The 60948-nt window shown below is 54.0% G+C and overlaps 1 protein-coding gene and 1 long non-coding RNA gene across 3 annotated transcripts; one reads left to right on the top strand and one right to left on the bottom strand.

The window, feature by feature from the left end:
• Positions 1–381: 381 nt before the first annotated feature.
• On the bottom strand, positions 382–29789 carry B3GAT1 (beta-1,3-glucuronyltransferase 1). Of its 2 annotated transcripts, none has more exons than XM_069468662.1 (7): positions 29337–29789; positions 9627–9721; positions 9329–9475; positions 5508–6016; positions 4518–4814; positions 3894–3994; positions 382–2655 (listed from the first exon to the last, which is right to left on the bottom strand). In XM_069468662.1, the coding sequence occupies exons 2-6, from the start codon at positions 9628–9630 to the stop codon at positions 3908–3910; spliced, it is 1044 nt and encodes a 347-aa protein (XP_069324763.1). In that variant the 5' UTR covers positions 9631–9721; positions 29337–29789; the 3' UTR covers positions 382–2655; positions 3894–3907. The 2 variants fall into 2 exon arrangements, with proteins under 2 accessions (XP_069324763.1, XP_069324764.1); XM_069468663.1 differs by having other exon boundaries at positions 9610–9721; positions 29337–29448.
• On the top strand, positions 19625–22434 carry LOC138383662 (uncharacterized). The gene is made up of 3 exons (XR_011233661.1): positions 19625–19885; positions 20059–20112; positions 21813–22434. It is a non-coding gene; the product is annotated as an uncharacterized lncRNA (long non-coding RNA).
• Positions 29790–60948: the final 31159 nt, after the last annotated feature.

Below are 60948 nucleotides of genomic sequence, written 5' to 3'. Positions count from 1 at the left end.
CTGCCAGTCACAGCCACATGGGCCCCTGTGCCCATCTGTGAGCCTGCTCGGCCCTCTCCCGCCTGGGGCAGCCCTGGGAGCTGCGTGTCGGGTGTTGCTCCGCTGTCGCCTCCTGGGGCAGGCCTTTCTGACCTCCCTCTCCACTGCTGCGCTCTCCAGCCAGCGGCTCCGTCCTCCTCACAGCAGGCCACATCTGAAATGCTGGACACCCGGGACTGTCTGTCTCCTCTCATTAGGAGGTGGGCTCCGCGAGGATGAGGGCTTTGTTTTCTCACCGCTGCGCGCCAGCTCCTAGAGTAAAGTCTATTCATAATGGGCACCTGACAAATATTTGTTGGATGGTTAAATTAATAAATGAGAATAAGGCAGGGCTGAAGAGGATTAGGACTGTTAAAAACCATATTTGACTTTTAATTTCGAAAGCAAATTAAATACAGTTAAATTAAAACAGACCAGATGCAGCTGCCTGGGCGCCACCCTCACCCCAGTCTCTGTCCTCAGGACTCCTGTCTGTCCCCCGCCTCTCGCTCCTGCGTGTGGGGCTCGCCGTTGAGGGGGCAGGGAACAGACTGGGCTTGGAAAACCACTGTTTTGTGGACCCAGTTCTGATTTATAACAAACTCATTCCCAACACAGATGAAGGCTGCAGTCCACCAGGGTTATACTTATAAATAAATATACATGCAGCTAAAAGAGGATATTAGGTGAAAATAACTGACCTAGCATCTGCCAAAAAAAGGTCCCCATTTTGTTGTTCATTATCAATTTCCTGAAAACAAGCCCTGGGTTTTTGGCTGAGAAGGTGGCCTCAGACCAGCCAAGCTGGCCTTGGCATTCAGGGCTGGGTTCGGTGAGTGAGGCAGAGTGCCCAGACGTGACTCCACTCATCTGATGGACGCCCTGTGCCCACCTCCTCCCTTCTCTCCCGTGCCACCCACTTGATTCCAAGGGGCCGATTCCAAAGCGACATCCGAAGTGTAAGAGGTTGGGGAAAACGTCCTGCAAGGTGGCTCAGGGATCTGATTCCATCAGATGGTTTCACGAATACTGTGGGAGGTTAAATCCACTTGAAAATAGGCAACCAGTGCTATATTCTGAATGTTAGGTCTCTGGACGGAGTCCCACCCTCCCACCCTGGAGTGGGTTCTGAATGGTCCTCAGACCTGTCCTGTGAGTTTAATGGAGAGGGGGTGCTGTTAGCAGTTAAAAAATAAACACCTTTGCAGTAGGCTCAGGCCCTTTCCTTTTCCTCCATTGGGAGAAAAATTGTGCTTCCAACTTGCAGGAGCGTGAGCGAGATCACCACCAGAGGGCCCGTCCTGGTCAGAGAGCCAGGGACCTCCCCAGTGGCCAGGGAGACCCCGGGGAAGGGGGGGGACACTTTTCCCTGGGGGGAGGGCAGCAGCTCTGGCACACTGTTCTTTCTCTGGGCTGGGGAGGGGGCAGGTGGACATGAAGCCGCTTGCTCTGCATGCTCCCAACTTAGGGAGAAGTGAGATTTTCTTTCTCTTTTTTTTTTGTGTGTGTTTAAAATAGAACGATTTCCAAAGCAGCCTGTGCTCAGGTCTCCTTTCCCCTCAGTGTCGAGCTGATTCCTGCCGCTCTCCCTCAGTCCCTCTGCTAATCCAAGGCCCGCTCCTCCTTAGCCTAGGGACAGAAAGGAGGTGGGGAATTGCCCTGGCCTCCCTCCCCTTTCCAGGCGGAAGGAGAACTCCGCTTCCCCTGCCGCTAGCCCCGTCCCGCCCTGAGGTCTGCGGTTCGCAAAAGCTGCAGGAGGAGGGCGTCTCTCCTTGCCGGTCCAGTCCAGGCGAGGGGCCCTGCAGCCCAGCTGGGCGGTGGGGAGGCAGTGTGTGGACAGTGGGGTCACGTGGTCCTTAGTCCAGGTCAGGCAGTGACCTGTGCTGGCTCTAGGGCCCACCTCCTTGCCAGTGCTGGAGGAGAAGGCGTGGGGGAAGTGGGGCCAGAGGAAGGGACTCCGCTCCCGCCACAGCCTGAGGTATAGGGGAAGCCTGTTGGCAGGCGCAGGCCCCCCCATGCAGGGCTGGGTGCCTGCTGGGATCAAAGACAGCCTTATGCTCTGTAAACATGAACCAGAGGAGAGCCAGAGAGGTATGTCTGATTTGGGAGCAGCTCTTGGGAAGAGCAGGTGCTGAGGGGGGGAGTGGGGCATTCGTGATGCCCGGGGGCTTCTCTCTGGTCTTCAGCATTCCCTGGGTGGGTGTCCTTTGTGGTCGAGCTGGCCCCGGGAGCAGAGAGCTGGGGAGAGCCACGCTCCACTTGACTGCGGGTCTTCTCGCCCCCCTCCCTCCAGCCCCATGTCACTCCAGGCAGGCAAGGGTGCCGCAGCGACTGCTCCTGCAGCCCTGTCGGAGCAGGAAGCTTCCGGGGAGGCGCACAGGGGCACCGGCTTTGCTGGCAGCTGCACCCCCACCAGCCCTCGAGTCTCTCGGGCCCTGGTCATGTTGGATGGAGAGAACAGGTCTGGGATTTCTGTGCTTAAATTCTCTGTGTTTTGTCCTGGCAATAGGCTGGGCTCTCTTGCAAGCCCCCAGAACAGAAAGGAGGGTGATGGTGATTCCTTAGTGTCTGCCTTGGAGGGACCATCGCCGTGGGGAGAGGATGGAAGGCCGAGAACAGGGTCGGAGGAGGAGGCTCCTGTGAGGGAGAGGAGGATGAGTGAGGGTGGGGCCGGGGAGGGAGCCGCCAGCCTGGCCAAGCCACTCTATCCTGAGTCCCTAAGAGGCCACCAGGTGCTGTGCAGAGCCTGAGCCCCGGAGTCCTCTGTTTAGACCTTTCTGAGGCAGGTGGGGGAAGGTTCTTCCAGTGGTTCGGTGGGAGCAGGAGGCGGGGAACGGAACAAGGCTCCGTCTTGATGCATTCTAAGTGGCATGGCCAAGGCGATCTTTAAGTTCGGGGAAACAAATAGGGAGAGTGACACCTTGTGGTCTCCTCGGGTTGCCAGCATGATACAGAAGCGTTGCTGAGCTCCAGGGCCAGAGGACAGAGGTCTGTCCCACTGTCTGAGCTCCCAGCTGTGTCTGGCATAACCTAGAGCAGGGAGTCAGGAGTAAGAGGTGCTTTTCAGAGGCAGGATAAGATCACAGAAAATCCCCTCAAAAATCCTGGCTTTGCCAATCACCCGGCACAATTCACTTGTGCCAGTGTGTCACCTTGGAAAAGTCCTTTAGCTTTTCTGAACATCATTTCTTTGTCTCTGAAGCATAGATAGATCCTGGGGCCTACTTCACAGAGAGCTTTAAGGAAGCAAATAAAAGTAGCAACACTTGTATGGGACTTTTTATGTGCCACAGACTGTTCCTGGTGCCCTCAATGACCCACTTTACAGCTGAAGAAACTGAGGCACAGAGAAGTAAAGCACGTACAGTGAGAGGTGGCAGGCCTGGGAGCTGAAGTGGCTCCCGGCCCGTGTTCTTGCCGTGAGCTGTGTGCACTGTGGAGGGCCATGCTCGCTGGCGTGGAGCTGTGAGCTGGGTGTCCTCGTCCTGGCCAGCAACAAAGAGGGCCAGAGGGGAAGTGGCAACTCAGGAGGCTCGACCTGGGCGCATGGGCCTAAATAGCAGCCCCCTGCTGTGGTATGGGTGTCACGGCCAGCACGACAGTAATACTGATATGGTGTAAGGAGGTGTTGGGACAGTAATGCCTTCTGAAGTGGCTGGTGGCAGAGGACCCAGCTGTGTGGGTGCAAGTGGCACCTGCGGACTTTCAGCTGGCACACAGGAAGGGGACTTTGGCTACGCCTCTTCTCCTTTTGTCCACATTTGCCCTGTCCTCCCACCATGGAAGACCAGGAGGAAACGCCTCCAGGGCCTTATGCTGCGGCCACAGGCGGTATCGCCCTGCCCAGTTCACAGTCCCCCCGCGGGCCCCTGTACCTGCATCCCGAGGCTCAGATCTCCACCGAGGGGTCAGTGAAGCCCTTCTTCCCCTCATTCACCAGCACCGGCTTCTCTGTCCGTGTGTGCCACACCAGGATCTGCGTGTCCAGCGACACAAAACAAAGTGGGGCAAGTCCCTGACCTCGCCCTGCCACCTCCCTGCTCCCTCCCACACCCTGCGAGTTTTTCTCCTGTCCCTCCCTCTCTGCCCGCGTTCTGCCAAGAGTTTGCAATTGTTCTTTATTGCTACCCACTCCTTGGTTCCTGCTGTTTGTACACGTGATGCATTCAAAATACCTGTTGGGAACAGGAAGTCTAGAGTGACAGAAAATAGACAAGCCTCAGGATTTCCCAAGTGTGCGTGCGTATGTACGTGTGCGCCCACGTGTGGGGTGTGCATGTGTGTGCGTGTATGTCCAGCAGGGGGCCCGGAGCACTGCTCGTATGAAGGCTATGACTCCCTGACGGCTATCTCTGCTGCTCTCTGTGCCTTCCAGGAGGGGGTTTCAGAAAGGCAAGGCTACTGAGAGGTCTCTGTTTCTTTCCCTTGATCTGTCAGGAGGGTCTGGCTTGACACAGAAACACTTGCATCACTGTCATCAGTGCTGTAGAGGGTCTTACCTTGGTGCAGTTGGCTGCCTTGGGCTCCAGGTCATTGAGGGTGACAAGTTCTCGAAGGAGGCTGCTTTCCTGGTAGCCTCCCTTCACGCCCCGCAGCTTGAAGTAGGCCTGGCTTCGCTGCAGAATGAGCCGCAGGTTGACCGCGAATCCAGCCATGTCTATTGCAAATGGCCGGTGGGGGTCGAACACTGTCTTCCAGCCGACCACCTTCCCTGCCGCATTCACCCGTGGGGCTTCGTACCGCAGGCCACCGACAAAGGCCACCGGCCACACAGACACCCTTCTGGTGCTGCGCATCTGCAAGTGGGGGATCTAGAGTCAGGACGCCCGGCCTGCTGCGAGGGAACGACGCCCATGCCCAGGGGAGGCGAAAGCAGTCCATGAACTGCATGGGGACGGGCCTTCTGAAGCCACCCAGGGCGATGCCGTCCAGCCCTGCCCCCAGGCATCGACCCCGTGATGGGTGGGCACCTGCAGAAGAGCCTGCTCTAGGCAAGACCAGACTTCTTAGACCCGCAGATCTTCACCTTCTCGACAGACCCTGCTGCTGTTTTCTACCTTGCAAAAACCTCTGTCTTCCCAGTGAGAGTCTGAAACGACTCCTTCCTCTGCCTCAGACTAACGGCCCACAGCCCCCAAGGAAGCTCCAGCTGTTTCACCAGAGAGGTTTCCGGTAGCCGCATTGAATGCTGCCCCCTCTTCCCCTGCAGAGCCCTCATTCAGACAGTGCCTCTAAGGCCAGGACCGTAGCTTAGGAGTGCCAACCACCACGGGTCCTGCCCTTGCTGGTGGGGGACGCTGTAACCTGCGGTGACGTCTCTGCTCCCTTTCTCTGGTGCTCTGCAACCCCGCTCCCAGCCTGGCAAGTCCCTTCCCGGGTTTCTTCCCGTGTGTCCCTGCAGAGAGGCCCTCCCAGGGAAGCCCCGCCCGCGCCTCTACTCCAGGCCACAGAGGCCCCACAGACGCCCCGCATCCACTCCCCTCCCGCACCTCCTCGAAGAGCTCCAGGCTGTAGGTGTTGTCGTCGTCGGCGAAGTACACCACGCCGGGCTGGCTAGAGTTGCGCGGGAAGGTCTCGCGCAGCCAGCGCAGGGCCAGGTTGCGCTGCATGGTGCCCCGCGGGATGCGCGGGTCGCGGGCGTCGCCGCGCAGCTTGTAGTTGCGGGGCGTCTCCACGTGCAGGTGCGTGTAGTTGAGGCCGGTGTCGCGCAGCAGGCGCGCGGTCAGCGGCGTGCGGCGCGGCGCGTCCTCCACTACCAGCCAGTGCAAGTTGGGCACGTGCAGCAGCGTGTTGGCCATGCGCGTCAGCTCGGCCTTCTGCACCGGGCGGCTGTAGGTGGGCGTCACCACGTGGATGGTGGGCAGAGTGTCCGACCACGGCGGGGGCCGCGTGTAGACGTACTCGGTGCGCACCACCTCCACGATGTCGCGGTCGGACATGCAGTACTCCCTAGGGTCCGTGCCCAGCGGTGCGTCGCGCCGGGGGTCACTGCCTTCATCTGCAGAGTTGGGAGATGGGCGTGTGGGGACCGGAGCGCCCACTTATGCAGGGCTCAGGCCACCCACCCTGTCAAGATCATCTCCTGGCCCCTTTGCTGGAAGAGTTTCAGGCCCCTGCCCTGTTAGAGCTAAGGTTGAAATCTGCATCCCTGGAATTCTCATAGGGATTTGCCTTGTTCTGACGAAGAAATACCTCTAACTTTTCATACAGGAAAATAACACTTGCAGCCCTGTAGTTATTTGAGTGCGGCTGGCCATATTCCGAGACTGCACCCTCAGTTCCTGAATGTAGGCTGTTGCATATGGCAAAGTATCCGCACAATCCCAGCACCCTAGGGCCCTCCTCATCTGGCCAGAGCTGACCACACCACGCCCACAGGGCTGGGCCCGCACAGCACAGCAGCACTGCCGCGCTGCGGGGTAGATGTCACAATGCCCGAGGGCAGTGTTAGTGCTGTGGTGGCCGCAGCACACTGTGGACTTCGAAGGAGCCTCGGACGCTGGCTTGCCCTAGATTTTCACAGCCCTTAGTCAAGTGGGGCCTCTCCCTCCTGGCCTTATGTAATCAAGTCTTCGAATCTCGGTGCAGAACTGCATATTTATTCCAGTGGGTTTTGCCCATAGTTGTTAAGAAACGTGCAGATCTAGCAGTTCCATCAAGAGGAGAAGTCAAGGCCATTGGCATTCTTGCTTTCAGCGAGTTCCTCCTCTCCTGTCTGTCTGAAGGACTCGTGCACCAATGATGGTCTGGCTCCCACTGCCCTACCTCAGTGGAGGGTGGCAATGGTCAGAGGACAGACCTAGACATTTACATGCTTAGGCTCAGACCGTGCCCAGTTCTGCTGTTGCTAACTATATGCCTTAAGCAAGTTACGAGCTTCTGGTGCTTTGATTTCAGCGACTGTAGCCAATAATAGCATCTACCTTAGCGAGTTATTATGTGGATTAATGAGTCGGTACCCATCAAGGGTCAGCACTGCTAGGCACAGTTATGCTCATTTCATCATGTGTGGAAGGGCAGTGACCAGCCCCATGGCTTCTGGCAGTTACAAAAGGATGAAATGAGCAAGTCACATGAAAGAGCAGGAGCATGGTCCTGGGGAGGATGCACCAGCCACTCTGTTACCTCCCTCTGTCCCGGCACTGGCATTTGCAGCATGCGGGTATGTGGGGTGCTTGTGTGAGGCACCTGCAGGTGAACCCAGAAGGAGACAAAGCTAATGGCCCAGCATGACACATGGCAATAGCTGGGAGCCAGTGACCCAGGCCCCAGACAGGATGCTGGGACAGGGAGGGGACAGCACAATCAGCACAAATGCAGCTGATTAAAGGGGACTATTTGAAGGAGTTTTGACTCCAAGTGTGTGAAGAGAGCCGGGCTGAGGAAAGAGGGGTGGGTATCCAGGATTCTGACTTGGATGTAAGTTTTAATTTATCCTGTAGTCAGTAAGGCTTTGGAAACCCAGGCCTGGGGAGCAGATTTAGAGTCATTTTGCCCAAGCTCTCTTCCACCCAAATCATCCCAAGCACGTGGAAGACCTGTGCCCTGGGAAAGTTCCCCACGTAATAGGACTCAGCCCCGGCCTGTGCTCTGCCCTTCCCACAGGCCTCAGGGCTTCTGCAGCTTTGAGTAATAAGGGCCTCCTGGCGACCCCGACTTCACTTAATGACAGGTTTCATTTGGTCCCTCTTGGCATGCTCTGGGGAGACAGAATGCCAAGTCCCTATCCTTAGGCACTACCATCAATGCTTAGCAAAACAGCCTGATGTCTTCAAACCTAGAACCCTGCCAAGAATGCAATCGACACGCTATTATGCCACTTCATATATGGTAGTTGTAACCCTCTCTAGAATGACGTAGGATCACAATGATTCTAAACTGATAGGCATCAAAGAGAGCCATTGGAGTTGGAAGGATGATGTCGGGAGGAGAGGCCCCAAGTGCCCAGCATTGGGCAGTGGGAATGCAGCCATCTTGAGCTTGGCCCTTCCTCATGGAAGCTTCTGGAACTGCTGGGGGTTTGCAGGACCTGACAATTGACTGTGTGGAGCAGCACAGCTGCAGGGTGTGATCTTCGGACACTGCCTGCATCTTGGGGTTACAGGCCACTGTGCATTCCCATGTGCCACCCCACCTCTCTCGCTGGGATGGGTCTGGGAGCCTTCCTGTGCTGTCACTCTCCCTGTGGTATGTGTGATATCCGGCACATCACAGTGGGAGAACGCCTGCTCGGAAGTGTTGAATCTGCGCATGTGTGGGGTGGGGGCAGGGGCAGAAGACAGCGTGAGACCAAGGCCAAAGACTGAGCGGCAGCCAGCTGTGGGGCGCATGGAAGGCTTGGGGTATAGGGAGCTTGGGGTGAGAGCAACCTCAGGACTCAGAGCCAGGGGGAGGTGGCTCTATCCCCAATTTTACTAGTTCTTCTTGGGACTCTCTTTCCAGCCCTATTTCCACCGGGTAGGACTAGATCAAAGTTTCCTAAGCAGGAAAAGAGGAGCAAACAATATGCTGTCCTGGAAAGGCTTTAAAATGCAGTACAGGTCAGAAATCCTACCCTACTCCCAACCAACGCTGAGTGGTCGCGTGTCTTGCACATCATGAGATTGGATGCAAAGTTGTGCATGTGTGTCTCTATATGTGTGTACACATATATGTTTGTTTTTAAAATTTTTTCTGTATTTTATGATGCTATAACATCTTGGGGCCTTGCAGACCCGGGGAGGGACTGCCCCTCCTAGGGCTGGCTAATTCCTAGAGATAGTGAACAACTTGCCTGCAAACATACCTTTCACATGCAAACTAACCAACCGGAGCCTACTCCCCACCACCTCCTTTGTGGACCTCTCACACCCAAGCCAATAAATCACCCTGCCCTAAATCACCCCGTGCCAGGTACCACACAGTTAGAAAACACCCATGTACCCTAGATCACACCAAAATTATTCAAACTAACTAGTTTTGAGCCTGCTCAGCTGCTTACTGTGCCTTACTGTTTCCTTCCTGCGAACACCACCCCCATGGCTTTGCCCATGCCTGCCTCCCACTCCTTCCACCTCCTGACTGACCCAGTCTTCACTATGTGGCCCCACGTGGCATGGCGTGCCCCCTCCTCCTGGCATCTCTTTAATGGTGCACGTGGCAGCTTCGGTAGACTCCCAAAGGGGCCCGAGACCCCTCAAAGGGTAGGATCATGGCCTTGGTGACCCTATTGTTCCTCCCCGCTGCTTAGTGAGCAAGAACAAGAACCCCCGCACGTTAGCTGTGGCCACTGTCTTACTGAAGCCCGGCCAGGGGTGGGCGGGCGGCTCACCCTTGTGTACAGCGAGCAGGGGTGCGAGAGTGCTCTGGTGCCACACGGTGATGAGCAGCGTCCAGGGCAGCACGATGAGGACGATCGCAAGGATGTCCCGTCTCTTCGGCATCTCCAAGGCTGGCTGCGCCCACGGCTCCTCATTACCTGAGTGGCGGTAAGGTCAGGAGAGGGGCAGCCACAGGGGCGGTGGCAGCACAGGGGAGAAAAGAACAGGCATGGGCCGGGCTGGCCAGGCATGGAGACAACAGAGAAGCCGAACGTTGGCTAGCAGGTCTTACCAGCGCTCACAACCCACCCATTGCGGAAGCAGGTTTGGAGAGTCCAGCCCTAGTGGAGTCTGAGAAGGGGTGGCTGTCCGGGATGGGGTCAGGAACCCTGGGAGGTGGACACCTGCAAGGGAGAACAGAATAGGATAGCCAGAGACCTGGGCATGGGGACGGACGCCCAGCAGGCTGGCCCTGCTCTGAAACATGCAACGTTGGGGGTTCACAATGGAGCCTCAACTGTCCGTCCCCAAGGCCCTCTTCTGTTTGCCTCCTGGGTGGAATGGATGTGTCCTTCTCATGGGCACAGGGACATGGTACAGCTCCATATAAAAGGTCAGTAGGGTGCAGGGGTCAAAGGCGAAGACCTTGGAGACAACTGGCTTCAACTCTGCCACCCACAGGCTTTGTGACTTTTGCTCAGTTACATTAACTCTCTGTGCCTCAGTTTTCTCATCTATAAGATGGGGTTCTGTGCCTACCTAGCTCACAGGCTGCTCTCTAAATTAAATGAGGTAATGCCCACAAAGCCCTCAAACGTTAGCTACTATGCTGTCCAAATATTTGGACCCAAAGAAAACCCACAGGTTTTCTTCAAAGCCTGGATAAAGGGGTCAGAATTCAGGGCAGTTTTCTGAGGACAGAGGGAAGATGTGTGAAGGGTGGGCCTGGGGAAGAAACGCCGTGAACACCTTCCTTCCCCAGTGTCAACAGGAAATTCTCCTGCGGCACTGCTCTGTGCAGGACCGAAAGCCAGGGGCTGGGCCAGGCACCCGCAAGCAGGAGACACGGTCCCCGTGGGGGCTGCCACATCCTGGGAAGATGGTCCTCAAAAATGAAAGCAGGGTCCCTAGCTGAGAAGGAGCCCAGCGTGAGTTTCCTCTCAGTCCTGCAGAGGATCCACTGGCAGTGTCCCCTTGGGGACCTGTTCTTTAATGTGACAAGGACAAACAGTGCAGAGACCTCAAGAACACCTTGGAAACTGTCACATCTTCTCCTTACTTTTTGCCTCTGTGCTGAGTGCTGTGCAAGATGCAGCTGGGGGTGGAGGGGAGGGAGGACAGCTCTGGCTAGCCCTTGGTGAGCCCACGGTCCCCAGGGCCCAGCACTGTTCAGGGACACGTCCTCAAAGGCCCCACTCGCTGCCTGCTCCAGCCCCAGCTAGCCTGTGCTTGCCATCTCTGGCGGAGTCCAGAGCCATGGCTGGGGAGGACTTTTGGCACCCCAGTTTTGGAAATAGCATGCTTTCCTCTCCTTGTCGGGTCCTCTCTCCAGGTGGTTCTGATGCCCTGGGGAGGCCCATTGAGGAGAACTGTGGTCTCCTGGGACGGCCAGCATCCCCCAGCCCAGCCCTTCCCACCAAAGGCCTCTGTCCACAGAATCTCCTGCCCTCATTCCCTAGGGAACTGAAGCACCACTGGGGTTTAATGTCACAGGCAAGGACCAACAGTGGGGACATGCAGGAGGGAGCCCTCACTTTGGCTATGTGTGCTGTGTCCCCTACAAACTCCTCCTTACTGGTCCAGCAAGTGACAGAGCCAAGCATCCCATGCCAGGATGCCAGCTGGGTCTCGTGTGAGAAGTGGAGTGACCCCATGCCACATGCCCCAGATCTAGCCCCTGTCCCCCCATGCCCAGGCCACCCACGGAGCTTCACAGGGCCGAGTTTTGGCTGGCGTGATCTTAGGCCACATCTGGTGAAGGATGGGGAGGCTAGGCCTGGCCAGGGCTGCAGAAATGCCTGGGAAGAGTTCTGCGTTCTCAGAGACCCCTGAAGGAGCTTTCTCAGATCCTTGGCTTTGGTGAAGCTTCTAATTCCAGGAAGGAGAAAGCCCTGGAGAGAAGGCGAGCGCCACGCCAGCTCAGTCCACCGAGGCAAGCCCACATGCTGAGCACGTTCCTGCACTCGCTCCTTTTCCTCTGGGCAGCCTCTTTGTCCTGGCCCACCCTGGGCACCTGCCCCATCTCCCATGTGTCAGCGTGGGCTGTAGCTAACAGTGAACTGTCCTGCAATGCTCGCAATGCAAAGACGGTGCTGGACATGTCACATGCCCTCCCCGGGCAGTGCTCACAACACCCGTGTGGCAGGTGCTACATGATCCCTGTTTTACAGCTGGACTCACTGAGGCCAGAGAGGGTGAGGAACTTGCCTAAGGAGCCAGAATGAAATGGAAGCCATACACACTGTCAGCAGTGTGGGAAGAGAGGTCCCGGGCCCCCCAAGTCCCCAGAACCTGGGCCAGGTACAGGTGGCCAGGGGACACATGTAGGCCAAATGCTTTCTCTGTCCTGGACTAGCGCCACTTCAGAGCCACTCTCCTCTGTGACAGCTGCCTCTACTGCGGGGTCCCAGCACCTGCCCAGGGGCTGCAGCAGGAAGGAGGGGCGGGGAGCAAAATGGGAAGGACGGAGGCGCAGGAGCAAGGGCACCATAAGGAGTGTTCGGATCCCATCCAGTCTTTCTGGTCAAAACATCCATGAGAGGAAAGGGAGGGGGAAAGAGGGAGAAAAGCTCTAAAAATAAACTTAGCAATAAACCCAGTTGTGCATTAATTACTCTGGAAGCCATTATGGCTTGAAAACCCCATAACTTTAATGGAGGCTATTATAAGCATAGTAGCAAAATCGAGGAGCTAATTACCAGGCGGTTATTAAACAGAACTCAGAGCACCCCCAGCCCTGGGGGGAGCCAGCTGGCCAGCAGGGGGCGGGGCATGGGAAACGGTGCCTGGCCTGGGGGGCCTGGGGGGGCAGGGCTGCACACACACCAATCTGCAGCCGAGTCTGAGATGGGCTGCAAGGGTGATCAGTGTGGTGTCTCTCCACAGCCTGCGTCTGCCTCGGGGAGAGGCGTGGCCACACCCTGGAGGGCCCAGGAGACAAGAACCCAGGGGGCAAGGGTGGGTGCTGGAGGAGGACTGGGTGCGTGGGAAGGGCGCTTCTCAGTGAGACAGGAAGCAGTGTGTGCAGCTACGAATGAGCCGGGCCCGGGACTGCTGTGGTCACGACTGCCACCCTGACACTTGGCACTTGGGTCTGTGACTGACCCCGTCACTGGCATCTGTCCCTCAGCAATGTGGACATAAGGAGGACCCCCACCCCCTGTGCTCTCAGAGCCTCTGGTGGGCACAGACAGGCTGCACTGTGGGCGGGACGTGCACGGTCCCACGGAGGGTGTTCACTGCACGGCCGCAGAAGCTGGGTCAGCGTGTGGAGGTCAGAGGGTGGCAGCCCGGCCTTGTCCTGGGCCTCATCTTTGAAGTGTGGAGGTCAGGTTGGAAGAGTGCTAATGAATTTTCAGTTCTGCTACTTCAGCAGCTTGAGGTTAAGACAGTCAGGGCTTCATGAGGATGAAGAAATGTCCGACTGAAATTGGTGGGGCTCAGGTGACATCGAAGGCCACAGGGAACGGAAGAGGGCTGGGGCCACACTGACCGTGGGATGGAGCTGTGACTAGGGGTCAAGAAGCCCGTGGAGATTGGCCTTGTCTGGGAAGACATCTCTGTAGGAATTTGTCTGAGGGTTTTCGGGTGTCACGGGCTGTGAATGAGACCAGGTGCCTGGGATGGGGCGGAAGGCGCTGACCGGCCCAGGCTGGGGCGGAGCGCGGCTGGAGTGGCCGGGCCTGGGGAAGCCAGGCATGTGCGAGGTTGGCTGGCCAATTCCAAACGCACGGAAAGGCTTTCTGCGGAGCCTGCAGGTGTTCAAACGGAAGCCTCGTCAGTGCCGGAGTCCCTGAAGAGGGGGGCTCATTTAATTTCAGTCCACAAATATTAACTGAGCATTTGTGGCGGACAAGGCACTGCGTCAGGTTCCCAGCAATGCGGGAGAGGAGGCTCTCCCAGCCCGGAGGGAGGAGAGGCGTCCGCAGCCCCTCTAGGCAGGTGATGTGTGCTGAGCACAAAACGAGCCCGAGATCATGTGTGTGCGCACGTGTGTGACGGAGATTGGTTGCAAACAAGCTCAGGAACCATCCAACCACTCCTCTCTGGAGGACAATAAAAGCCTTTTTACCCAGTAAGACTGGGAACGGTAGTTAATTGATTAGTCAAAAAAGTCCATTAAGGTGAACAATTTTTCAAAATGATACATACATGCAACACACATTTCAACTTAAGTAACTTCTGAAGAGCCAGTTGTTCAATAGATGATGTGTCCCCACGATTGCACAGTACGCGGCAATTTTTCCAAAATCCAACTCCCCACTGCTGTCTGGCTCCCTGCACCTCCGCGTCATCGACGCAGGGCCAGGGAGGTCTGCGCTGACCTTCTGACATCAGCCTCACTGTAGCACACCGCCTGCGAGCTCCAGTTTGATTTCTTTAGAGTGATTCGAGAACCGAAGGGCATCTGGTGAGCAATCTGGTGAATGCAGTACCCTTTAGAAGTCTTACTTTTCCCCACCAATCTGCACCTAATCCAGAGAACTTTTTTCCAGACTCATGAAATTTCCAAAGAAACAACACCTATTTCAACACACGGTTTCAGCAGTTTGCATACGAGTCCATGACAACATTAGTAAGCAGGACCGTCCCAAGTAGGCGGCGCAGACTCCACTGACTCTGGGGAGCAGGGCCCAGCGATGCGGGGCAGAGGGGCGCCCAGCATCACACAGGCCCTGGTCAGTGCTCCCGCCCTGATGGTGAACATCAGGCCATCTGCTGAGGGGACCGAGGACAGGCCGGGTAAGAAAGCTTCTGCCGTTCACACCCAGGAGCCTGAATGCCCCAAAGAGAGGGAGGCACAGACTTTGTCCCACGGATCTGGATCCGCAGGAGCCCCTAATGGGATCAAGGGATTAGTATTGATTCTGCAGGCGCTGCTCAAAGCCCAGTGCCAGAGCTCATCAGCTCCCAGTCGGGTCAATCCATACCTCATTAACTTAGCCCCGGCCCTCCAGCCCGGCACTGCTGCCTCCCAGGCCCACCACAGCCTTGCTAGGGGGCAGGACACAGGCATGGACCTTGTGTGCACACTGACACCGGAACACGCGGAGTGTCCAGAGAGCCGCTCTGCTCCGGCCTCCTAATCCTCTTCCTCTGCCCTTGCCCCTGCTCCCCAACAAGGAGGGGGTCCCTATAGCAGATTCCACTCTGAATCCTACATGGAACCAGTAAGATGGCATTTCCTATACAGCCCCGTCCTCTCGTCTCCACAGCAGCCCCGTGAGGCAGGCAGAGAGGTCTCATCTCCATTTTGCATGTGAGGACACGGAGGCTCAGACAGGCTGTGTGATCGGCCCAAGGTCACATTAGATGCCGGCAGAGCTGCTCAAACTCAGGCCTTGGACCCTGGATCCAGTGTGCCTCCCATGCCCACCCTGCTGCCCCCTGCATGCCCAGTGCTTGCCTCCCAGCCGTCCTGGCCCACCCTTGGGCTCACCCACTGGGCACTTCTGCCCCAGGGCCAGAGCTCCCTGGCCTTCCTGGGTCCCCCCTGCACTGCCCACCCTGTGGTCAGGCTGTGTGCCCCCAGGAAGAGGCTCCCGTACCCTGCTGTCATGGTGCAGCATGGAGCAGGAGAGGAAGGCGAGGCCCCGCCTGTGTAGATCCTGCCTCAAGCCCACTGCTGGCTCACCTTGTGGGTACTTCTGATAGGAGGGGCAATGTGGATTCCAGATCTTGCACCAACTTGTTCCTTTCTAATTGGGAAAACCAAGCCAAAGACTCAGGCAGAAGACATATTAATTCAGTTCACACTTGGCATAAGGAATACTTAAATGCTGCAGTCCCCAGCCCCTGGGCTGCAGACCAGTAGTGGTCCGTGGCCTGTTAGGAACCGGGCCGCACAGCAGGAGGTGAGCGGCAAGTGAGTGAAGCTTCATCTGTATTTACAGCCGCTCGCCATAACTGGCGTCACAGCCTGAGCTCCGCCTCCTGGCAGATCAGCTGCAGCATTAGATTCTCACAGGAGCACAAACCCTACTGTAAACTGCATGCGAGGGATCTAGGTTGTGCTCCTTATGAGAATCTAATGCCTGGTGATCTGAGGTGGAGCTGAGGCAGTGATGCTAGTGCTGGGGAGTGGCTGCAAATACAGATCATCATTAGCAGAGAGCTTGACTGCATAATAAATGCAATGAGCTTGAATCATCCAGAAACCATCCCCCCAGCCCCTCCCTGGTCCATGGAAAAATTGTCTTCCATGAAACTGGTCCCTGGTGCCAAAGAGGTTGGTGACCTCTGCTTTAACACTTTGGTTTGCCTTCAGCATCAGAAATGTAATTCATCAATTTTTTTTTTTTTTTTTTTTTTAGGTAATTCCTTTGTTTTTCAGGAATAGCCTGTGATTTAGTTTAGTACTCTGTAAGCCACAGTCCCTTCTGGTTCCCTGCAGGAATTTGAACAGAATAGGATATTGGCCCCAGCTGGTTTCACGGATGTTCCCTGAATCATGCAGCTGCTGGTCTCCGGCAGAAGTTCACCCACCCACCCATGAGCCCCCATGCAGGAGGCCCTGAGAGCGAGAATCAGGTGCTTCACGGTGGTGACACCACGTGTTGCTGCGGTCTGCTGGGGCAGGCTCAGGTGGGGCACGAGGGCACACGGGACCCACTGCATGGCTCTTCAGGAGCAAGGACAGCCAGGAGAGAGTGGAAGCCAGGCAGGTGGCTAGTTGGAGACACAGACCTGAGGGTGCGATGTAGGCAGCTGGGCAATGGCTGGCCAGGCTTGTGGGGGACCCCAAGGGAGAAGCCACCCTGCAGCGGTCATGATGGGTGCTGTCCCATGGCTGAGCAGAGGAAGGTGCTAAGCAGGAATGTGCTGGCCACTGAAAGGACAGTGGTGGAACAGCCATGTCCACCTGGCCCCTTTCTATATGGTGGGGACCTACTGAGGGTCATGCCTGTCTGTGGGGAGCAGTCCCTGCAAAGAGCCCTGCGGCCCAGGCTGTGCCCAGGGGAGAGGTTTGTTCTTGGAAGTTGCTGCCCCCCCACCTCCTCTGCCCTCCTTCCTTGCTCTCTTTCCATCCATGCCTAGGCCCATTCCAAACACCAGGCCAGCTTTCGGAAAGGGACATCACTACTCCCAGGACAAGTGTGGTCATTTTCTATTGCTTTTTCACAAATCGCCACATACTTAGCAGCTTAGAACAGCACTGGTTTGCCCTCTGCAGTTCCCGTGGGGCAGGAGTCCAGGGTCTCATGAGGCTGCACAGAACTGGCTGGGCTGTGTTCTCATCTGGGGGGTAGACTGGAGAGGACTTTGTGTCTGAGATCACTGGGGCTGCTGGCAGAATCTGTTTCCCTGCAGGGCTGAGGGCCGTGGCATCTTGCTGCCTGTTGGTTGGGGGTTGTCTCAGCTCCTGGGGCTGCTTGCAGAGCCTTGGCACATGGCTTTCTCCAGCAGGCCCACTTGCTTCATCAAGCCAGCAAGGAGGGATCTAGAGCCAGTCTGCTAACAGACAGAGTCTTACATAACACAGCATAAGCGTGGGAGTGATGGCCCATGGCTTTTGCCACGTTCTATTGGTTGGAGGCTAGTCATGGTGCCATGCACACCCCAGGGCAGGTTACACAAAGGCACAAATACCAGGTGTCAGGGACTGTGGGGGCACCTGAGAGTCTGTCGCCCACACCAAGGCAGATGGGCCACATCTGGCCCTCAGCTCCTCCACCCCTGCCTAGCTCCAGGATTCTGAGGGTGACAGTGAGGCCCAGCCAAAGTCACAGCCTCCCACCACCTCCCTCCTGCCCCTTTACTCTTCCCTGTCCTGGAAGAGCACGCTGGGCCTTGGGGTCCGACAGCTTCACATACTCTGCTAGCCTCTCCTCTTCTGCTGTGTGACTTTGGCAAGGTGATCTCTGTGGGCCTTGGCTTTTCCATCTGTAAAATGGGAATAAAAATAGTGCTTTCCCCCACTAGCTTCTTAGGATAATTAGGAAAAAATCCCATCTAGGGGATGGACATGCTTGAAGATCTGATTCAGATGGGGTGGGGGGCAAGGGCAATATATGTAACCTAAACTTTTGTATTCCCATAATATGCTGAAATAAAAATAAATTAGGAAAAAATCAGTGTAAACGCTCTGGCACAGTTGCCAATAAACAGAAGCTGCTGTAATTGTCAGTCTCACAGCCTGGGGGCCTGGGGTGGGTCTGCTTGGCCTTGCTTCCCCTGACTGCTTCCAGCTGACCCCCTGGCTGCTGCAAGCCACAGCCCCTGACAGCCCCACATCACCTTGAAGGCAGAGGCCGTGAGGAAGAGAGGGCTGGGATTGTCAGAGGGACAGCTCCTCCCTTTGATTTTTCTTGGCCTCAGTTTTCCCATCTCCAGCATGGAGCTGCTATGTCCCTTTTGTTGTCTGGCATGTCCCATCATGACCTTAAAGATAACACATCTAACAGCCAACCGACATCTTTCTTCCCAGAGCAGTCCCCACCCGAGCCTCCTTTCTGTCATTGTCTCGGCCGCCCATGTGGACCTCGGGCTCTCCCTGCTCCCTTCTCCCTGCATCAGCTGGGCTTCGGCTCCTTCGGTGGCTGCCCCAGGCCCGGGCTCCATCCTGTGACACTGGTCCAGGTCAGATCTCTGCCTGCAGTGTTTCCTCGTGTGATCTCTCTGGCGCCTGCCTTTCCTCCTCAATTCAGAATCCACTACTGCACGGCCGCCACACTGACTCGCTCAAGCTCAGAATCCTGTTCCTCTGCTGACTGTGACTCAGCCTGGCATTCAGGGCTCGCTGCCCTCTGCCACACCCCTGCCCTGCATCCCCTCCTGTTTCCTCGTCATCCTCTGCCTGCCGCAGTCTCCGCCCTCTATGTTCCAGCATGGCTCCCTTCTCCTCACCTTGCAGAGAGGGGCCTGCCATGGCCCGTGCCAGAGAGTAACTCATTCCCTCATTCCCTCCCAGAGCCAGGGGTGGGGCGAGACCAGGGAGAGAGGATTTTAAGTTGAGTCAAGATGCCCAAAGAGCCGGCCAGGCCTGGCCCATGCAGACAGGATTCCACGTCATCTCCTTCCAGCTGTCAACCTGCTTCCTCGCCGTGGCTTCTGAGCGCCCCTGCTCCTCCGTGCCAGGCCTCGGCCAAGCCCTGGCATGTGTTGGGGTGTGCACCCGGGCCTGAGTGGCTGTCACAGGGCCTCGTCTGTGGAAGTCAGAGCATCAGTTTGGTCACTGTGCCCCACTCTGTCTCATCACCACCCTCTCGAAGCTGGTGGTTTGGAGGATGTCCGTCTGGCAAAGGAGACGCAGGCACCCGTTCCCCCAGCCTCCTGGATGTGCTGTTTCCTGGCAAACCACCCAGCGGGCGACTTCACAGGGAAGCTGGCTCGCTTCTGGACACACATGTGCATGCACGTGTGCTCAAGGCCCGTACCCCATCTGAATGAGCACATGTGTGTTCGTGGGTGCGTGTATGCATGCCCTCGACTGGCTTTGGGTTATTGCTCCTGAGCCCTGTGGGCAAATCCCGTGATTGGGTCCTGTTCAAATAAAAGATTATCTCATGTGCCCTTGGCACCCAGCAGCCTCCAGTCCTGGAATATCGATGGGATGACGCCAGAGGCCACCGCACTGTCTCTGCAGAGTGGGGCAGCCGCTCCTCAAAACTCCTGGGAACACACTGGCTCACACTCAGTGATGTGTGGCTTCCAAAATGATTTCACACTGGCTATCTCATTAATGATTAAACCCTTGTTCTTGTGTTACAGGTGAGGAAACTGAGGCATGAGGGGGTTGAGTGAGTGTCCCAGGTGTCCTTGGTCCACTTAGAAAGCAGCACAGCCACACCCCCGTGCTCCTCTGGGCAGCAGTTGCTCTAGTCCCACCTCTCTGGGCCGAGGGATGCTGCTGTCCCCGTCCTGGGGCGCTCTCCTGCTTGCGGGCTTTTGCTAGCGGGGTGGGGCCAGTGGGGCAGGAGAAGGCTCAGCAAATTCTGCTACCAGACCAGCAGCAGGGGCGGGTGGCGCAAGACACAGAAGCTGCCACTGTCAACAAAACAGCGCAGCAAGCGTGGCCCGACCCCTCCCTCTCCCAGGCTGCTCAGCAGTGGCAGAGAACAGTCCAGAACCCAGAAGGACTCTGATACCCCTAGAATCATGGACTCTGGAAGCTGGGAGGAGCGTGGCCCTCGCCTCGCCTGACCTTGTCTACAGAGGAGGCCCAGTGGGGCTGAGCGACAGCCCAAGGCTGTGCTGCCCGGGGTGCCAAGCCCTGGTAATGAGGGTGTCTCGTGGTCGGCTGGGTGGGGGTGCCCATCTGCAGTGTGGAACCTGGCACGGGTCCTGGTGACTGAATCGGCACCCACGGGATCCCGGCAAGGCCTGGGGACCAGAAGCAAGCCGGCCAGGTAACCAGGTGGGTCTGGCCCTGGAACTGAGCGTCCGAGGCGTGGATGGGCCGAGAGCTGTGCGGGGCCTCTCGCACTGCGGGCAAGGCTGGGATGCCTCGGAGGGAGGGGGCGAACAGACAGTGACAGTCTGTCCCTGAAGCACTATCCCTCCCACTTTCACGTTTTTCCAGGTTGCTCTCTGCCTCAGTTTCCCTCGGTGCTGACATCCGCGTGGTTCTGGTGAGGTGAGCTTTGTGCCTCTTGGCATTCCCTCTCCCCACTCTGAGGGCTTCCCTGCCTCACCCCTGCCCAGGCCTGAGCATTCAAGGTGCCCACACCTCGAGATGTCCCGCCCTGAAACCCGCCGTGTGCTCGCGGGATTTCCCATTTGACCCCCAGCCCTGGGACATGCGCTCCTTTGGGAGGCAGCAGGCCTCACTCACTTCTGCATTCCCACCCCAGGGCCCAGAGCCTACCACAAAGCAGAAGCTTGGCCAATATCTGTGTGACTCAGTTTCCTCACCTGTAACTCTTACAGGGGTATTTGCGGGTCAAACGAGGGAGTCCGTGGAAAACATCTAGCACAGGGCCTGGCACGGAGTCAGCACTATGAATGTTAGATCATATACAACAGAGTGATTACAACCACCACCGCCAACAGGTTTTAAAATTCAGTTGAATCCAAGTGCCTGGGAGAGAAGGGGCAGAGGAAGGGGTTGCTTTGGCTTCTCCCTCGTGGGTCAGCACCCACGGCATCGGGTAGCTTTTCTAGCACATCCCTCCCTCCCCAGGACGAAGCGGTTCGGGGGCCTGGACTAACTGGAAAGCAGGCACGCCGGCATGCGTGACACGTATGACAGGCAGGGTGGCCCGGGGAGGGCAGACAGACCGCATGTGGGGAGTCTGGCGCCCTGCCCCTCGCAGGCCTGGCACAGTCTACAAAGCACTGGCACCTGTACTTCCCTGCTGCAGCCTCAGGGAAGCTCCCTTAGGTGGGCACGGCTTCTGTCACCCTGGGAAACTGAGGCTCGGAACGGAAAGGCTGTGCTACAGTTGGACAGCGGGGCTGCCCTGGTGCTCTGACACTGACGGTTGCTGCTTCCCCCACCCCCCCAACCCAGGCACAGGTTGGTCCTGCGCCCCTGCCAAGCACCTCAGGGAAGGATCAGGGATTCTCGAAGGTCACATGTCCTCTTTTCTCTTCTCCTGCCTCCAGAGCTGTCAGAGCAGCTAGGGCGAGCTGTCGTCAGCTAGGGTCCAGGGCCAGCTTGCGCCAGGCACTGCCACTTCCTACCTCTTCTCGCCTGGATGCGGTCTCGGGTTCCTGGAAAACTTAACTCTCCCACCACCTCCCACCTCTGAGGCTCCCACCTCCCTCTGTTCTGCCTGCCTACCCCTACGATCCTTCCCCTGGGGCGCCAGCCAGCCAACACCACCGCCTGGAGGAGAAACAGTTAACGGAACGAGTTGGAGGGGCTTGGGTGGGAGAGCACAGCCTGAGAACACTTGAGAGCTGGGGTGGGCAGCGTGTGTCCCCCAGCACAGCAGCTGTGGATGTGATGAATGGAGGGTCCCTAAATCTCAGTCCCTCTGACGGTAGATTATGCTGACACTATCTATATGTTTCCCAGGGCTGTTTATTAAGCAGTGAGCAGCAGGGTGGCTATGGATCACCAATCGATCGGCCAGATGGAGCCAGAACATCGCAAAGGCACATGCTTAAGGCATGCTTGCCACATACCTGGGCCTCTCCCAGGTCTCCTGGACCCCTGCCCCTGGGCAGATTTCTCTCTCAGGGCCCCGGGAAGGCAGCTGGGCAGGGCTTGGGATGCAGGCATCCCCTCCCGGGTCTGTATGGCTCGTGGGAAGCGTGTGCTCTCCCTCAAGGTCCCTCCACCTGCTGCAGACCAGGCTGGGGACTCTCATCCTGGGGCTTCACTCACAGGGCTGAGGATGCTCAGGCAGTCCCGGACAGAGGAAGGCGGCACCCAGAGGCCTGAGCGGACACCGTCTGAGGGGGGCTCCTTCCTCCTCTGCTCCTGCACCCACTGAGCTCAGACATGCTCCGAGTGGAACGGCAGGGGGAGAACACTCAGCACTTTCTGCTCCATGGCCTGGCACCAAAGAACCTGTCCACTGGATGAAAGGGTAGAGAAAACGTGGCACACACCTGCAGTGGAATATTACTCAGCCTGACAAAGGGCCAAAATTCACCTGGATGAACCTGGAGGACATTATGCTAAGTGAGAGAAGCCACTCACAAAAGGACAGACACCGTAGGATCCCATTTAAGCGAGGCACCTAGAATAGTCAAACTCACAGAGGCAGGAAGCAGAATGTCGGGCTCCCGGGGCTGGGATGAGGGCAGAGCGGGAGGCGTTCAAAGGGCGCAGTTTCCGGCTGGCAAGATGACGAGGTTCTGAGATCTGTCTCACGGCAACGCGAATGCCCTTACCACCTCTGAACTGTCCGCTTACAAACGGTCAAGATGGTACATTTTATATTACGTGTGTTTTACCACAATAAAAGAAGAGCCTGCCGTTCATGGAGAAGGGCGGTTTGGGTGCTGTCAGTGAGACACAGGGCGCCCCCGCTGGAGGAGGGGTGCAGCCGGCTCTCCCTGCTGTGTGGGGCTGGGCTGGCGCCTGTGTGTGGTCACAGGTGGCCGCCGCGTGCACCTTCCGGGGGCTGTCATTTGGAGTGACAGCGACAGGGCATGCTGGGGGAAGCCCCCCGCAGACGTTCCAGGGGTGCTGCTGGGAGGAGCGTGTGCCCCTCGCGCACGGCAGCCCGCAGCCATCTCCCCCGTCAGGCCCGGGAGCGGCGGGGCAGAGAGCGGCTGGGACACTTGTTCCGAGAGGGAGATTTATATGTGGGAGAAGAAGTTAATATCGACAAGTGATGAGTTAGGAGAGTAATACTTCAGCTTAAGTTCAGGAACTCTCTGACGGAGAAAGAAAATAACACGCCCCGAGGCTGTACGTCAACCTAAGCAGGCTGGCGGAGCCAGGGCCCTGCCGAGAGATGGTCAGTCATGGCGTGGGCGCCGGCCGGCGGGTCCCTTGGCCTCTGTGGGCTCAGCGCCCCCCCTCACCCCCCAGTGCAGCAGGGTCTGTGGATGAAAGAAAGGCAGGCCAGGGAGGGAGAGATGGAGAACCGATGGCAGCAGGGGGGAGGGGCGCAGGGAACTGAACATACCCCCACGGCCCTCAACATTGCTCCTGGGGCTGGCTCATTCCATCAACCGTGCAGGGGCACAGCCGTAACACCTCTGGGAATCGGGACTTATCTTCAAGGGTGTCAGGACAGTGGGGATGGGGATGGGGACAGGGATGTGGCTGAGGCGATCCCTGGATTTCCTCAGGCTTACGAACGTACCTCGGAGGGGACCCCCACCCAGCTGTGGGGACCCAGAGGCCTTCAGGTCTGGGCTAAGCAGGAGCCGGGCAGCCTCGGAACCCAAGTCTTAGGCCACTCAGGGCCCCTGACAGCTCACCCCGCCTGGTTCTTTCCAGGCCGACACTATCCCTTTGGTCAGAGTGTGCATGGACACAGGATAGCAGGCCAATGATTCACTGATTTAATTAAAGTTTATGTATTTTTAATTCATCACCTGTGGCCTGAAGGATCTGACCTTCCCAAAGGCCCTGTCAGGGATAGTTTAGGTTGGTTGTCCTGGGCCCAGCTGTCGAGAGAGAAGAGAGAAGGCTTGTCCCCTCCTGGGTGAAGGCCCCTGCCCAGGGGCAGGTGGCTCCTGCTGGCCCTGCACATCTCTGTCTGCCAAGAGGACAGGGGACCAGCCAGAGAGGGGCTCGGGGAGTTGGGGCATAGTCTAGGATGGGCACTAAATCGCTGTGCGGTCTCAGACAAGAGTGGGCTGCTCCGGGCCTCTGTCGCCTCAACTATGAAGAGAAGGGTGTGGCCCAGAGTCATAGAATTCTACCTCTGGGAGAAGCTTTGCAGGCCAGATAGTCTGGAGTGTCCGTCGCTAGTCTGTGGCTACTGATGGCAGATTCCTGCTCCTCAGAGAGTCCCCTCCCCCCTTCCGCCCCCGGCAGCCTGGCAGGCCCCTTGCTTTCACGTCTCACTCCTGGGCGCTTTTCGGGGAGCTCCTAGAGGTAATTGGTGTGATTTCCTCAGTGAGGTCCAGGCCCCTCCTGCCTTAGATGAGGAACCTGAGCCGCACCGGAGTCTGCCACACAGTGAGCTGCGGACGCAGCTGTGCCTGGGTCTCCGGTCGGCACAGTCAGCTGACCCCGGGGTCCTGCAGGCCCAGGGCCTCCTCCCCAGCTTCCCTCCGCTGAGCCCGGGGCACAGCCTCCTGGCTTTCTGCCTCTAGACCAGGAAGGGGGAGCCCAGGCAAGGGGCCCTCAAATCCCTCCCACCATCCTTGCTCTGCACCAGGCTGGCCATGGCGGGCACGTGCCTCTTTTCCGGTTTTTACTTTGAACACATGAGGGCTTAGCAGGTGCTTTTTGGTGAGAGTGGTCCCAATAAAAGAGAATTTGTTACTCTCACCTCCAAAAACCGCCAGCCCCTCCTCACCTGGCAGCATTAGTGCACAAACGAGGGCACATTCCTCATCTCATTCTATCTCACAGTTATTATCTGCCACATTCCGTCACAAGTGAGGAAACTGAGGCTCAGGAAGGGTCAGAAAGGTAAGCAAGGTCATGAGCTATTCAATAAGTGTTAAAGAGAATTGTTAAATGAAGATTTTGATTTTCAAATAAAAAATAAAGAAGCACTTACTATTGCACGCTCTGAGTGATTAGTATGATTAACTTTAATGACTCATTTCCTCCTCACAACCATCCCATTATTACCCTCATTTTAGAAATGAGAAATTTGAGGCACAGAGAGGTTAAGTAATGTCCCAGAGCCACACAGCTAGTAAGCAGCAGAGCCAGGATCTGAGTCCAGCCAGTCTGGCTCCGGGGGCCACGCACTTAGCCACCCTGCCAAACCATCTGTGCAGAGTCAGGTCTAAACAGCTCTGTCCTGGCCGGGCGCGGTGGCTCACGCCTGTAATCCTAGCACTCTGGGAGGCCGAGGTGGGCGGATCGTTTGAGCTCAGGAGTTCGAGACCAGCCTGAGCAAGAGCGAGACCCCATCTCTACTAATAATAGAAAGAAATTATATGGACAGCTAAAAATATATATACAGAAAAAATTAGCCGGGCATGGTGGTGCATGCCTGTAGTCCCAGCTACTCGGGAGGCTGAGACAGGAGGATCCCTTGAGCTCAGGAGTTTGAGGTTGCTGTGAGCTAGGCTGACGCCACGGCACTCACTCTAGCCTGGGTAACAGAGTGAGACTCTGTCTCAAAAAAAAAAAAAAAAAAAAAAACAGCTCTGTCCACTAGAACTTTCTGTGCTGCTGGGGATGTTCTGTGCCTGTGCTGTCCAAGATGGTAGCCACTAGCCACATGTGGCTGAGGAGCACTTGAGATGTGGCTGGTGTGACTGAGGAGTTGCTGAAGGTGGGGAGGAAAGCAGCCCCCCACACCCAGCGTTGGGCTCTGGTTTCTGAACAATGGCCACATGAATAGCCACAGTCCTGAGCGTAAAGAGAAACTCATGGCATCACAGGCCAGGCTGCCCACCTGCCCTAGGAAGAAGGAAGCAAGACAGGGAAAGGCGAAGGAGCAGACCCTGCCCCGCACAGCCAGCCAGGGAGGACACGCAGAGCCAGCTCTCCCACTCACAATCCCCATGGGGCGCCTTCACGTCCCTGCTCTCTCTCCTCCCGCACCCCTCGCCCCTCTCCTGTGTGTGAGCAGGTGACTGCGTCACATTCCACACATACAAGAAGAGAGAGATCCTGCCCACGGCTCTGAACACTGAGCCGTGGAACCCACGGCCCCGTGGGCAAGGTTAGTCCTCAAATCCGGTCAATTCCTGATCCAGACTTACACTCTCCACTTTTGGGCTTATCGGTGGCAAAGCCTTAATCCCCGCCAGGCACTTGGCGCGGAGGCTGCCTCCTGCCCTGCTGTCAGCTGGTGTGTGCGCAGGGAGCGCAGACTCATTTTAATATTGGCTGGAGCTAAACCTCATTAGAAAAGTAAATTTGCTGTAGCTGCAAAAAAAAAAAAAAAAAAAAAGCAACCCACACAACCCTTCCAAAACTAAATAGAAAACACTAATTCCAGATTATTTGATTATTTGATGTTATTTGATGTTTTCTGCTCCCGGCACCTGGTGCAGGGCCTGGAACACAGTAGGCGCTCAGTCAGTGCTGGTGCCAGTGAGCTGAATTTCGAGTGAACCCTGACTACCCTGTCTCCTTTCAGCATGGGTTAGAAGAGGTCACAGATTTGAAGTTTTTGTAAACTTCACAAATTTTTTTAGACAATCAATTGCCGATAAATTGGAGCAATTACATTTAACAATAATTAGACATGAAAATATTGTTGTCTTTTGGCAAGGACAATATCAGAAACACTGAGGGGTCTAATGAGGGGTGCTCTGGGTTCTCTGGGCCTGGATAAGGAAGGGCCGGGCCCAGCCCAGGCCTGGAGGTGTGGTGAATCAGACAGGTGAGGGCAGGAGGTGGGACAGACTGCAGCGATTCCAATGGGATTGGCTCCAGGGCTGGCCTGGCCAGAGAATTGCTACTCCAAATTCTAGAGCCATCCAGGGCCTGGAAGAAAGGGGGGAAGGGTGTATAAAATAAATAAATTAAAATTCATCTAGCATTTCCTCTAAAAATTGTCTGGTGAAATAAGGGTTCCCCAATTTATAGACCTTCAGCAAACCAGGGCTCAGAGGGCTCAGTTTTTCCCAGAGTCCACTAGACTGGCCATGGTTGGAGCCAAGATGGGACCCCAGACAGTCTGGCTGAGGGCCTGGCCATCTGCCCCACTTCCATGTCCCCTTGCTGGCCTTCTGTAAGGTCCCCAAAGGTCTTGTCTGGCAGCATGGGGAAGGGGTCTGTGAAAGAGGCTTCTCTTCTTCCTTTTCCCCAAATGCCAGTTTTCCCCAGACCCCGCACCCTTCCCCATTGCTCTGCATTCCAGGCCCAGGAGGGTAAGGGCAAGGGCCAGAGATGGAGAGAGCCCTCAGCACTGGGAGATGGCTGAGGGCAAGGGGTTCCCTGAAGGTCCCTGCACAGTCTCAACGCTCCTGACCTCACAGCCTGTCGCCCCTTGCCCTTGGGCCTCCCTCTGAACGCCCCCCCTCCCCCCCCATTCATCAGAGCCATGGGAGAGAGCCTTCCTCAGTAGAATGTCCACCTGTTTCACTGAGGGGCCTCCCGCAGGGGCAGACGACTGCCTTAGTGGAAGTGCATGTTGGGGGTGGTTGGAAGTGGGGCCCTTGGCCTGCCCCAACTCACTGCTCTGTCTGCATGCCCTGACTGCTGCCCGTGTGTCTCCTCCTGTCATCTGCCTTTGTCTCTTGGCTCACTCTGCCTCCTCCTCTGCTGTCCCAGGCTCTCTCAGATTCCTTCTCCTCCTGAGTCTCTGTCTCTTCTGCCCTCCAGTTCTCAGCAGAGAGGTGTGCTCAGGCATCTATTCCAGCCACCCGGGGACACCATGCTCATCTCCCCAGAGCCTGGGCTCCGGGTCAGTGCATCTGCCTTCACATCCCACACTTGCAAAGCTCCCAGCCTGCCTCACCACCCTGTGTGCCACAACCAGGGAAAGTACAGGTGACTGGGCCCCTCACCCCCAAGAAACTACTATGAGAAAACCCAGGTCTCTCCAGAAGCCCAAATGGGGAACTGGGCTAGCCCCATGGCATCTTCCTCTGAAGCCTTCCGTCTCTGCCCTGGGCTCCAATCCTGTTTCTGAAGCTGCCCCCCGCACCCATGGCCCAGTTATCCACCTGCACCATGCTTCAGGGGGAACAGTTAGTACGTGCCCACCCAGAAACATATGTGTACATATTCAACGCAACACACGTGAGCTCCTAGCATGCTTGAACCTGGAGTGATTCTCAAGCATCTAAGGATCAGGTACAGAAATAGGAAAAGCAGCCACCGGCTCCAGTGCTGAATGGGGCACAAATACAGTAACTCTCCCTGTTCCATTAGCCTTAGCAAGCATTTTTACTTCCATCAAAAGGGGCAGTGGGAAAATGTCATGCAGTTCCAGAATCTCTGGGGATGATGGGCACAGACTAGGCAGAGTGGGAAGTCTCCTTGAGGGACTCATGGGGACCAGTCCTCCTCCCATGGGCTTGAGACTTGGTCCAGTAAGGCCAATAATGGTAATCAACTAAGCAGGTTCTGGGAGGAAACGTCTCAGTCTCTGTAGTGGATATTGGCAGAGGTAGGGGGATAGAAGGCACAAAAGACAAGTCCTAGAAAACCCGAGAACAACCGCCCTGTGCAGCTGCATGCCCCCACAACCCTAGTAACTTAGGAAGCTGTGTGCCTCCCATTGCCACACGAACACACAGTAGTTTCACGGTGCTATGCACTAGCACATCGCAGCCCATCACTTTGAACAGTGCATGGCCACACAACCCAAGCCCAGGGTCCCACTGGGTACCCCACCCACACTGTTGCCCATGCAGACAGAGCAACCCCCACCAGCACCGGGCGAGCAACTGCCAGCAAAAGGCCCCCTTCGGAGTCTGCAATAGAAATGTCTGGAGTCCCTGAGCTCCAGCTCCTACAAGAAGCCATCTAGCTGGTGCATGCCTGAGACCAGGCCTGACCAGATGACAGGGCGGGGAAAGGAGGATGTCAAGACCCCCCTCTGTGTGTAAGGGAAGGGGAGGGTGTTGGTCTCAGCTGCTTGATAGGAGGCTTTCACCCCCTTTCCCTGGCACTGCGGGATCTGGTGGCTTCCTTCTTTCTTCGCTCCTGCCTCAACTCTCAGCTTCGTTTTTTAAAGTTGTATGTTCTGACTTCTGACTTCGGAGGGATCAGGACCTCAGGCCTGAGCCCAGGTGCAGCCTGGAGGGTGGTGAACTGGTCATGCCTCCTTCCTCCTTGCTACAACGGAGGTCCCACGGACCCTTTGCAACCCCTGCCACCTCTGGGCCCCTCTGCCCCACAGAGCTGGGGTTCCCTGAAGAGAGTTAACTTGGCAGTGCCCAGGTGCTGCAGGTCGGATGGTGATGACTGTCGGGGGACAGAGGGCGGCATAGGGGTGCGAGGCACCAGGAACCACCTGCTGAGGTGGCCAGCGACCGCCGCCTAAAAGCCCAGGGCCAATTATTAGAAGCTCGTAAGAACCAGTTCTTCCCTTAACCCGGTCCGAGGAGGGCAGGCAGTCCCCAGGTTTTGTTCCGCAGCCCCATGGAGGCAGCGCCCCCAGCCCGGCTGGGTTCTCGGCCCCCTTTCCAGCTGCCCCCACTGCGCGCACAGAGCACACACACACACACACACACACACACACACACACACACCACGCGCGCGCCCGGGAGGACATGGCGTGGGTACTGATGCGGACGCATAAAGGGGCTCTGTGCGCGGCGCGGCGCCCGCGGGGGACGCGGGGCGCGGGGAGCACTGACCTGCGGCAACGAGTCCGGATAGTCCCCGGCGCGGTCCATCGCGGGCGGCGGCCCCTACGCCCCGGCCCCGGCGCCCCCAGGCTGCAGCCCCGGGCCGCGCGCGCCTCCCTCCCCGGGTGCTCTTGGACTCCGGGCCCCCGGGGGCCACTTCATAGCCGCGGGGTCCGCGCGCTCGCCCGCCCGTAGCCCCGCCCGGCCCCGCCGCCCGGCCCGGCTCCTTCTGGGCTCAGCGAGAGGCGGCGGCCGAAGCCTGGGAGCGCGCTGGAGGGCGCAGGCAGGGAGGCGCGGGGAGGGGCGGGGAGCGGGAGGGGGAAGGCGGGGGGCGGGAGCGGGGAGGCGCAGGGGCGGCGGGGGATGCGCGGGGCGGCCGGGGCGCGCGGCCGGAGCCGAGCCGACCGGGCCGGCGCAGAGTCCCCTCGGCAGCGGCTGGTGCGCCGGTGCCGCCGCGGCTCTGACAGCGCTCCCGCCCCGCCCCCACCCCCGCTCCGCGCCCCCGCCCCCGCCCCCGAGCGAGCGCGAGCTGCCGGCGGGACCCGCACAGCTAATGGTCTGTACCAAGCTCGCCGGCTGCGGCGGGGGCGCGAAGAGGGAGGCGGGCGAGGAGACTCCCCCACTCCCGGGATTGGCATCACCTCTAGCCCCCGACCCCCGACGCACACCCTCCCCAGGGGAGGAGGCTGCAGCTTCAGGCGCTGGACCAGGGGCTGCGGGCGGGGCCGAACGCACCAGGCCTTGGCTCTGTAGAGTTAAAGCTCGCCCGGCCCCTGCTGCACCCCCATTCCACCCCGCCTCCATCCTGGCTGTTCCTGGCGCCCAGCTTGGCAGTCTCTCTCAAAGGGTGATTGTTTCCGGGCTGGGCTGTTGGGGGGAGGTTCTCTGGGACCGAGAGGCAGAGCTGGGGATCTGGTGGTGGTGGGGGGGGGCGGATGTGGCTCCCTCCTTGGCTTCAGGCACCCAGAGTGGAAGGTGGCTGGTGGTACCTTGCCAGGATACAGGGGCGCTTGTGTAGGGTGTGGTGGGGGTCCTCAGGCTCAGGCAATGGGGTGGCCCCACCTGTCTGCACTTCTTCACTGCTGCCTTGTGGAAGGGCACGTGGAGCTGCTGTCAGCCCTCTCTCCTCTGCCCCGCGGCCCCGCCCCAGGGCAGTCAGTGCACTGGGCATTCCAAAGAGAAGGCGGGGAAGCTGGATCTCCAAGAATTCCCGGTGCCCCTTGCCTGTGTCTGCCGGTGGGCTGGGGATGTGGCCAGCAGTGGGTGTGTCTGTATGTGTATGTACACATGGATGTTTGCCGGCGCACACATAAGGTTGTGTGGAGCCATCTGCAGAGATATTTCCAAATGCTCTTCCGTCAACTTGCCAGAGACTTAGGAGCTATCCTTGTACTCATTTTAGAGCTTTGCATCCTCCCTGCTGGTCTTCCTGGACACCTGTAGTGAGGGCCATGCCAGCCGTGTCTCTTCACGGCCCCAGAGGGCAGCTCTGCAGCGTGGTTCTGGCCCCAGCAGGCCAGGGGTTGTCAGTGCTTTCTTCCAGGTGTGGGCCTGCCACGTTCTTCCGAACCCAGTGACCAGCTTTAGACCACTGCTAGGCACTGGGCATCAAAGTTGTGCCACTGTACTGTGAGCCGAGGCTGAGAATCACAGGCCTCTTCTGTTGCCTTTCCTGCCGGGTCAGGACCAAGCCAGGTCCTGCTCTTTCCACTGAGTATGTTGGGAGAGGCTACAGAATCAACCACTTTGTCACCTTGAGATGAGGAAGGGACCCCACCATCCACATCACCCCCCATTTAAAAATATGCTTAATTATTATTCTCTCTAGCGACAGCTGTCCCTCTTTCTTACTCCGTCTTTTATTCCTGTGCTTAACCGTCCTCTTGGCTGGCAAGAAAGTTCCTCCAAATCCAACCTGAGTACCTCCTGCTGCAGTGCAGGCTCATTTCCTCCTTCTCCAAGTGAAGCATGAATTACAGAAAGCCCTGCGTTGCTTTTTCCTGCCCGTACTGGAATAACCCTTGCTCCTTTAGCCTCTCTAAAGGAACCTTTCCCAAGACCATGTTTTCCTTCTGATATTTTCCTTGCCTCCACACTCTGCACCCCCTGACTCCACACCAGCCTGAGGGAGGGGAAAGGCAGGTGTGGGGGTAGGACAGGGGGCCCCCAGAGAGCGCAGAGGCGGGGCCAGGACATCCTGGAGGGCAAACTGCCTCTGTCCTCTGCTGAGCCAGCCAGTCCCAGTCTCAGGATCACTAAACAGTAAGGGGGAAATGACCCTGGAGACTGCCTGGTTTCAGCCCCCGTTTGATGAATGGGGAAACTGAGACCCACAGAGGGGATCATCAGTGTGTGGGGGTCACACTCATTTCTAGGCTCTTCCCCCAGGACAGGGCCCAGCCCCCAAGTGGTGTGCTCAAGGAAGATGGCAATGAGGAGAGTTGGGTTTCAGGCCAGTTTCGAAGGCACCACTGAGTGAACAGGCCAAGGACCTCCCCTCCTGGCCAGTCTCCTCAGTAATAAGGCAGGGATTGGACTGAGTGGTCTGGCCTGTCTGGTCCTGCCGGGCTGTGGGCTGTGGATGCTCCCGCAGGTGTTCTCGGGTGCTGCCTCTCAGCTCATGGGAGCTCAACCAGATGCAGTAGGAAGAGTGACAAGCTTTACCTCATCATTCTGTAAGAACAAGAGTGGTAATAAAACCCTTTTCTAGGGATCTGTCTTGCAATTTAGCCCCGGGCTCTGTTTACAGAATTTTTTAATATTAATTTTTAGAGCCAACTTAAAACAACAATGTGAGATTAAAATTAGCATGATAAGACTCAATGAATACATAACAGCCTGCCACTAGTTTCGGTGGGAAGTTTTGGCAGCACCCCAACTATGTGGACATACACAAATGCACTAACATCTATGTAGACACAAAACATGCATTAGAAGCAGATACACATGCAAACATACCAGAATGAATGCACAGGTGTACTTTCATGTACCTCATGTGCACATATAAATGCGTGCACATGTACATACCCACACACACCTGCACCCACAAAGACTCATATGTACACACACCAGTCCCCACGAGGTGGACTGAGCCATTACTGCCCATTCCTACCCTGTTCTTGGGCTTCTTGCTTGGCTCCTGCTGATCTATGCAAATCCTTCCCTTCCACATCTGAATTTAGTGCCTCTCCACAACTTGGCCCTTGCTCCGAACATCTGGAGCAGCCCCTAGGTCTCCTTGAATGATTGATCTTCCTCTCCTCCCTGCCTCTCCTCCCAGGAGCGAGCCCCTCTTCTCAGAGGCCCCCAAAGTCTAGCACCAGAATGTTTAATATGCAAAGCCTGGGTCTGTCTCCTGGGACAAGCCGTTATGTGTTTATTGTGTAGTAAGCAAGATGGGAGCCCTGCCCCCCCCCCGCCCCCCACTCTGGTACTGGCCCAGTTCCCATCATCAGAATCCCAGAAGAGTCCCACAAAACCATCATCTGCAATGCAAAACCCGCAAAACAACTGGGAGGGTCTTAGGTTTTCTCCAAATCACCTGTGCCCTAATTTAATATGAATACCAATTAGTTTACTCTTATCAGTTAATTGTTCCCCTCGTGGATTCTCTCTGCCTTGGCCTCTCTTTCAGCAGGAGCTTTGGTCTGCTACAGACTCCTAATGATGCTTCCTTTTCCGGCCAGCCTTCCTTCTCAGCTAACCACCCCCGAGAGGTAATGCAGCCCTCGCTCTGCCCATCTCTGCTGTCTGATTGCTGGGGCCTCCATTTTTAGGGGGCCGTCCAATCCCCCCTTGCTCCCAGCAGGCATCTATAGCGGTGATTCTGCTCATGTGAGTGGAAAGCTCCAAGGAGGAATCTGTGCACATGCTTACCCATCATTGCCCCGGCAAGGACGACAGCACATACACACGCGTGTGCACACACAGGCACCATCAGAGTGGAGGGAGCAAGAGGAGGAAAAGCTGCCCTCTGCCTCAGCAGCAGGGTGGCTCCCTGGGGACCCAGTCATGCCTTGCAGTGTCTGGCAGGCAGGTCTGAAATGCTCGTGCAGTGCTCCTGGCTGGACGCGTGTGGATGTGTTGTTGTGGGCGGTTGAGTTCATGGCTCAGACAGACAAAGGGGAGGAGATCTTTAATTCTTCTCCTTCATCAGGAGGCTGCTGTTCCTCCTTTGGATCTTGAATACTCTTGTTTCCCCCTAGCAAATTGGAAATGGTCATTTGGTCCCAAGGACCAAATGTCTCAGTTCCTCCCCTCTCTGCCCCCTCCCCTCTGCCCAGGCAGTGCCAGCATCCTTCCCCAGCCGCAGCAAAGGGGCTGACCCCTGCGCCCTCTCACATCTCTGCAGCCAGGGCAAAGGTGCAGGTACATGGTGTTGAAACACTTAAGTCACTCAAAGTTCATTTTGCTTTGTTTTTCCTGTGGCCAAGGGAGGCGTGGGAGGCAATGGGAGCAGAGCCCTGCCACTTGGGGGAGCATCTGTCTGAGGCATACCTGGGACTGTTCTCTGTCCTTTTGGGGAAGTGAAAATGACCCACGTTGCCCCTTGACCTCCCCAGCTACCACCTAATGGCTCCCTGGACCCCTCCCAACCCACCCAACCCACCCGGGCTCCGCAGTGAGCTACCTCCCACTGTAGCACTTTCTCCAGGCTCCTCCGGGGCGCTTACTGATGTGTACTCGCCTTCGTTTGTTCCACTAATATTGGTTGAGCTCCTTCTATGCCAGGCACTCTCCTGGGCACCAGAGACAGAGCAGTGAACAACAGCCATCAGGAAACTTAACTTTGATCAGGCCCTTTATGCATATCAGGTAATGTTCTAAGTCTTTATGTGCATTAACTGATCTCATGGCATGAGGTGTTCTTTGTGAGGTACCATGTATGAGAAGGTTTTGTTGCAGTTTCCATTTTATAGGTCAGGAATCTGGGGTATAGTATTTAGGTAATTTAATCAAGGTCACATGCTCAGTAAGTGACAAAGTTGGCATTTGATACAGGCAATCTAGTTTCAGGACTCGCACTCCTCCTCACCAGGGCTTATGTGCCAGTGGGTCCATGGACAAACAGACGCAGAACACACACAGACATGGACGAGGTGCAGGAAGGAAACAAACAGGGTCAACAGCCGGAGAGAATCCTGGAAGAGGAGGAGCAGGGAAAGGAAGGCTCTTCAGAGAGGCTACGTTTGAGCTGAGCCTGCAGGAGGAGAGGGGCCAGCAGCGTGCAGGGCTGGGGCACCAGCGCTAGGCAAGGCTGGGTGTCAGCGAGAGGCTGGGTCCGTGTGGGGAACCGCACACAGCGGGTGAGGCTGGACTGCGGTGAGTGGGGAGACAGCTGTGAGAAGGAGAAGCACAGTCTCTTTTCTGAGTTTGAGGATCTGTGTGCATGACTGACCTGCACTTGTGTCTTCCAGAGAGTAGCCGTTCAATAAATATGATGGATGTAGTTGTTTAATTTCCTGCCTAAACTCCCCTCCGCAGCCAGGGTGATGGGCAAACATCCTAGACCTCTGGGTGTTAGAAGAGCTTCTGCAGAAGTGACTCCTTGCCCTTTGCTTTCTGGCTTTGGCAGACAGAAAAAGGTGCTAGAAACCCTCCCTCATGGGTTCTTTGATTTCACTCATTCATTTCAAGAGCCTACTCTGTCCGGGAACTTTGCTGGGGGCTGACAATATGGAAATGAAGGACCAGCTCCTGCCTGCACTCTAGAGGGCTGTTAGGGGACAGCCGGAGACCCAGGCAGGGGCTGCAGCAGGTGCCAAAAACTGGGTGGGGGGAGGGGCTAAGAGACAGGCAGCAGCCTCCAAATTCTTTTTGTTATCACCCAAGGGGCTGGGGCATAATGCCTTTTTGGGGTGGGAGGAAAGAAAAAGAAAACAACAGTTGTAACAGTTGTAGGTAAACTTCAGACTTATAACAGTGGCTTTTTATCAGGCACCTTCGGAAAGAAAAGTTTTGTACTAAAAAGTTTAAGAAACATAGCTCAGTGTATCAGAAGCAGATCTGTCCTCCCTTCAAGAATCCTCAGGTCTGTGACTTTCTTTTTTCATCCTTCTTCACCCTCCCCACCCCTGGAGCCAAGAGGGCGGCAGAAGTTGGGAGGGGGGTACTCACAGTTGGTGGACGTTGAGGTTCTTTGTCCAACCTACACATGGCCTGAGCTGTGCGCTATGCAGGATAGGAAAAGAGAGAACTCACATCAAATACTTCCTGACAGACTCCCTGATCATGGGAAGCGAGCGGGACTGGAGAACGTCTCTCCGTTGGCTTTATGAGACAAGCAAGAGTCTGCTGGGATTTCTGGGAAGTGAGAAAGAGGAAATAAGGATCCATGAATATTGGGGACAAAGCTTTTCCTTCCTCAGACATTGAGAAACGTGATGGAGCAAGGCCACATGGAAGTTTGGACACTGCTCTCAGCAAAACACGAAGCAGTTGGCTCTTCAGTGAGATTCCAAAGTTTGAAGTCCTGGGCCTCCTGCCCAGACAGTTAGCTCCCAAGCCTCCATAGCTGCACCCATGCCTGGGATGGGGAAAACTGCATGTTATCTGATGACTATTTCCTGGCTGAAAGCACTCAGAGTCTCTGTAGGGGAACTGGTGATCTGTCCTCACATGGTGTAGTGATGGATTAAGGGTCTAGGGAGTTAGGAGGAACTTTAATAGGCCCCCTGGGTTTGAGCACACATCTGACAGTTCTAATTCTTCAGCTCTGTTTTCTGCAAACGGATGGTCATTTTGGGCTTTCTGGTCTCTAATCCCTCATTCAGCAAAGCAAACACCCTAAATCCTCCATTATGTGGGTTTTACAGACTCATATATACGTATCTATGTTTCAGCACCGAGGCCAGCACCACTCATGAGAGGCATATGTTCTTGCATCTGGACCTAAGCAGTATCAGGACTCTGGAAGCCCAGCTCGAGCTTGGCAGGAGGGCATCGCCTTGTGGGGGCCAGGCTGACAGCTACGCGGAGCCCTGTCTCCAGGCCTGTAGTTGTGTGTCTTTGAAAAAGACAGGATCTTCTTTAAAGTGACAGCCAGATAAGACATACGAGTAGAAACAGGGTACTGTTCAGGGGAGGATTGGAGGCAGTTAAGAGGGCTCATGCTCCTAATGAGGGGACTGAGCTACATCAGGGTGGCAGGTACATTTTATGTTAGGTGCTGATTTCAGTAAATTTGTTGTGGATGTGTGAAGTGCTGTGCAGTGTGCTGTAGCTACACCTGCTGTGAGCAGGGCAGAACACCACAGCCAATCAATGATGTTTCCTTTGAGTGGGTGGCAATATATATATATATATATATGCAGACACACATACATAGAGAGAGAGAGAGAGATCCATTTCTGATGACAAGGTGATAGCTAAGATCCCTTTAACTTCTAGGATTGTATGTCTTTAAAGATCAATGGTTCTATGTGTTCTCTTTTTTCAGATCTTTGTTTTTTTTGTTCACTCATGTAACCAACATTTATTGAGTGCCTGCTAGAGGCTTGTTCCTGGGCAGTACATTTTACTTACCCTCAGTGAGCCTACAGTCTAACAGGGAAAAGGGACAACTCAAGAGACACAATTCAGGGGGATGAACACAGTGTTCTGTGGGACTGTGACATATTCTTGGTATAGAGAGGTATGATGAAGTACTGGCCCCATGGATTCCCCAAATAAAATCACAATTGTCTCTACACGATGGTGACCCAACTGGCAGAACCTGAAAGCGGGATTTCCAAGAGTTAGTTCTGATGTGTAGAAAATAAGCCCCAAAATCTAGATCATCAGTTTTCTGGTAAACCTATGCAACACTTTGTTAAGTGACTTTTGCCTATTGATGCAACTAAGGTGCTCACAAAGCCCTGTCCTAGGCTTAGCCTTGCTGTGGCCACCCACAGACCACCTAGTAGAAGTCCACAGTTGCTATACAGAAAGTTTCAGCAGATCCCCAATTTGAAACCACCTTTAGAGCCCCAAATGCTGTTTTGGCAGGGGGCTGGAATGTCCACATTCTAGACTGTGGACTAGGGGAAGGACAAAAGCATCCTGACAATGTGAGCACTTGCGAGGATTACTGGAGATGCTTCTAGAAACCCAGCATGGTGACTTCTAGGTGTCTTGAGGACAAGCCATTTCTAATGACCATTCCCCTTGCTCTCTGGTAAACCACTGTCATGGTTGTGAATCTCAACAGGTTTATTTGTAATAAACCAGGCTTGAGAAACCTTAAGCAACGGGAAAGTGGATATTTTAACTTTACAACTGGGCGCACAGAGGCACAGGGAGGAAAGAAAGCTGCCCAGGCCATGTCGCCCAGCCCAGCCCTCCTGCACCTCTGATCCCAGCAGACCTGGTGAAGCAGGACGTGACAGGGTCAGGGGCCTCCCCAGGCTGGATGCCAAAATCCTGCCCATTCTTCACAGTGGTGAGCAGCGAATCTCCCTGCCTCTCTTGAAGATCCCACAATTAAACAGGCAGAGAAATGTATTTCATAAAATATGCATATTGTTTGCTTCATACAAAAGCATTTTAAGCTCTCTTAGCTCATAGCCAAGATGAGCAATGGTAGGAAAAAGCTTTCACTGCATGTTCAAATCAGACACCAGCCAGCAGTATCTCCTAGGGTGAATGCCTGTCATCGTCATCCCATCACCATCACCGCCACCACCATCACCATCAACATCACCATCATTTAAACTATTCTTTTCTTTTTTTTTATTTCAGCATATTACGGGGGTACTAATGTTTAGGTTATGTATACTGCCTTTGCCCCACCCGAGTCAGAGCTTCAAGCGTGTCCACCCCCCGACGGTGTGCACCGCACCCATTATGTGTGTGTATGTCCACCCCTCCTCCCCCTCCCACCTGCCCAACACCCCATGAATGTTATTACTATGTGTGCACTTCAGTGTTGGTAAGTTAATTATTTAAACTATTTGTGATCATTGTATAATTTCACTTGCGTTCTGTGGAAGTTCAGAGTGCGTATTGCTCATTAAATCAGCCTTTTCACCTAGCACAGCCTGATGTTTAGTGACTATCAGATATTGTGTTTATTAAAAACCAGTGAATAAATGAATGAGGTTTCACATAAAATTATGTTCTTTGTTGCTAAGTATTACTCTGTGAGATGGGCCAGGTTGGGTATCATCACCACCTGATTATACATAAGGAAACTGAGGCATAGACAGGAACGTTGTTTTGACACGGGCCCTGTCTTTTGGTCTGACCTCATAGAGATGTATTGTCATGCTCTGGTCAAGTTTCCTCCCATGAGCAGAGTCTGACCGGCATTCTCCCTTCCCCTCCCTCTGGTCCTGCTCCGGGTGCCTCCCTTGGGGGGCACCTGAACGCGGCCCTTTCCCCATTCGGCTCCTGTGTTCTGTCAGCCCAGCCTCCCCCCCAGGGATAATGCCTCCTTGTCAGGACTGGAGCCTGAGGAGCAAATTCCTCATTATTGCGTGGAGCTGACGTGCAAGAACAATTGGACTAAATTGATTGTATTTTCCAAATCATGACCCAGCTTCTAATTCTATCTGCAAGATGGACTAATTTGAACGAGAATTAGCTTCTAAATTGAGAATCCAGGTCCTTGACCAGCAAGGGAGAAGGGGCCCTCGTGTAGTCCGGGGTGGGGGGAAGGAGGTTTCCAGGCCTGCAGTAGGCCCAGTGGCCTTCCCAGAAGTGGTCTCTGTGCGAGTAGGAAATAATGCAATGTCCCCCACCACACTGCTCTGCCTCACGCTGCCCCTCCCACCATCACAGCCATACTTGGTAGTGTTGTCTCAGAACCAGAGAAGTAGATTAGTGTTCTGGCTCCACTGCTGCCCTGGATGAAATCAGGCAATGGGCACAGCTCCACTAAAAAACCTTATACCTCAGAGCCAGAAGGGCGCCCCAGGCCACACATCCACACCCCTACAGAACTCCCTGTTCTCCTTCATATCCCTGAGAAGTGCCTGTTCTGTTTCTGTTTGATCCCAGTGGCTGAGCCCCCACTGCCTTCTAGAAATCCCACGCCATCTTCGGTATGCTCCTTGAGTAAAATGTTCTTTCTATTGAAACTGGGACTTGCTTCCCTTTGTCTCCTTAGGCCACGCCCTTGCGGGCAGTGTTTCTCACTCTGTAACTTAGGAATCTTCTGATTCTGCCTGGAGTCTGCTTAAAGGGGATTCTGATTCAATAGGCCCCAGCTGCATTTCTGGAAAGTGCTCAGGTGACGCTGATGCCATTGGCCTGCCAAGCTCACCTGCAGTGATGGCTCTAGGGCACAAGACAGGGTCTCAGTCTGAAGGCGGTGATAATGTCCATCCTTTGATTTCTCTTCACCAAGACAAAAGTCCTACATTGCATTAAATTCATAATGAGCAAGTTTTATAAGTTCATAGTATGTCAAGTCTAGGTGAGATCTTCTTCTCCAAAAGGGATCTTGTCTCTAATTTTACTCATTTTACAGAAGAGGAAACTGAGACCAAGAAGGTCCGGAGAGTCACCTGAGGTCATAAACCTGGCAGAGCGGGAGTAGATTTGGATAAATTCAGGTTTGCTGAGCTAGGATCTGCTGCTCTCACACGTGTGGCCTTTCGATGTTGGAAGTGAAGGAGCAGATAAGAGGTGGTGATTAACTGTGGTCCCTGAGCCGAGGTGGGAGCACAGAGGGGTGGGCCTCTCAGTCATGCTCTGGGGTTGAGATGAGCAGGTATTTTAGCCCCTGCCAGGGAAAGGGGGATGGAGACAGACAGATGGGGGAGAGGAGGGGAGGTGGGGGAATTGCCTGTGGCGGCTCCCAGCAACTCTTGCTGAATGGGGAGAGATAAATGAGGGTGGGGGAAGAAAGAAGGAATCAGATCTCTTCACACAGGCCGGAGGCCATGGTGCCCATCCCTCCTGTCCCTGCAGCCCCTGCCCTTACCCCTGTGTGCTACTCAGCCTTCTGTGCAGTACTCCCTGTAACGTGTACGTTTCCCCACCTGTGGACAATAAGCATCTTGAGTGCAAAGGGCATGATTCGTTCACCATTATTTCCCACGTACCTAACCGAGGGCCTGGCATACAGTAGGTACTTAATGCCTACTGCATGAGTGCCTGAATAAATAATTAGAAATAAGAAGTCAAAATCCAGACCTGGACAGCCTAATGAAGAAAAATCTGATTACTGCAGACACAGCAAATACCTTGGTAGGAAAGTGTGGAAATCGGAGCTGGGAGAAGCGAGAAGACTTGGTGGGTCTGGATGTGCGTGACGAGGGAAGCTGGGGACTCGAGCGTCACTCCTAGCTTTGTGCATTGGGAAAGGAGGGGGATCGTGGGAAGGAGAATCTGATTTCTTAGGGAAACCTGAGTTCTGTTTTGGATGTTAGGTTTGAGACGAATATTAGATATTTCGGGGAAGATTCTAAGTAACAGTTGGATATGACTGGTCTCCCTGGATCCGGAGAAACTTCTGGAGGCTATAGGGGTGCTGCATCCGTCCTTGCCCCTGAAGCGGAGAGGATGCTGTCCCTGCTGTCAAGGGGCAAAGCAGAGCGGCTTCCTCCCGGAGCCTCTGCGGAGGGCTGGCGGCTGACCGCCGTTGCTCAGGGAAGCGCGGCAGCCCGCAAGGACCCACAGGCACACACGGAGGGAACGCAGGGAACACCAGAGCAGGGGCTTTGCTCAAGGACACGGGGCAAACGCCCCGACTGTAGCAACTATAAAGCTAGAGCCGCGGGGGAGATTGAAACGTGGCATAGTGAATGCTTCCTGGAGCTAGAAGTCCTGCTTTCTAGGTTGAAGAATTCAGTAGCTGAGTTAAAGGAGATGGAAACTCTTGAGAAATCAGTTAGTGGCTTAGAAGATCAAGTGGAAGAAATGTCTCAACTATGCAGCAAAAAATAAAGAGTTGGAAATGATGAGGAGAAATGAGATCTTCGGAGGACAGATTCTGGAGACTTCACATGTAAATAGTAGGAGTTCCAGAAGGAGAAAAGCGAACAGACGGAGAAGCAATAAATAAAGAAATAATACAGAATGTTTTTTTTAGGTTTGCCAAATACTTGAGTTTGGAGATTGAATAAGCTCAGTTGAGCTCTAGGTAAGAATGACAACAATGTCCCACTGGGGCAAATATTGGGAAACATGCAAAAAGCATGCCTCTATCGTCACCACGTCCCCCAATCCCCCAGACATGTGTATCTTTATCTGAGCACATGGATACCCTTCATACTGGCCCTGAGAGGAGCTCCGGGGAGGGTCAGCAGGTCCCGTCATTAGGTGAAGGGATGATGGCAGAGACCGCGTACTTCAGACCACATCCCTGCTGAGAGTGGCTGGACACAGGCTTGATGTCCATGTATCCACAGAAACACACCAGGAGCCAGACCTCAGGTGTGCACTGCAGAGCTAGGTGGGCTAGGAGCCCGTGTGTGGCTTTAAGCCTGAGCTCAGTGGACTGAGAAGAATGGGCATAATCAGCTAGAGGGCACATGCACTTTCAGGCATGTGGCTGCCAGTGTCCCCGAGTGGCCCAGTAACACATCACAGTGCTGTGGGGCAGGAAAGAGCTGAGCCATGAGTCCACACCGCTGGCCTATCGGGATTAATGCATTGAGACAGAGACACCACAGCATCGGTTTGTGTCTTCCCTGATATTAAGGTACCAGGCAGAGGTCTTTGGAAGAAAACGCATGGGGACCACAACAAGTTCATCAAACAGAACAGGCCTCTACCAAATGCACTAGCACTTTGAACATCCTGAGAGTGATATAACAGCAGACCAGCCAGGACCTGTGCGTTCCTGCAGCCCCACGTGATTACAAGTATCTGGGAGGAGTGGTGTAATGTCAGTTGGGGACAGATGAGCTGCAAGTGCACAGAATGTTGGAGTTACTTGCTCCAGTGAAAGGATCACGTGACTGGGGCATTTGGAAATGTCACTGGGGTCTCTCCAGTAGGAAGACTTGGGCCTACCAAAGGGTGGGCTCCTGTTGTGCTCTTCGCTGTGCTGAGAGCTTGCGAGCAGGTGGGGTGGGCGGATGAATAACAATATGCGGTGATATAAAATCTGGCCTTATGACATGGATTTGGAGAACCCGTAGAGGTCATCTGGTCTGCCACCCCCCTCCACCTTTCTGGGCTCATGTTATAGGAACAATAGTCACGTTAGCTAAAGTATACACCATCCCATACTGTTTGGAAATCACAATCAATGCAATACCTCACTGCATCCTTCCATGATATAGGTAGGGGTGGGGATTACCATATACCCATTTTACAGATAGGATAATTGAGAATTGAAGGTCTTTTCTAAATGAAGAAAATAAAAAACTGTGAGGAACACTTGGCCCCAATTCTTTAGCCTTTTGTGTGTTGTTTCTCATCTTTGACTCTGAGCCTCTCTGGGCAACTAACTTCTCTGGACATTGAGGGGGTGGGAGTGACGGTGGCCCATTCTAACACACGGCCTCAAGAGGCCTTGTACGTTTCCACGTTGCCTTTGTCCATCTTTGCCACGGCTGTGAGAAGAGTTGTGCGCCCTCAGCCGAGGCCCCAGAATGAGCAGATGTGGAGTAGACCCCCAGCGACCCCAGCACTCCTAGGTCTGCAGCTGGGAGCTGAGCTGCCTCTGTTGACCTGGTCATCTGTGAGAACAGGCAGATTTTGTGAGTTCGTTTTTGTTCTGCACAATTATTATAGCAATGGCTAAATGATGCTCTTAGAGACAATATGTCACCGAGTACTTCAACTTTGGTACTCAAAAGAATCACCCGAGGCTCCTGTTAAAACACAGGCTCGTAGGACCCGAGGAGATTCTGATCTACCAAGTCTGGGGAGGGGCCCAGGAATCCCTATTTTAAGTTGGTGCTTCATGGTTGTTTGAGAGGTTGTTTGCACACTGCACGCTGGCTGGGAAAAGCTGTGTTATGTGCCTCACGTTCACCTGTGGCTGGTGGGTGTAGGGCGCATTTTCAAGCCCAGGACTTTTGTCTCTCAGAGTCTGAATATTTCCCCCACATCTCAGCGACAGCAGGTGGAGTGCGAGCGTGGTGGGGGCACGGGTGTGAGTGCAGCCTGTTAATGCTTACACGCGGGCCCCCAGTCTGTGTGCTGGGAAAGACGTAGTTCTGATCTCGCGAATTGTTTCAGGAACTTGCTTGGCGCTGTGCTCTGAACTGCTCCAGCTGCAGCTTCTTGAAGTGCACAGCCCCTCCCTACGCACGCAGGCGCGCACACTCGCGCACACACATGTGCAGGATGGCGCTTTTCTTTCTGCAGAGATCAAATTGGCCTCCTTGTTGCCAGCTCAAAGCAGCTGTTTATTTGTTGTTTCTGTGTTTTCAACTGTTGTGATGAGGTTTGCTTGCTTCCCTTTTAACTGAATTACGTGTCATTTAGCTCTTCAGCGCAAGCTGCAGATTGAGCTGGATCCTTTATGTGGGGCTTCGGATTCCTCCTTGTCCTACAGCCCAATTAGATCAGCACAGTCTTCAGGTACTCGTGCCCCAAGGCCCCTCACGAAGAAGAAGCCAGAAGCGCCAGGTGTTCCTTTGGCTGAGCCTGCCGTCCTCCCTCCCCTTGCCTCCCTGGGAGTGTAGCTCTTAACAGACGACCCGGCGGGAAGCTGGGGCTGCCGACGGGAGCATGTTGTCGCTCCCAAACTTGCTCTCAGACCCACACTCTGTGGGTCTTCAGGAATTCAGAAACCCAGATCTGGTTTGCCCTGGTTTATGGGTCCACTGGTGGCATTTAGTCGGTCCATATAAGTTGAGTTCAGTCCATAGGAAAGAGAATAGAACACGATTGCAAGAGAGACTGCAAGGATACGGAGACCGCTGGAGGCAGCGCTGTGGACCAAATGCCTTCAGAACCTTCCTTTTACCTCTTGAGACCCAAGTTCCATCAACGCTGACCGTGGAGGGGCGAAGAAGCTTGCCATTGGCCCTGTGTTCCTTTCACTTCCTGCGGTGAGCTCTGGCGTTCACGCCTGCCGTTCAGTCTTGTTCTGCCTCCCAGCAGGAGACCCCTGGGCAAGCTGATGGGTGCAGAGAAATTGATATTGCTTTTATAAGTGATCCACTTGCTGTGTGACCACTGGCAGTCACTTCCCCTCTCTTAGCTGGGGTCTTTTTAACTCTGAAATGAGGTGGCTGGGCTAGATGCGCTAGTTCTAAGATTCTTGCTAACTGTAATTTGCATGCATGGCTGTGTCTAAACTTTGTTACTTTTTAGTAATTCTGCAGTGAATCAGTTTAGCATTGTCAGTTTAGCATCACTGTGGCAAGAACCTTGATCCTAGGGTAGATTAGCATGGTGATGGGCTGGGGAACATTCACCGGGAACTGGGCGGACTCTGGAACTGAGGCCCCTTTGGCCCGAGGTTTACTTGGCAGTAAACGCACTTGGGAATGGTGGGGGTCAAGGGACTGGGAATTGCAGGGAAGCCGTCAGGGCAGGTTTTAGCACCAGGGACACCAGTCAGATCACACAGGCTGTGGAAAGGTGGGGTAGCTAAATGCTTGGCGCAGAGGCACCCAGGAGAAGGTCGGCCTGGCAGACAGCTGATCCAGGAAGATCAGGCAGCTATAAAACAGGACCTGGTGTATGGACTGAAGTTTCCTAGTCTGTGGAAGGGTTTTGGTAAATGCAGGGAGGTGGGAGGGAAGGGGGATGCCCACCTTAAAGGAGAGAAAGTGCTGAGTGGGCAACAGAGACCAGGGCTCACACGGGAGGAGGAGGCAAGAGCTGCTGCCAGCGCACAGGCACAGGGCACGCCCACCACCCGCGCCTCACTGGCATGTTCAGCTGGGGGACCGTGTGCTCTCTGCGGACAAACATTCTGTGGGCAAGGACTGAGCACCTCTCCTTTGCTGGGTGTCTGTCGGCCTGGGAGTCCTGCTGGCAAGACCAGGGGGTGCTCACCAGGAGGCTGGCTGGGCGTCTGCAGGGGCCGTGGGCACTCTCCTCCCTGGCCTCTCTGCCCCAGCATATCTGCAGGGACAGCGAAGTGTCCTGCTAGGAGCCTGGAGCCCCTCCCAGGTAAATTGCAGCTCCTCACAACAGGATTAATTGATACAAGAAGATTATATGCTTTCCCTTCCCAATTCAACCTCTATGAAGAAATAAACCCCAAACCGGATTCTGAACAAAGGAATGCTATTTCTTAAAAGCAGGAAGCCAATGTTCTCTCCTCCCGGCAGGAACGCCAGGACATCTGCGTCCAGGGCAGCAGTCCTGTGTGCCCTCGGTTCCCCTGGGTCTCACGCGGTGCTCACGCGCTCAGTACAACCTCTCGGGGAGGTACTTCAGTGCATCAAACTGAAGTCTAGCCAACCGAGTGGGACCCGAGGAAGATGAGGAAGAAAATGTCACTGGGAGGGGTTCCGAAGGAGCCTTCAGCCCTTCATGGCCCCGTGCCGAGGAGCTGGGCTGCAGCATTGCCCAGACCCGGACCCAGCTGCCAGGCCCGCAGCCGCTCTGCAGTACGTTAACCAGTGGAGCACTTACCGGCTTTGCTTGGGGTTGTCACTGCACAGCCCCACTCAATGCACACCGAAGCGTAGTGACTGCCTCCCCAGCTCCATGTAGAAGCTTTGTCTGGTGGTGTAGCTATAGGCGCTGGATTGTATAAGGCTTTGTTGATTTCCCCTGATTGTATTTGTTTCAATAAAATGAATTCCTTAATTGGGATACCATTTTCCAAATTTTGATTTAGAAAATATGGCCACTATAAGTAGAAGAACTCAAAGTTCAGGAGTTTCCTGGCTGAAGCAGGGCCTCTGCCCTCCCTTGGGGTGGCACCCAGGGTGAGGTGGGTGCCCCCAAGCTTCACTCCCTCCTGCTGCCCTCCTCACCCCCAAAGTTAATCCTCAGGCGGCTGTAGGTCCTGGGCACATGGTCCTTTGGTGGAGTTCAGATCTGTTGAACTCGGTTTTAACTGAGCGTCTGCTGTGGGCCAGCCACCGGAGGGACACACAGAAGCAAGATGCAGCCCCTGACCTCAGGAGCTCACAGGCATGTGAGGACAAGGACGTGGAAACAGAGTCCACACGACGTGGTGGATTCAAAAGGAGCGATGTCGTCTAAGCACCTGGGACTGAGTCTTAAAGACGCTCCTCGGGGGGTCTGGGAGAAGGCATCCTACCCACTGGGCATGGCAGCTGCCAAGACCCAGAGACCCGAGGGGCACGGTGTCTACGGTTAATTTTTCTCAGAGAGTCAGGCAGTGCATCTTCAGCCCCTGATCCTGTTACCCTGGAAAATAACGTTATGGTGGAAGAAAACCACCCCAGCAGGGTCCCCTGCTGCGGCCCAGAGGCAGCTGCCCAGCTGCGAGCGGCAGAGCCAAGATGGAGAATCGCTTGTCTGCCACTGCCCGGTGCTGGAGGGCACCCGGGGGGAGGTTAGCGAGCATGGTCCTTAGCGTGGGCAGGCAGAGGCCGCTCTCCAGCCCCTGCCGCCTGCTGGGTCCGCACTACCGATGGGAACTGGGCGCTAATTACCATGGAGGGACGTGTGCAGCCACACCGCAACGGCAGGCTCCGCGGGATCGTTAGGAAAAATTGGAGCCTTAGCTCACCTTTCGCAGCACTTTCCAGTTGATAAAGGATGTGCATGTCCCCCGCTCTATTTTCTGTGAATATTATTTCCATTCATTTAGTTAAAAAAAAAAAGATTTAAGAGAGGATCACATTTACATCGATGATAGATGGGGGAGATGGGATTGGAAATTGTTTTTTGACCATATCTCTACCTGATTTATCTCTGCTTCTGGGTTGGAGAAAAAGAAAGGAAGAAAATAACACTTACTGATTACTTTCCACACATGAGGCACTTTACCACTGGTGACTCATTTGATGAATAATATCTATTTTGTAGGTGAAGAGACTGAGAGGCTCAGAGAGGTTAAATAACGTGCCCAATATTGCACAGTGGGTGAGTGGTGAGCTGAGATTTGCCTTCAGAGTGTCTAACTATGCCTTCTTCCATATGTCTGGCCTCAGGACAGGGCCGAGTTCCTTATCAGTCATACCTCTGTGGACTCAGATGCTATATGCCTCACTTAGCTCTGTACAACTGAGCCGCGTAGGGGAGTCAGGGACTTTATTTATTGTAGCCAGTGCCACACTTGGTGGGCCCTCTGCAAAGCCTTGTGTCCTTGGGCTGGTGGGGTGTCTCAGACTGAGAACTCACCTCCGCATCGGCAAGGCCCTGGGGAATGGGCCTTTCCCCTAGAGGTGCCTGCGGATCCGATTGTAGGCTTTCCAGCATGTGGTGGTTGACCTTCAGGGGCCACCAGTGTCCCTTCAGTGTCCATGGCCAGGGCCACTGTTATCCAGCCTTGGTCCCAAAGACCAGTAGCCAATGGGAGGGTCCTCAGATTCTCTCTGTCCCCACATTGCCCTTCAGCATCGGGGAAAAGCCCCAGGAGTCTGACTCAGCGTCTTACAGGTGTCTCATCTCCTGAAAGTCTGGGATGTGAGGTTCGACCTTAAAGTCACAGATCGTAGTGCAGAAATTAAATTATATTTTGTATAATTGGAGTTGGGGCCAGTGAATGAGGTCTGCCAAAATTTGCTAATGAGTAAGCGGATGTGGGCATGGTAGTTTGCAAATTGGCTAGTAGAAACTCAGAGAACAAAAGGAATTTCAGGACTGTGTGGTCCAACCAACTCACTTTGCAAATGCAAAAACTGAGGCCCAGAGAGGGAAGCAATGTTTCTGCGTATATAGCTGGTAAGTGGGCAGCCTGAGACTAGGGTTCATGTTTAGAGGTGCTTTTGTTTTCTTCCTTTCTTTTTCTTTTTTCTTTTATTTTTTGTGATTATGCCATGATGTTGCTACTTTCTACATCCTATTTCTCATCTTCATTTTGGCCCAGTTTACCAAATTAATTCAGATCAGAATGTTCATCGGGGCTGTAAATCGGCTGAATAATCAATTGCTAGATGGATCTCCTAGCGGACCTCTGTCAGAGAGCCCGGCAGCTTCAGGGCGTCCTCAAGGCCAGCCTGGGCACACTTCTGCCTCCAGCAGAGAAAGTCCTGCCGGAAAGGACAGCTCAGCGTTGGGTTGGGACACCCCCAGGTCCACGTGCCCTCGTGCCCCACCTAGACAGGGCACAGCACAGTCAGGAGGAGCCTTGATAAAAAGGGACAATGAGAAAACTGGAGATCATGAAGACATCAGTTCTTCCCACTTTCACTTAGAAGTTTAACTTTTCCTCAGACTCTGATTTTTTCAGAGGGAGGAAAAGACTTGACAAGATAATTTGTAAGTTTATCTGAAAAAATATACGGGTGAAAATAGCTCAGAATTATGACAGAGGAGTTGAATGAGAGGGCTCGCTTTACCCCGCATTAGAACATATCGTAGATCGTCGCTGACCAGGGCAGGGCAGCAGCTGAGAGCTGAGGGACCTGTCTCAGGGGAACACCCAGATCAGGACCCACTACCTGATCTACCTGGGTTAGCAACTCAGCGCATGTGTGAGTGTGTGTGTGTGTGTGTGTGTGTGTGTGCAGGCGTGCTGGGGGAGGGGGTGTGGTTGTTGAATCAATACTCCTGGGAAAAATGGCTTGGTCTTTGAGAACAAATAAGCAGTTTAGAACCTTACTTCATGTTATAAGGCAAATATGTTAATGGGAGAAAATCAAGCCTTATTAAAATTAGAAGAAAATTTAAGTCAGTGCTTGCCCCTAAATGATAAAGGGTATTCTAGGCACAATAGTGATGGAATTAGTAACAACAGATTGACGATGTATATTTTTAAAAACTTCAGTACATCAAAAGGATTCTATGATGAAAAGGCAAATGTTACAACTACCAAAGACAAAGAACAAATTATCTGAAGAGCTCATATCTAAATGGGTAAGAAAAATAGTAAGACCCCAATAAGAAAATGGACAAAGATTATAAATAGACAATTTGAAATATCAATGACTAAGAAGCATACTTAATATGTTAATTCTTCCTAGAAATAAAATAAATGCAAATTGACAAAAGGGAGATAGTATTTTCACCTATCAAATTAGCAGAGATTTAAAAGATGTACTTTTAATGTGTTTCAACATGTTGAGGACTACCAGTAGCCTTCTCACGTGGTGATTGCTGATTCAAGAATAAATTGGTACTGCTTTTAACTAAAACAGTATGAACACACATATTAGAAGACTTAACATATGTACAAATAATTTGATTAAATCATTCTCCCTTGTGTTTGAGATACATGCACATGAGAATTTATCAGCATTATTTATGCAGGCAATACATTGGAAACAATCCAACCGTTCATTCATTCTTTAAATCATTGATTCAATAAATATCAAGATCTGTTATATTATGAATACTGCATTAGATGCTAGGGATACATTGGTGATCAGAAAGCAAGTGGCTGCTGCTCTCGGTGGGATTTACAGTTTAGTGGGGAAGACAAGCAATTAATGAGTTAACAGACAGTGAAGAATTGCCCAATAATTATGGTTGAACGATGGTATTATTATTCAATATGTTCAATTATGGTATATCCTTACAATAAAATATTATGTGACCCTTAAGAGTGATGTCTATAAAGAAGGACATCCATCCATCTAACAAATATTTATTGAATACCTACTGTGCACCAAGAATCAGAGCAGACACAGAAGATACAGTCGTCAAAACAAGCATAGTTCCTGCCCTCCTGGCCCTCACGTAACCAGAAAGTTAGGATCTGTTGACAAGTACTGTGATGGAAGTAGAGGACTAAGGCAGCCCTAAGACAGGCGAGCGTGATGTGGAGGTCAGGGCAATCTTCCTGGAAGAAATGCCATCTAAGCTGGGACAGCCCGGGGGACATCACTGCAGAGCAGGAGCGAGGCAGGTGAAGAGGTGGAGAGAGAATGGCACTGCAGACAGACATCGGGCAGTGCCTGTGGTACAACATTCCATGAAAGGGCAGAATACACGACTGTACACACCGTGAAATCAGTGCCACAAACACTGAAACATACCAGGAAGAAATGCATTAAAGTGTCAACAGTGGCTGCTGGGATGTGCAATCTTCATTTCCCACTTTATTCCTTTCTGCCAAGTCAAGCGGCGGGTTTTTGAATGCTGCTGCTTTCTCCTCCCTGACCTCCCTCAGCAACCGCGGGGCTCAGGCACCGGGCAGTTGGCTGTGGGCACACAGAGCAGGAGGGGCGGTCATCTGGGCTCCAAAGCCTTGGATACCTTGAGGGAAGGCGGGGAGCCCTTGCCACCCACAGAAAGGAAGTGGAAAATGGCATTTTCAAGATGAGCCGTGTTTAGGAGACTTGATGTTTCCATTTAGCTTTTGATAGAAAAACTTGTGTCTGAACAAAGGGCGGCAAATGTCCCCCACATGGTGTGAGTGTCATCAGAGGACTGTGGAGGGAGGGGGGGTTCTAGGCAGCTGCAGGAAGAGGAGAGCTCCCTCCCCAGGCCTAGGAGGGCCTGGCCTGCCCTCCCCACACCCACACGCCCCTGGCCCCAGCCCTGGACTCTCACACCTGCTTCCCTGTGGGGCGAGCAATCCTTTCTGCAAGCCACCTCCTCAGACCTAGCCTAGCGTTTCAAGTCTGCCTGTTTCCAAGAGTCAACTCCTGACTCTGGCCACGGTGCCGAGTGTCCTAACATTTGGCCCTTTTTGACCTTGTTCTCTGCCTGGAGCATATTTCCCTTTCTGCAGCTGCCCCAGGAAAGCCTGCTTGTTTTGTAAGATCCTGTTAACGACCTCCCATTCTCCGTGTCCTCTTCCTGATCACCCAAATCCAAACAGGCCTTTTTCTCTAACTAGTCTGGCATTTACCATCAGAAACACTCATTTGACATTTATCACATTCTGCCCTTTATGGCCAGTTATTTGTTACTGTGTTTGCAACTCTCCTCCCCAGTGCGATTGTAATACTATTCTCCTTACGTAGAAGGCTGTCCACTCCCTTTTGCACCCGTTAAACTCCTACTCAGCACTCCCAGGCCCAGTTCGGAAGTCACCTCCCGCACTGGGCATCCACGGTGGCTTTCGTGCACCATTGCTTGTGTTTATCCACCAGAATGCATTTCCTGTGAGTTGCTAGAAACTCTGTCTGACTGGTCTCAGCATCTCTCCAGGTGCCTACTGAGTGCTGGGGTCTAACTGGTGATGCAATTACATGCTGAGTCAATGAGTGAACGAATGGAAATGAGTGGAGAGCTTTGGGAGCGGACTGTTTCCGTGTGTTCCAGGGCATAGGCTGGCTGTGCTATGCCTTTTTCATATAGCATTGAGAGTACTGTGCACACAGCAGGTGCTTAATACATATGCGTTGCTTCATTAATTGCCATGTATGTATTGGTAACTTTATTATGAACATTATCATTCAATACTGCCAGCCCTGACAGAAATCTGCCCCAAAGAGGCAGGTGCTTGACCCATTTCCTTCTCATCCTCAGGTAGGAGAACTTCCGGAGCTGTTCGTGTTCACAGAGGAAGGCCCTTATGATCAGCACATAGACAGCCAGATTTAAAGGCAACCCTTGCCTGCATCTGGGGACAGGGCTCCTGACTTATGTCCAGATGCTGTCCCCAGGCAGGTGTTTTCACGATGCCCCGACATGGGGGTATGACTCCCATCCAGGCCGTGATGCCACTGGAGGGCTGCAGGTGGCCTTGGTCTCCCAGTCTGCCGCCTGTACGGCACGTCCTCCTGTGCCTGTGGAGGCGTGATTACAACAGCGGTCAAATGCCGAACAGTCCTGGGGGTGCGGGGCCGTTACCAGTTGGGAGTGCCCGTGCCCCTCTGACTAGCTTGCTGAGACAGGGTCTGCGCTCTGGGCCCGGCACCCACCCAGGGGCTACACCGCACGCCCTCCCTCCCCTCTCCTGCAGAGAGCAGCTGTCTGTGCCCACAGTTGTTCTTGTAGGCATCCTAGTGAAGAGAAAAGGAAAAAACAAAACAAACCCCAAAAATCTCCAGCTCAGCAGAGCCACCCTGTCCGACTGGCTGTATTTATCTTGACAATTTGTGTCCCTTGTTTTCTCCCCCTGAGTAAAGCTGTTCATTTGATCCCAACAAGTCTCAGGCACAGGCATGGCACTGAAATAATTATTTATAAAAGTTGCTGAGGCATCACAGCCACGCGAGCCCCCGCCTCGCTGAGAGAGCAGATTCTGCCAGAGAAAGGCTTCCAGGCCTCCTCCTCCATCCTCCGTGCCTGCGGCCTCGGTGTGTGACGTGGCCGTGAGCTGCGGGGAGGTGGGCACAGGTGCCCGGGTGGTCCCAGCCCCTGGCCTGTGCTGCTCTTGAGAAGGCCCTCAAGGTGGGCTTGGGTCACACTGTTATGGTGGAAACCGTCGTCTGTGGCTGAGTTGTGAAAGGACCTGGGGGTAGATCTGGGGCCACCAAAGAAGGGGCTTGGGCGGAGGGACAGGGGACAGAGCCGAAGGTGGCAGTGACCAGGGGCTGGGAGCGCACGGGGGAGGGAGGGAAGGAGCTGCCGCGGGTTCCGTGAGGAAGCAGTGTGCGTGGGAGCTGGGGGTGCCGCCCACACAGTTCCTTCCTATGTCAGATCCACCGTCCTGGAGAGAGAAGCAGATGGCACAAAGTCCATCTGTGGCCAGGGAAGATTCCGGAAAGTGCGTATGGAGCACAGATACCCTTCCTTCTCAGGTATCCCAGGCTTATGGTTGTTGACCTTAATTTGGACTTGGCTGCCAAGGGCAGGCCCTGAGTGGGCAGAATTCTGTAGCCTCTGTCGTGGTGCTGGGACAGTGCTAACCGTTTGGGTCCCAAGGCCAGGGCGTCCCCCCTTCCTCTATTCCTGGGCCCATCCCCTTCCTACAAAGGCTTCAAGGTCACACAGATCTGGGATAGAACATGGACCTGCCGCTTACGTGCTGGGCAGCTCGTTGAACGTCTCTGAGCGTTCCTTTCCTTACTTATTACACGAGAGCGGTGTGTGAGCGTCCCACCAGGTAACTTGGGTAACACCTCTCACAGTTTCTGTCCCCAGCGGGTCATCTTGCTCTAAGCGGTGCCTAGAGTCAGGACCACTGACTCCTCCCAGAGCACTGAGGTCCCTGCTGGCCAGTTAGGGGCACGACACATCACGGGGAAGCCCAGGCGACATTTGGAGCGACATTCCAATCTTGCAGGGTCTGAACCACCTCTGTGGCTCCGAGAGAGTGGGAGACGCCTGCTAGTGCTGGAGACCAGGGCTGGGCTGGGCCCCGGGTGTGAGGCTGGGTGGGTGCAGAGCCTTGGGGGAGGGCAGGTCCCTCCACCACAGTCACTCCCCAGCTCTTCCTTCAGGGAACTTCCCAGGATGCGGTGGGCCAGGGGTCCCGACTCTGAAGTCCCAGGAGTTAAAGTCTCTGTGCAAGTCAGCCCTCCTGTATCAGCAAACCACCCAGAGATAAGAAAGACTCCGGATCTAACCTCTGTCTGAATTTTCCCTGAGGCTTTCGCTGCTCTTCGCTGTAGCGCCAAAGCTGTATTAGTGAGTGCCAAAGCTCCTTTGTAAATGGTCTGCGACTTCAGAGGTCTGCTCACCGATGGAGCCATCTACTTCGGGGATCGTGGGTGAAGGGGACAACTCAGGAGCTTCTGGAAAATTCCTGATGGGGTTGTATATGTGTCCTATCTCAACACTCCAATCAACAGATTAGACAGCTCATAATCATGGGCTCAAAATGCACAGAAAGATGCAGTTTTCTGGATGGATTAAAATAGTCACAGCCTTTCTGTCCTCTGGGTCCCCACAAACCTGGATGAACATCAAGGTCTGGCTCTGAGGCACAGCAAGGAAACATTTGAGCCCTCAATGACTGTCCGTGGACTTCACCTCCAATGGGTGTCGGGCGGAGAGGCCCTCCCAGTCCCCAGCCCAGTCACAGAGGCCTGTGGGTGGGTGTATGGCCTGTGGGGGGCAGGGGTATGGGAAACAGGGCGGGGGATCAGGGGTGCGGAACGAGTTAAACCACTTCCATGGGACTGGCTGGAAAGGAGCTGGCTCTGCCCTTCTGGGAAGCTCAGGCAGCTGCAGCGGGCGGCAAGAGCAGTTCTCCGTTCTCCTGTTACTCCACTGACGAATCTCCCTTGGTCCCTTTTCCTTTCTGTCTTCAAGGGGTGGGAAGCCCCACAGACCTCTCCTAACTGCCCTTGGCTTTCCTATGGAGGCTCCCACGGAACACTCTTCTCTGTCCTGGATTTCAGGCTCCTGCGCTTGCGGCAGTGAGCAGGGCATGAGCCCTACTCTTGAGCTGAGGTGAGCTCTTCCTCCGCGTCTGCGTTCCAGGCTGGTCTCCACCTCTAACTCAGCACGCTGGAAATAAAGCACAGCATCTGCTAGCTCCCCTGCCTGCCTCGCCCCCTGCCCCTCCCCTGGCGCCTCTGGCCTCAGCTGACTGCAGCTGCCGCCTTCTCACCCTGCTACGGCCACGGCTGTCCTGACGCTGGTCCCCTGGCCACACCTGCAGGCCTGGGCAATGGTCTTGCCTGGACTCCTTGAAGGCTGCAGCCAGATTAATCATCCCGAGGCTCTGCCTTGATGATATCACTTTTATAGACACATAAAAAGAAGCATTTAGGCAATCAGTCATGCTAAATCTTAACCATCTTTACAGAATTCTTTTAGTGCAGCCCATCAAAATTGTCACCATGCCTGAAGGTCCCATGTTCACGGTGCCCATGAGAGCACCTCCTATGCAGGAGGTGGCAGGCACATGGAAACAGGGCACGAGCGGGCATTGGGGGAGATGTCCTGACCCAGGTGTGATCTCACGTGGCCACTGCCAGCTCTGACTTACCACCAGGCCCATTTTCTCCTGGGTGCTGCCCAGAGCCCGTGGTCGCTTCCTGCTCGTCCCTTTCAAGAGACGTAAGTGATCACTCCCTCTGCACACCATCAGTACTCCTCTGCGAGAGGGGGCAGATGACAGCCATTAAAGACGTGGGCTGGCTGGGGGCGGTGGCTCACGCCTGTAATACTAGCACTTTGGGAGGCTGAGGTGGAAGGATCACTGAAGGCCAGGGGGTTGATACTAGCTTGAGCAAGACCCAGACCCTGTCTTTACAAAAAATAGAAAAATCAGACTGGCGTGGTGGCGCGCGCCTATAGTCCCAGCTACTCAGGAGGCTGAGGCAGAAGGATCACTTGAGCACAGGAGTTGGACGTTGCGGTGAGCTATGATGACGCCACTGAACTCCAGCCCAAGTGATGGAGTAAGATTCTGTCTCAAGAAAAAAAAAAAGATGTGTGCTGCCAGGTATTACCTGTTTCGTGGCCGGGTGGGAGGAGGCCCAGGGGTCCTAGGCAGGGTGGTTGGGCTTCAGCAGCGGCTGTTGGCCAGACAGAGGGGAGCATGGATGCCAGCTCAGTGCTAGGAATGCGTCTCCCTGGACCTGTGGGAATGCCTTGCAACGTCCTCCTGCTGATCCAGCAAGCCTGACCTCATCTCCATGTGCCCCAGGAAACCTTTCCCTGACTGCCTCGGCACACTGCCACCTCTGTGTCTAATGGTCCCCAAGGGCTTACTCTGTGAACTATGTCCTCTGTGCTTTGTATACGGCTCCTGCGGCTGGGTATATATTCACATGTGTAAGATATGTTTTCCCAACTAGTTTGTAAGCTCTGAGCACGTGGACTCTATTTAAATTCCTTCTTGGCCCTGCAATCTAAGATGATAAGTACTCCGGGAATTTTGTCTAATTGGTGCAAATTCACTCCCATCGCCTGAGCCTACTGCCTGGTGGCCAGTGGGACCTAGGGGGTGCTGGCATATCTGAGCCACTGACCCCAACTTGCGAGTGGCCCTGCCTTTGTTCTCCTGTTAGTCCCCCTGAAAACAATGCATTTGAGGCAGGATCAGAGTGGGCAGAGTCCAGAGGGCTCTTGTGCACCTCACCCTCCTGAATTAAGGAGGAAGAGCTCCCTGCCTTGTCCATACGCTGGGGAAAGCAAACTAGCCCTGACTTTGAGCAGAGAGGACAATCCTCCTTGGCTGCCCAGGGACAAGGTGCTGACGGCAGAAGGCATGGGCCTCTCCAGGTGTGGACTTGGCCCCTGTAGCCTCCTTGCTTTGAGGAGGAGCTGAGAGGAGGCTCACTTGGCTGTGCTTGGTGGCCTCAGTCTCCATAGGCCGCTGGCATTTCCATGCTATTAAATAATTAACTTCGTACTGCATGGAGGAAAACCCACATTGGTCTTGGTAAGAGGCCTCAATTAATTGCTTCCATGTTAGCTGTGTACTGTGTCTGCAGGGGAGGGAAGAGAGAGAGAACAGGGGTTTTGAAGCCCAGCCAAGAGACACCCTCATAACAGGTGAGGAATGCCCCTACTCTCACTCAGGTGGGTCTGCTGTGTCACACAGCGCAGGGTGGCAGCCACTGCCAATCCTGGGCTCTGGTCATCCTTCACAGGCTCCCAGGGGGCTGAGCAGGGGACACAGAGGCCCAGCTCCTTGCTGATGGGTGATGTGTGACCTGCTGCCTCGGATGGGCTGACCCAGGTCTGTGACAGAGGTGGCAGCAACACTGGGCTGTTTTTCTGATGCTGCTCTTGGAAAAAAACTCTGAGTCGTCACATGCCTCCATTCTGGGCCTTCCAGAGGAGGCCTGCTGTTGACTGCAGGTGGCTGTCAAGCTGAAGACACTCACAGTGGCCTGTGATGTCACTGAATATGCGAGATGGCGAGGGGAGGTGCAGTCTCACAATATTGTGTACTGCCGGATTGGTAACTACCTGCCGTGCTGCTCTGCTTTGGTTTTGCATCAGTCTTCCCCAGGGGACAGCTTCTTCCTCCAGGGCAGGATCAGGTTCTTTATCTCCATATTTCCTGCCTTCAGCTCAGGCCCAGAGCCTATACCATCAGCTAGGCTGGTAAATAAACTACACTGTGGACAAGCCTCTTGGAGATGTGTCATACATTGGCCCTGAGAGTAGGCACTTGAACATTATTTTGAATGAATGATGAAATGTCCCATATGTTTCCTGAGTGCCCCTTTGGTTTCAGGGGCTGTTGTAGGCAGCTAGACCAAGACAGACCAAAGCTCCCTTATGGAGCGTGTATTTTAGTGAGAGGAGATGGGCAGCAAACAAACAGGAAAGGGAAAGATACAAGGTCCTGGCTGGTGATCAGTGATGAAGGATAGTACGGCTGGAGGGTAGGAAATGCCAGGGCAGGTGGGGAGGGAGCTGCACTTTTAAGAAGGGCAGTCAGGGCAGCTCTTACTGAGAAGCTGACACTGAGGCAAAGGCAGGGAGAAGGACAGGGACTGGATCTTTCAGCAGAGGGCTGGGATGAGCACAGGCTTGAGGGGTCAGAGGAGGCCCACGTGGCTGGAACTAAGTGTGCTGAGAGAGTAGTAGATGCTGAGACCAAAGAGGTAACTGGGGGCAGGATCATGCAGGCTTTGTCAGGGCCTTAGCTTTTCTTAGATAAGAAACCACTGGGCGTTTTTGAGCCTCTGGAGCCATGTCATTGTAGGCAGAACAATGGCCCTCAAAGACCTCCATGTTCTTATCCCTGAGCCCTGAGAATAAGTACAGAAGTGATTAAGTTAAGGAGCTTGAAATGGGGAGATTCTCCTGGATTATCAGGAGAACCCATATAATCACAAGAGTTCTTATAAGAGGGAGGCAGGAGGGGCAGAGTCCAAGAAGGAGAGGTGATGACGGAGAATCAACAGTCAGAGAGTCGCAGAGAGAGATGGGATGATGTTACCCTACTGGCTTTGAAGATGGAGGAAAGGGCCACTGGCTAAGGAATGTGGACACTCTAAAAGCTGGAAAGGCAAGGAAATGGATTGTCCCCCAGAAGGGAACTCTGCCCTGCTGATCCATTCTGGACTTCTGACCTCCTGATAACAAATCTGTGTTGTTTTAAGTCATGAAGTTTGTGATGATTTGTTACACAGCAATAGAAAACTAATACAGATGTTGGGAATGATGTTTCGTAACTCGTGGGTGATCTCTGAATGATTTGGGTGTGCAACTCCATTAGATAGAGCGAAGCTAGGGATTGGGGAGCCCAGCCTCCTCTCCCCACCTGGAGCTGGGTGAAAGAGAGAGTAAGGTCACTGGGTGAACTGCCTTTTGAAATAATAGAGTTCACTGAGTTACAGTGACTGACCCTGGACCAGAGTCCACCTGGGGCACATGGAGGGAAGCACTTGTCACCTCTCTATGCAAGCAGGGTGCATCTGTGCGGTCAATCATCCCACTCAGGGACAGGACTATTCTTAAGGATTTTGCCCAGGTAAGTCATTTGGGGTCTTTGCATTTCCTGGACTAGCCCCAGATGGCAAGAGAGAATGTGATCAGGGAGCTGGCATGGACTAACTGCTGGGGGTTAGACACAGGAGGATGAACCTCTAACAGAGCACCTGGTGCTGATTTCAGGGGTGACAGATGTTTCCCCTGGAAAGGTTGGGGTGAGGTGGTGGCCCCTAAGGTTTTCTCCGACATTCTGGGCATTACCATCCTAATGAGGGCTCACAGAGGAATCAAAGAGAAGAGCTAAGGGCTGGAACATTGGGGCACTGATCGAATTCAAAGAACTGGACTGTTGAACTTGAAGAACTGGTTCTCCGAATTGCCTCTTCCACATACCCTGGACTTACCTGCTCAGCAGTCTCAAGTCTACCTCTAGAGGCTTCTTTAATGTGGATTGTATGCTTTTTTCCACCATCAACACTGAATTTCATCCTCCAAATAGGTTTTCCAACTTCCCTCCTTCTAGAAGTCTTCCAAAATTGGTCAAGTGAGAATCAACTCCTCTGGCTCCATTGTTGGGGAATTCTGATGGGTGTGTGTTCATCATTCTCCACACCCAGTGCATTTTTCCCAATGTGGTTTTGATATTAAATATGTCTCTATTAATTTACTTTGGCCCATGGTGGGCTAAAGCCTCATGGAGTACTGAATTTTGTTTTCAAATAAATGACCTTTACAATGTCTTTAATAGAGCCTTTGATTTCAGTATGTTCCTAGAAGGCTATCCATCCATCCATCCATCCATCCTTCTTTCCATCCATCCATCCATCCATTTGTCCATCCATCCATCAATCCATCTATCCATCCATCCACCCACCCATCCATCTATGCATCCATCCATTTAATATTTATTTAGCTCCCACTACATGCCAGGGTCTGTTCTCAGCACCAGGGATACACCCATGAACAATGCGGGTATAGTTCCTGTCTTCAAGAAGATAGCATTTTAGTGATTTTGATCCAGTGATGAAAACCAGCATTTAAATAAATAAATAAATATTTTGGATATCGTTTATCTCAGAAATGGAAAATGTCAAGGCTAGAAGGGGTCTTAATATCATCTAGTAAAACTCTCTCATTTTACAAATGAAGAGTCTGAAGCCAGAAACAAACTATGGATAGACAGAGGCCCCCCAGCTGGACAGTGACCAAAACAGGACAGAGCCCAAGTCTCTTTCCCATTGCCTGGTACCGTCCCCCACCCTGTGATTTCCAGGTTTAGATGTGGCATCTGTGGGTGGATGATTTACAAGGCTGACGTGTACACGTTATGGTTGCTGTTGGAACAGGGAATACAGTGACATTTAGGAGAGTGAAATCCAGGATGAGGGGGAGAGCTTCTAAAATGGAAACCTTTCTATCTGTGAGACGCATGGTAATGTCTCAGGGAGGGGAGTCTCTGCCGATGCCTGGCAGGACTGTCCTGAGAGGGAAGAGGAGATGCGTAGATGCAGTTGTCCCTGCAGACGTTCACCTGGATTGGATTTGCACCCCCACTCCAGGCTCCCAGAGAGGGTAACAAACTTCCACACCTCCCTCCCCACCCAGCCAGGCTGGCGCAGGCTGCCTATAATCACAGCTCAGTGGCTGTGCCCCTGCAGCCTCCTCCAGCCCCCCCATGCTGTCCCTACGTGGGGATCTGTTCCTGGGACACAGCTTTCCTGGGAAAGGCTGTTGACTTGCGGCTGGCCAGGCCTGCCACATATATATCATCTTTTATTCCTTTTTCTCTGGTTCCTTTCCATGATGTTTCCTGATCTTGCTTCTTCTTCATGTCATGGTATACACAGAAAATGACATCTGAATGGTACCTGGAGCCAAGTGGAGGGGACTTGGGGGTGTCTATATGGGACTTGGTAAAAATATTCATTACATTTTCTAACATAACTTAAGGTTGATGAAGAATTATAAAATACACAATTTTAAGAAAGCTAAAAAAATAAATTTGCATAAGAGTTCTAGAAATCCATAGAATATTTTAAATAAGAAAATTGAGCTGGCTTTCCTGAGCATAACTTTTTTAATATATTTTTTTCGATGCTTTAAAAAAAGCTACCATGTAATTTATGTCTCAGATTTAAGCGATCATTTGTTCAAATTCCTGATAGGCACCACTGACTGGAAACTTTGTTCACATAAGTAGGTGATAAAAGTTTTAAAACCATTTTTTTTTTACAACTATTCAGAAATTTATAACAGTTGAAATTATATGTAAGGCCTCAAACAGTTCTCCCTTTTCTTTCACTGACAAAAGTAATACTGAAATTTCTTGTAATGGATTTCTTATTGGACTTTTTTATAAAAAGTATTTTGAAATAATGAATGTGTGTGGCGTTAGAGGAGTTAGCACACTCCCTGTGGCCAGCGTGGACAGCACTAAACGGCCATCAGAGGGACA

Source organism: Eulemur rufifrons, chromosome 6 (genome assembly GCF_041146395.1).
Source record: "Eulemur rufifrons isolate Redbay chromosome 6, OSU_ERuf_1, whole genome shotgun sequence".
Taxonomy (NCBI): domain Eukaryota; kingdom Metazoa; phylum Chordata; class Mammalia; order Primates; family Lemuridae; genus Eulemur; species Eulemur rufifrons.
The sequence above is the reverse complement of the archived record's forward strand: the minus strand, read 5'-3'. Positions and strand labels throughout refer to the sequence as shown.

Coding starts and splice junctions, on each gene's coding strand:
- B3GAT1 (XM_069468662.1), bottom strand. Junction 6,017..9,328: donor CCTGCTCGCTGTACACAAGG/GTGAGCCGCCCG, acceptor CCAACTCTGCAG/ATGAAGGCAGTGACCCCCGG. Junction 4,815..5,507: donor GCCTGGAGCTCTTCGAGGAG/GTGCGGGAGGGG, acceptor CCCCACTTGCAG/ATGCGCAGCACCAGAAGGGT.